Below are 72089 nucleotides of genomic sequence, written 5' to 3' on the forward strand. Positions count from 1 at the left end.
AACAATTGGCTCAGTTTCAGGTGGTGGCCCCACAATCAGCTTTTCTTCCTTCTCTTCCTCTCTGAACGAGGTGGGTCCACATCTTTGATGCCTAGGCCAGGGCCGCTTGAGACATCATACAACTGTGGAGGGCCACCAGGTCAGAACAGTAGGTAGTGCCCCTGAGGGCTTTGTCAAACTCCTGTGAACAAAACAAGAAAACAAAAAAAAGTGAACCGTGAAATCACAGCACATAAAAAAAAAATGGCACAGAGGGTACAATATGGCAAATGCTCTGAAGAGAAAAGGTCCTGAATCTCCAGGGGTGCAAGACTCCAGACAGAGGCAAGGTATGCCATGGTCTACCTATGCTTGAAGCCAGGTGGATCTCACTCATGAGGGACAAACCAAAGTCTTCCACCAAATATTGGTGAGGGCCCTCCTGAAGAGAGACCCCTGTAGATGAGGGAGGTTAAAGACACAAAGGCCATAGAACCCCCCCAAAAATCAGGGTAGTCCCCCGATGACCTACACTGTCCATCTCTGTGCAAAAATGTAAAAAAAAAAAGTTAGGCTTACACGGTTAGGCTAATTATCCCTGATTAGATGGAGGGAGGCTAAAGACCCAAAGGCCACAGAACTCCCCCTGACATCTGAGAAGGCCCCCGGTGACCTGCACCCTCCATCGCTGTGAACAAATGTAAAATAAAAGTTAGGCTTACACCAGTTAGACCTACTATCCCTGATTAGATAGGGGGATGCTAAAGACCTAAAGGCCACAGAACCTCCCCTGACATCAGAGAAGGCCCCCCGATGACCCTGCACCCTCCATCGCTGTGAACAAATGTAAAATAAAAGTTAGGCTTATACCAGTTAGACCTACTATCCCTGATTAGATAGGGGGAGGCTAAAGACCCAATGGCCACAGAACCTACCCCCGATGACCTGCACCTCCATCTCTGTCCATAAATGTAAAATAAAAGTTAGGCCTACACCAGTTAGACCTTCTATCCCTGATTAGATAGGGGAGGCTAAAAACCCAAAAGGCCACATAACCTCCCCCTGACATCAGGGCAGGCCCCCCATGATGACCTGAAAAAAGGTGTCATGTGTAATACTCAGGCCGGCAAGTACAGCCTTCTGGCCAATGTAAAAATTGCCTTGGCAAGCTAGAAGGCCACATCCAAAGTGCAAGTTGAGCAAGGAGTGACATGTCCTTGTGCCAGTGAAACACCCGTGGTGTGCAGTCCAAAAGTGTTTCTTCGGCACCCCTGGGATGCCAACCCCAGGCTACACATCACCAGGAGCTCCTTGCGCCTCCAAGTGCCCAGGCCCCCAGCCAGACAAATCCACCCTTATTCAAATCAGGAAGGCTTTAGAACTTAGGGAAAACCTTACCATCAATTGAGGATAAGCCTGGTGTACCAGACCAGAATCAACCCAGGAGAAAAAAGGCCCTCCCACCATTTACACCACCATTTACACCTTTATTGGTTGAACTGGTGTCTTTTTTCAACCTAACTATGTAACCTTCACCTTGGATAAATACTAGCCAGCCCCCTTAAACAACCAGAGGCAGAAGCTTTCTCCTTCCCGAAAAACTGAAAAGAACAGATACTACACTTGACCGTAGCCAAAAGCCCAGAGAAGCGAGGGCTTCCAAACTGGCAGAGAGAGCCACACATGGAAAACCCTTCCCAAGAAGATAAGTCAGGTAGGGTGGGGGAGGAGCACAGGCCACTTGACCTGTGATTTAGCTGGTGGATGTTCAGCTTCATCTAACCCTTCCCAGCCCAGCCTGACTGTCCCTGGTCCACCCCCATTCATCCATTGGATTTCAGTTCTTGGCAGTTCATGGCGGTTCAACATCATATGTGGGTGTTAACTGTATGCAAATGTTTTTATCGGTTATTAAATTTGGGGGGGTTTTACATCATTTACAATCTATTTGTTTCATTTGATATGACTGATATATGATATATGAACAGCGGGAACTATGTATGAGGAGAAGTATATCTAGCTAATTGAGGGCAAACGTCAAACTTATAACAAACAAATGTCTCTTATAGGTTAGTCAACAAAAAAACATTTCTAAAACTTCTAATGGAAGAGTTGTATCCATCTCTAAATACTGAGCATTAAACACGTAGTCTTTGGTTAACAAACAGTATGTAATTTGCAGTAGATGCCAAGGGCTTGTTACTGATCGTAACTTTGGCTGCGTGTGCTAGCCGGGTGGCCAAGGGCCTCCACAGAGTCTGAAGTGATTAACCTGCTTCTAATAACTTAATCACTTTCACCACATGTGGATTTTTCTTAGACTAGAGACTTGTACGCTTGCAACATTTTTCAATTAACCGACTTCTTATAGACGCCAAAGAAAAAAAAAAAAAAGGCACCCGGCCTTCCCCTTCTACTCACCCCCCCCCCCCCCGTGCTCCTCTTCAGTCTCTTCTACATCTGCCTGTATCACTCTCTCTTTCCCCTCTCAATTTCAAATGCATATCCTCTGTCTTTCTTCCTCAATCTTTTTACTCTCCCCCTCTCTCTCTCTCCCTCCCTCTCTCCCCTTCTCTCTCTCTCTCTCCCTCTCTCTCCCTCTCTCTCCCCCCCTCTCTCTCCCCTCTCTCTCCCTCTCTCCCCCCTCTCTCTCTCCTGCTCCTCCTCCCCCTCTCACTCCCCCTTCTCTCTCTCTCTCCCTCCCTCCTCTCCTCCTCTCTCTCGCCCTTTCTCTCTCTCCCCCCCCTTCTCTCTACTCTCTCCCTCTCTCTCCCCCGCTCTCTCTCGCCCTCTTCTCTCCCCCCTCTCTCTCTCTCTCCCTCTCTCTCCCCCCTCTCTCTCTCTCTCCCTCTCTCACTCCCCCTTCTCTCTCTCTCTCCCTCCCTCTCTCCCCCTCTCTCTCCCCCTTCTCTCTCTCTCCCCCTTCTCTCTCTCTCTCCCTCTCTCTCCCCCTTCTCTCTCTCTCTCCTCTCTCTCCCCCCTCTCTCTCCCCCTCTCTCTCCCTCTCTCTCCCCCCTCTCTCCCCCTCTCTCTCTCCCTCTCTCTCTCCCTCTCTCTCTCTCCCTCTCTCACTCCCCCTTCTCTCTCTCCCTCTCTCACTCCCCCTTCTCTCTCCCCCCCTCTCTCTCTCCCTCTCTCTCTCTCCTCTCCCTTTCTCTCTCTCCCTCTCTCCCCCTCTCTCTACCATCTCGCCCCTCTCTCCTCTCGCTCCTCTCTCCTTTCTCTCCTCTCTCTCCTCTCTCCACCCTCTCCCTCTCCCCATCTCTCTCTCTCTCCCCCTCTCTCCCTTTCTCTTTCTCCCGCTCTCTCTTTTTTTCCCACCTCTCTCTACCCCTCTCTTCTCTCCCTGTCTCCCCTATCTCTCCACCCCCTTCATCTTTCCCCCTCTCTCTCTTCTCTCCCCCCTTTCTCTCCCACCCTCTCTCTCTTTCTCTCCCCATCTCCACCCTCTCCCCCCTCTCTCCTTTCTCTCCTCTCTCTCCCTCCCCCCACTCTCTCTATCTCTCTCTCTCTTTCTTTTTCTCTCTCCTATCTCCTCCTCCTCCCCCTCTCCTTTTCCCTCCCTATCTCCATCTCTCTCCTCTCTCTCTAACTCTCTCTCTTGCTTTTTCTCCCCACCTTTTCATCTCTTCACTCCCTCTCTCTACCCCCCTCCTCTCTTTCTCTCCCCTCTCTCTCTCTTTTTCTCCCCCATCTCTCCATCTCCCCCCTCTCTCTTCTCGCCCCCTCTCTCTCTTTCCCTGTCTCCCCTTTCCCCCCTCTCTCTTTTTCTCCCCACCTCTTTATCTCCCACCCCTCTCCCCCCTTTCTCTCTCCCCTCTCTCTATTGCGCTCTGTGTCTCTCTGTCCTTCTCTCTCCCCCTCTCTCTCTCTGTCTTGTTACACTTTGCAGAGAACTTGCATAAAAAAAAGAAAGAAAGACTCCCGACCCTTCTTATTGAAATATTGCTGTGCATTACACCCTCGTAAATGGTTTAGAGAGAACTACAATTACATCTGGGCACCTTGTTAAAATGGACAATTTTATTTTTATTTTTCCAGGGAGGTGGGAACGGCAAAGTTTTATGTTACCATAAAAACAAATCATTATGAGAACGGGCCCCGTCTAAGATGATTGCCTTTATTTTATTTATATTTTCATGGTTAATGTTGCTCACTCTACACTTTCCATGTGTTTCATTATCACAAACGTCTCGTTCCCCGAGCTGGTACGGGGCCGGCCCGTTCTCCCGCCGGCCGCTATGGCCTTGTAAACTGGGCCCTTATGGAAGCTTTATTGTGTTCCAGGCCCTGTTTCCAGCCAACCGAGTTTATTTGAGGGAGGCATAGGACAGCTGGGAAGTTCTACCATCGCCACGAACGGCACGGTTCACGGCTCTAAAGAGTATTGTTAAAATAGGAGCTGGACCAAATTATTAAGCGCCAGGGCTATTAAAAAGCATTTTAAAATTTCCCAGAGGCCCCTAATCCAATGACTCCCTGCGTGTTGTTAAGCTACTGTTCAATATATTTATATAGTTTATATGCATTTTTTTTCTTTACACGAGCAAGGAAAAACTTTATTTTTAAAATGAACTCGCATGCTGACTTATTTCATTTGTTTGTGGCTTTCCAATTTGGCTATGTTTACTGTACCATATTACTATCTTTATACCATATATATATATATATTTGTATTGTGTGTTTATATATGTTTATATTTACATATATATAGATGTTATTATTCTCCCGCGTGTAGGTAACTGTATATCGCTATAGTCACTCCCTGACCAACCAACACTAAGATAACCATTTTAGCCACATGAGGAACAGTGATCCACAATTATTACGATTATTAAAATTAATATTTATAATTAGTAAATGATTATTTATTATTAAATTGTGATTTATTATTACTATTATTGTGGTTATACTTATTATTAATTGTATTATATGAGGAATGGTGAGCCACAATTATTATTATTTTATTTTTATATTATTATTATTATTAGTAGTAGTAGTAGTAGTAGTAGTAGTGGTATTAGTATTAGTGTTTTATTATTACTATTATTGTTGTTACAATTATTATTATTATAAATTTTATTATATGAGGAATAATGATCCATAATTATTATTACATTTTTAATATTATTATTATTATTATTATTATTATTATTATTATTTGAGGAACAGTGATACACAATTATTATTATATTTTTGTTATTATTATTATTATTATTATTAGTAGTAGTAGTAGTGGTAGTAGTATTAGTATTTTATTATTACTATTATTTTTGTTATAATTATAAGGAATTATTATTAGGAATGAGTAATAGTGATCTACAATTATTATTATTTTATTTTTAATATTATTATTATTATTATTATTATTATTATTATTATTATTATCACTATTATTATTTGAGGAACAGTGATCCACAATTATTATTATTTTATTTTTATATTATTATTATTATTAGTAGTAGTAATAGTAGTAGTAGTAGTGGTATTAGTATTAGTATTTTATTATTACTATTATTGTTGTTACAATTATTATTATTATTATTATTATTAACTTTATTATATAAGGAATAATGATCCATAATTATTATTACATTTTTAATATTATTATTATTATTATTTGAGGAACAATGATATGCAATTATTATTATATTTTTGTTATTATTATTATTAGTAGTAGTAGTAGTAGTAGAAGTAGTAGTAGTAGTGGTAGTAGTATTAGTATTTTATTATTACTATTATTTTTGTTATAATTATAAGGAATTATTATTAGGAATGAGTAATAGTGATCTACAATTATTATTATTTTATTTTTAATATTATTATTATTATTATTATTATTATTATTATTATTATTATCACTATTATTATTATTTGAGGAACAGTGATCCACAATTATTATTATTTTATTTTTAATATTATTATTATTATTTTTTCATTATTATTATTGCTATTATTACTGTCATTTTGTTTATTTATTTAACACACACACACACACACACAAACACACACACACACACACACAATGTAAAAAGTGCTTCTATTATTTCTTTGTGAAAAAATCTGATGTTGGTATGGATATGATTACATTTCTAAAACTATATCAGAGGGGTGTGTCTATATCAGAGGGGTGTGTCTATATGAGAAGGGTGTGTCTAAATCAGAGGGGTGTGTCTATATGAGAAGGGTGTGTCTAAATCAGAGGGGTGTGTCTATATTTGAAAGGTGTGTCTATATTGGAAGGGTGTGTCTATATCAGAGGGGTTTGTCTATATCAGAAAGGTGTCTCTATATCAGAGGGGTGTGTCTATTTCAGAGGGGTGTGTCTATTTCAGAGGGGTGTGTCTATATCAGAGGGGTGTGTCTATATCAGAGGGGTCTGTCTATATCAGAGGGGTGTGTCTATATGAGAAGGGTGTGTTTATATTAGAAAGGTGTGTCTATATCAGAGGGGTGTGTTTATATCAGAGGGGTGTGTCTATATCAGAGGGGTGTGTCTATATCAGAGGGGTATGTGAATCGGGAGCTCTCAGCATTGCTGTATCCGGACTTGTAAAATGAAAAAGGAAATAATGTAAAAACTTTGTTGCAGAGTTGGGGGGTCTAGTGACTGGCTGCTTAGGAGCCATGCATTCTGGGAAATAGGGAACCTGTTACGTTTTCCCCCATGCTCCTACGTGTCGGGTGTAATGGATCATGTGGATCCCAGGTTGAACTTTAGCCTATCAGTGCTGCATATGAGTGCCACCTCATTAGTGCCAATCAGTGAAGGAGAAAACGCACTTATTTACAACTTTTTCAACATTTTCGGTCTTTTTTTAAATTCGTAGCGCAAAAAATAAAAACCCCAGAGGTGATCGAATACCACCAAAAGAAATCTCTATTCGTTTAGGTACAGCGTCGCACGACTGCGCAATTCTCATTCAAAATGTGACCGCGCGCGAAAGCTGGAAATTTGCAGGAAGGTGTATAAGTGCCCGGTCTTGAAGGGGTTAATGGTGCCGTCACACGCATCGGGTAAAGAGCAACGTGTTTCTGTGCATGTCGGGAAAGCTCCCCATAGATTATCAACCCGTTCATATCTCTTTTACCTCTAGCGCTGGCCGTACACATATACATACACATATACACATATAAGCGTAGATTGATTGGTTTGCGTCTACAAAATAGGGGAAATATTTAGGGGCTTTTTTTTAATTTTTTTTATTGTTTTTACTACCCTGTTTCCCCTAAAATAAGACCTAGTGTGATTGTCGGTGATAGCGGCAATAAAAGCCCTACCCCCCAAATAAGCCCTAGTTAAAGTCCTTGTAGGTCTTCTTTTCAGGGTAGGGCTTATTTTTGAGGAAACAGAGTAGGGCTTATTTGGGTGGTAGGGCTTATATTGCAGCCAACACCGACAATCACGCTAGGTCTTATTTTAGGGGAAACAGGGTAGTATTGGCGGCAATGAGTGGTTTTTAGTCAGCCACAGCACCCGTGTAATTAATATGTGTTCGGGTTTAAAGGGATGAGGCGGCAACCCTACCGCCATTGCCGGATGCTCAATGCCCGCCGGATGCTCAATGCCCGCTGTTGCCTGATGCCCACTGCTGCCTGTTGCCGGATGCCCTGCCGATGCCCACCACTACCCGATGCCGGCCACCTAGATGGGGTAAGTGCGGGAGGACCGACCAGCAGACAGCAAGTGTGGGGGGGGGGGAGATATGGTGTTGGTGGTTGTTGTTTGCCGTCCCCTCCCCCCCCCCCCAAAAAAAAAAAAAAAACACCAGCCGCCATTGGCATATACACAATTCAGATTGAAAAAAAAAAAAAAGCGTAAAATGTAAAAAAATTAAAAAATATATATTTCATTTGTAAAAGAATTTTTCAATGCTTTGAACCATTACTGACAGCTGAAGTGTTCACAAAACAGTCGGTATCGGTATTTGGTATCGGCAAGTACTAAAAAAAAAAGTATCGATACTCGTACTCGTAAAAAAAAAATTAAAATAAGGGTTTCGGTACATCCCTATTAAAAATGATCGAGTAGCTCTTTATTAAATTTTTATTTCACATGCAAATAGCGCGGTTCTTCCAAACTGTTTAACCAAAAAAATAAATAAGTAAAAAATAAGAAAACGATTTACTGACACATAACAAAAAATGAATACAATGCCGGGCGGAGATAGCTGGCAAGAGCCGGTACGAGCCTCGCCAACCTTGGTATGGAAAAAAAGAACCCCCCCCCCCCAAAAAAAAATACACACAATAAAAAGACAAGCACATGTGTAATTAATATGCGTTTGGTTCTAAAGGGATGAGGTGGCTACCTTACCGCCGTTGCCTGATGCTCGATGCCTGCCGTTGCCTGATGCCCTCTGCTGCCTGTTGCCGGACACCCACTGATGCCCACCACTACCCCGATGCCGGCCACCTAGATGGGGTAAATGCGGGAGGACCGACCCAGCAGACAGCGAGTGGGAGGGGGGGGAGGAGAGGTGGTGTTGGTGGTTGTTGTTTGCCGCCACCCCCCCCCCAAAAAAAAAAGAAAAAGCACCAGCCACCATTGGCATATACACAATTCAGAATGAAAAAAAAAAAGAGCAAAATTTAAAAAAAAAGAAAAAATATATATTTAATTTGTAAAATAATTTTCCAATGCTTTGAACCATTGCTGACAGCTGAAGTGTACACAAAACAGTTGCGGTCGGTATCGGTAATTGGTACCGGCGAGTACTAAAAAAAAAAGTATCGGTGCTCGTAATCCTCAGCGAGTACTAAAAAAAAGGATTGGTGCTCGTACTCATCGGTGAGTACTAAAAAAAAAAGTATCGCTGCTCGTACTCATCGGTGAGTACTAAAAAAAAAGTATCAGTGCTCGTACTCCTCGGCGAGTACTAAAAAAAAGGATCGGTGCTCGTACTCCTCGGTGAGTACTAAAAAAAAGGATCAATGCTCGTACTCATCGGTGAGTACTAAAAAAAAAAAGGCTCGGTGCTCGTACTCATCGTTGAGTACTAAAAAAAAAAGTATCAGTGCTCGTACTCCTCGGCGAGTACTAAAAAAAAAGGATCGGTGCTCGTACTCCTCGGTGAGTACTAAAAAAAAGGATCAATGCTCGTACTCATCGGTGAGTACTAAAAAAAAAAAAGGATCGGTGCTCGTACTCCTCGGCGAGTACTAAAAAAAAGTATCGGTGCTCATACTCATCGGTGAGTACTAAAAAAAAAAAAAAGTATCGGTGCTCGTACTCATCGGTGAGTACTAAAAAAAAAAGTATCGGTGCTCGTACTCCTCGGCGAGTACTAAAAAAAAGGATCAATGCTCATACTCATCGGTGAGTACTAAAAAAAAAAAAAAAGTATCGGTGCTCGTACTCATCGGCGAGTAGTAAAAAAAAAAGGATCGGTGCTCGTACTCATCGGTGAGTACTAAAAAAAAAGTATCGGTGCTCGTACTCATTGGCGAGTACTAAAAAAAAAAGGATCGGTGCTCGTACTCATCGGTGAGTACTAAAAAAAAAGGATCGGTGCTCGTACTCATCGGCGAGTATTAAAAAAAAAGTATCGGTGCTCGTACTCATCGGCGCGTACTAAAAAAAAAAGTATCGGTGCTCGTACTCCTCGGCGAGTACTAAAAAAAAGTATCGGTGCTCGTACTCATCGGTGAGTACTAAAAAAAAAAGTATCGGTGCTCGTACTCATCGGCGCGTACTAAAAAAAAAAGTATCGGTGCTCGTACTCCTCGGCGAGTACTAAAAAAAAGTATCGGTGCTCGTACTCATCGGTGAGTACTAAAAAAAAAAGTATCGGTGCTCGTACTCATCGGCGCGTACTAAAAAAAAAAGTATCGGTGCTCGTACTCCTCGGCGAGTACTAAAAAAAAGTATCGGTGCTCGTACTCATCGGTGAGTACTAAAAAAAAAAGTATCGGTGCTCGTACTCATCGGCGAGTACTAAAAAAAAAAAAGTATCGGTGCTCGTAGAAAAAAAAAATGGTTTCGGTACATCCCTATTAAAAATGATAGAGTAGCTCTTTATTATAAATTATTATAAATTTTTATTTCACATGCAAACAGCGCGGTTCTTCCAAACTGTTTAACAAAAAAAAAAAAATTTTTTTTAAATTCTAAATAAGAAAACGATTTACTGACACATAACAAAAAATGAATACAACACCGGGGGGAGATAGCTGGCAAGAGCCGGTACGAGCCTCGCCAACCTCTGTATGGAAAAAAAGAAAACCCCCCCCCCCCCAAAAAAAAAATACACACAATAAAACGACAAACACGGCCAAGTCTTAAGTGAACTGAACATATCTCTTCAGCCGGAGCCTGCAGCCAAGTTGGCACGGCGGCAGTGGAACCTTTTTCTGGTGTTTTCTATAAAATGTTCTTATAGGTCGTGATTGGATTTGGGTGGGTGGGGGTTGGCGGGGGGGGGGGGGGGAACAGTTACAAGGTCGGACTATAATTTTAGAGCTGTAACACTTTCTCCCAGAAAAGCCCAAATTAGAAAGTTAATGCGGTTGGCTGGGAAAGAGAGGGAGGGGTTATTATAATGGCGATATTTTCTACCTTCGAACGTAAGGAAAAAATAAAAATTGCAAATAAAAAAATAAAAATAAAAAAAAATAAAAAAAAGGTTTATACAAACAAGTTCGGTTCAAAGCGAGGGGAGAGTCTCCGTGACCAAAATATTCTGTATGTTTATTTACTTTGAGGGGGAATCTTATTTTAGACTCTGGATGTTAAAATTAGATTTCTATTTTATTTTTAGAACTGGAGAGACGTCTTAAAGGGGAACCGCAGCCTTTTTATTATTATGGTAAAGCTGACCTGAAAGCGGCATTAGACAAGACTTTCCCTTTTGCTTGGCTTTGCTTGCTGTTTCATATTTTTATTTCTGTATTTCTAGGTTAAAAGATTACTCAATGATTTATCTAGATCTAATTCTATAACAGAACATATCATTAACCACTTGCCGACCGCCGCACGCCGATATACGTCGGCATATTGGCAGCGGTGAGCAAATGGGCGTACCTGTACGTCCCCTTTAATAGGCAGGGGCTAGCGGGCAGGTATGCCCGCCGTGTACAGCGTGACCGTGACCAGAGGACCCGCCGTCTCGATGTCCGCTGGTGTCCCGGTGATCGTGTCACGGAGCCGCAGAACGGGGCAGATGCCAATGTAAACAAGGCATTTCCCCGTTCTGCCTTGTGACATGACAGATGTACTGCTCCCTATCATCGGGAGCAGTGATCTCTGTCATGTCAGTAGTAGCCCATCCCCCCCACAGTTAGAATCACTCCCTAGGACACACTTAACCCCTTGATCGCCCTCTAGTGTTTAACCCCTTCCCTGCCAGTGTCATTTACACAGTAATCAGCGCATTTTTATAGCACTGATCGCTGTGTAAATGACAATGGTCCCAAAATAGTGTCAAAAGCGTCCGATGTGTCCGCCACAATGTCGCAGTCACGATAAAAATCGCAGATCGCTGCCGTTAGTAATAATAAAAAAAAAAATAATAATAAAGGTGCCATAAAACTCTCCCCTACTTTGTAGACGCTATAACTTTTGCGCAAACCAAATAATATACGCTTATTGCGACCAAAAATATGTAGAAGAATACGTATCGGCCTAAAGTGTGGAAAAAAAATGTTTTTACATATTTTTGGGGGATATTTATTATAGCAAAAAGTAAAAAAATATTGCTTTTTTTTTTCAAAATTGTCGCTCTTTTTTTTGCTTATAGTGCAAAAAATAAAAACCGCAGAGGTGATCAAATACCACCAAAAGAAAGTTCTATGTGTAGGAAAAAAAGGACTTCAATTTTGTTTGGGTGCAACGTTGCACGACCGCGCAATTGTCAGTTAAAGCGATGCAGTGCAGAATCGCTAAAAGTGCTCTGGTCAGAAAGACGGAAAAATCTTCCAGGGCTGAAGCGGTTAAAGTATTTGTAAAGGCTGAAGGTTGCCCCCCCCCCTACAGCCCCCCTATTACTTACCTGGGCCCCCTCTCCATCCAGCGATTTGCACAAAAGCCTCGGCTGTTCCAGGTCTCTCTCACCTCATTGGCTGAAACAAAGCAGCGGGAGCCATTGGCTCCCACTGCTGTCAATCACAGTCAGTGAGCCAATGAGGAGAGCAGGGGGGGTTAGAGCTGAGCTTATGGATGCATAGAGTGGGGCTCGTAAGCAAGCATGCACCGGTGCCCCAATAGCAAGCGGCTTACCTTGGGGGGGGGGGGGGGGGCACTGGTCTAGGGGGAGGAGCCAGGAGCGCCTGTGGGGGGAACCTGAGAAAAGGAAGATCCGGGCTGCTCTGTGCAAAACCATTACACAGAGCAGGCAAGTATAAGAAAAAGAATACCCTTTAACCAATTGACCTCCGGAAGATTTTCACCCCTTCATGACCAGACCATTTTTTGCCACTGCATTACTTTAGCTGACAATTGCACGGTCGTGAAATGTTGTACCCAAATGAAATCCTTTTTTACCCCCACAAATAGAGCTTTCTTTTGGTGGTATTTGGTCGCCACCTCTGCGTTTTTTTTTTTTTTTTGCGCTATAAACAAAAAAAGGCAGATGATATAAAAAAATAAATAAAAAAATCAATATTTTTTACGTTCTGCTATAAAACATTCACAATAAAAAAAAAATTAAAAATCGAATTTCTTTATCAATTTAGACCAGTATATATTCTGCTACATATTTTTGGTTAAAAAAAATCTCAGTAAGCGTATATTGATTGGTTTGCGCAAAATTTATAGCGTCTACAAACTATGGGATATTTTTATAATTTTTTTACTAGTAATGGTGGAGATCAGCAGCTTATAGCAGGACTGCGATATTGCGGTGGACAGTTGGACACTGACTGAAACTTCTGACACTTCTTTGGAGACCAGCGACACTAATACAGTGATCAGTGCTAAAAAGATGCACTGTCACTGTACTAATGACACTGGCTGGGAAGGGGTTAACATCAGAGGCGATCAAAGGGTTAACTGTGTGCCTAGCTAGTGGTTTTGTGAAGTATGAGAGGTGTTTTTAGTAAGGGAAAGGCATGGATCGGTGTTCCTGCTTTGGATTTGGCCGAAGACACACCCTGGAGGGCTTCAGCTTTAGGCTGCTTTCACACTGGGGCGGTATTCAGGCGTTACAGCGCTAAAAATAGCGCCTGTGTAACGCCTGAAAAAAACCGGCCCCTTTAACTCCAGTGTGAAAGCCGGAGGGCTTTCACACTGGAGCGATGCGCTGGCAGGACGGTGAAAAAAGTCCTGCTAGCCGCATCTTTGCAGCGGTGAAGGAGCGGTGTATTCACCGCTCCTAAACCGCTCCTACCCATTGAAATCAATGGGACACCGCGGCAATACCGCCGGCAAAGCGCCGCTACAGCGGCGCTTTGCGGGCGGGTTTAACCCCTTTTCGGCCGCTAGCGGGGGTTAAAACCACCCCGCTAGCGCCCGCACACCGCCGCTAAAACGACGGTAAAGCGCCGCTAAAAATAGCGGCACTTTACCGCCGACGCCGCTCCCGCTGCAGTGTGAAAGCAGCCTTAGAGTAAGCCCTTGTACACACTGGTCGGACATTCTGACAACCAAATCCGTTGGATTTTGTCTGACGGATTTTGTCCGAAGGATTTTGTCCGAAACTGTTGCATACACACGGTCGGACAAAGTTGTCGGACAATCCGATCGTTCAGAACGTGATGGCGTTATTTCGTTACGATGGGACTACGTTCAGGCTAGTAGCCAATAGCTTTGGTCTAGGAATTTGATCTGAGCATGAGTGGCACTTTGTCCGATCGGAATTCTCTACACGCGATCGGACCATGTTGTCGGAAAATTTTATAACCCTGCTCTAATATTTTGTTGGTCGTATATTCCCGACGGAAACAGTCCGATGGAGCCCACACACGGTCGGATTATCCGACAACGCGGTCCGATCGGACATTTTCCGTCGGAATGTCCAACCGTGTGTACAAGGGCTTAGAGCTTTTGATATGTTGCATTACTATAAAGGGGGAGGGTTCTACCTCCAAGGTAAGCCTGGCCGCTCTCAATTGATTCCTTCATCTTTGCTTACCAAATTTTTTGCTTTGTTGGATTTGGTGCGGACACACGCTGGAGGTCTTCAGTTGCCATTGAGAGAGTTTGGGTTTTTGGTATGTTGCTGTACCATAATGGAAGATGTGGTCATCTCTAGGGTAAGCCTGCTCTCGGTTGGTTGTTGCAGAGTTACACTGGAGGTCTTCACAATGAGATTAAAGGCTTTAGGTATGTTGCTGTGCCATAAAGGAGGATGGTGCGACTTCTAAGGTTAGCCTGCTCTCAATTGATTCCTTTATCTTTACTTAACCAAATTTTAGCTTTGTTCGATTTGGTGAAGAGAAGACACACATTGGAGGTCTTCAGCTTGAGAATTAGGGCTTTTGGTATGTTGCTGTACCATAAAGGAGGCTGTTGTTACCTCCAAGGTAGGCCTTTTCTCAATTGATTCCTTCATCTTTACTTTACCAAATTTTTGCTTTGTTGGATTTGGTGCAGAGACACATGGAGGTCTTCAGTTGCCATTGGGAGAGTTAGGGCTTTTGGTATGTTAGTGTACCATAATGAAATATATGACCATCAGACACACACTGGAGGTCTTCAGATTGAGAGTAAAGGCTTTTGGTGTGTTTCGGTACCATAGGAGGATGGTGCTACCTCCAAGGTAAGCCTGGCCGCTCTCAATTGATTCCTTCATCTTTACTTACCAAATTTTTTGCTTTGTTGGATTTGGTGCGGACACACGCTGGAGGTCTTCAGTTGCCATTGAGAGAGTTTGGGTTTTTGGTATGTTGCTGTACCATAATGGAAGATGTGGTCATCTCTAGGGTAAGCCTGCTCTCGGTTGGTTGTTGCAGAGTTACACTGGAGGTCTTCACAATGAGATTAAAGGCTTTAGATATGTTGCTGTGCCATAAAGGCGGATGGTGCGACTTCTAAGGTTAGCCTGCTCTCAATTGATTCCTTTATCTTTACTTAACCAAATTTTAGCTTTGTTCGATTTGGTGAAGAGAAGACACACATTGGAGGTCTTCAGCTTGAGAATTAGGGCTTTTGGTATGTTGCTGTACCATAAAGGAGGCTGTTGTTACCTCCAAGGTAGGCCTTTTCTCAATTGATTCCTTCATCTTTACTTTACCAAATTTTTGCTTTGTTGGATTTGGTGCAGAGACACATGGAGGTCTTCAGTTGCCATTGGGAGAGTTAGGGCTTTTGGTATGTTAGTGTACCATAATGAAATATATGACCATCAGACACACACTGGAGGTCTTCAGATTGAGAGTAAAGGCTTTTGGTGTGTTTCGGTACCATAGGAGGATGGTGCTACCTCCAAGGTAAGCCTGGCTGCTCTCAATTGATTCCTTCATCTTTACTTACCAAATTTTTTGCTTTGTTGGATCTGGTGCAGACACACGCTGGAGGTCTTCAGTTGCCATTGAGAGAGTTTGGGTTTTGGTATGTTGCTGTACCATAATGGAAGATGTGGTCATCTCTAGGGTAAGCCTGCTCTCGGTTGGTTCCGTCATCTTTACTTACCAAAATGTTCTCTTTGTTGGATTTGTTGCAGACACGCTGGAGGTGTTTAGACTGTGCCCTTGTACACACGGTCGGACATTCCGACAACCAAATCCGTCGGATTTTGTCCGAAACTGTTGTATACACACGGTCGGACAAAGTTGTCAGAAAATCTGATCGTTCAGAATGTGGTGACGTTATTTCGTTACGACAGGACTACGTTCAGGCTAGTACCCAATAGCTTTTGATCTGAGCATGCCTGGCACTTTGTCCGATCGGAATTCTCTACTCATGATCGGACAAGGTCCGATCGGATCATGTTGTCGGAAAATTTTATAGCCAAGCTGGAAAACTTGGTCCGTCGGATATTCCGGCGGAAACAGTCCGATGGAGCCCACACACGGTCGGATTATCTGACAACATGGTCCGATCGGACATTTTGCATCGGAATGTCCGACCGTGTGTACAAGGGCTGAGAGTTAGGGCTTTTGGTATGTTGCAGTACCATAAATGTGGGTGGTGCTATCTCCAAGGTAAGCCTGCTCTCAACTGATTGCTTCCACTTTACTGACCGAAATGTATTATTTGTTGGATTTGGTGCAGACACATTCTGGTGGTCTTCAGTTGCCATTGAGATATTTTGGGATTTTGGTATATATTCATGTACCATAATGGAAGAAGTGGCCACCACTAAGCTAGGCCTGCTCTCAATTGATTCCTTAATCTTCACTTAAAAAAAATGCTTGCTTTGTTGGATTTGTTGCAGAGTTACACTGGAGGTCTTCACAATGAGAGTAAAGGCTTTGGGTATGTTGCTGTACCATAAAGGAGGATGGTGCGACTTCTAAGGTTAGCCTGCTCTCAATTGATTCCTTCATCTTTACTTAACCAAATTTTTGCTTTGTTCGATTTGGTGAAGAGACACATGGAGGTCTTCAGCTTGAGAATTAGGGCTTTTGGTATGTTGCTGTACCATAAAGGAGGCTGTTGTTACCTCCAAGGTAGGCCTTTTCTCAATTGATTCCTTCATCTTTACTTAACCAAAATTTTGCTTTGTTCGATTTGGTGAAGACACACATTGGAGGTCTTCAGCTTTAGAATTAGGGATTTTGGTATGTTGCTGTACCATAAAGGAGGCTGTTGTTACCTCCAAGGTAGGCCTATTCTCAATTGATTCCTTCATCTTTACTTAACCAAATTTTTGCTTTGTTGGATTTGGTGCAGAGACACATGGAGGTCTTCAGTTGCCATTGGGAGAGTTAGGGCTTTTGGTATGTTAGTGTACCATAATGAAATATGTGGCCATCAGACACACACTGGAGGTCTTCAGATTGAGAGTAAAGGCTTTTGGTGTGTTTCGGTACCATAGGAGGATGGTGCTACCTCCAAGGTTCGCCTGCTCTCAATTGATTTCCCTCATCTTTACTTACAAAAGGTTTTCTTTGTTGGATTTGGTGCAGACACACACTGGAGGTCTACAGTTGCCATTGAGAGAGTTTGGGCTTTGGCATGTTGCTGTTGTGGCCACCTCCAAGGTAATGTACTCATTGATATATATGTGCCCCAGGTTGGGATTCCAGGTTGTTGTGGCAGTGTTGCTTCACACGTATGTATGCAACAAAAACCTTCACTTTTTGTGGTGTTAGCTGAAGAGTGTTCTAGGGCAGTGTTTCTCAACTCCAGTCCTCAAGGCGCCCCAACAGGTCATGTTTTCAGGATTTCCCTCACATGAAACGGCTGTGGTAATTACTAAGGCAGCAGGGGTGGACTGACAACTCATGGGGCCCCCGGGCAATAGGAGATTATGGGGGCCCCCAGGCAATCAGAGATTATGGGGCCACAGAGTAGACACAAACACACACACACACACAGTATACAATCACACAGCATACACAGACATGTTTCTATTGGCTGAGAAGGTACTGGAGAGGCGGGGCAGCTGTAATCTCTGGATTTTTAGACCAAAAGGATGTCGGTAAGGGACATTTCAGAGACAGATGTAAAAAAAAAACACACATTTTTACATACTGTCCCTGGTTTTACTGAGGCTGGCAACCCTAATGGGGCCCCCTAGTGGCATGGGGCCCTCGGGCAGTGCCCGAGTGGCCCAATGGTCAGTCCGCCCCTGTAAGGCAGTGAAACTGATCAAATCACCTGTGCAAAATAATGGAGAGCCTGAAAACATGACCTGTTGGGGCGCCTTGAGGACTGGATTTGAGAAACACTGTTCTAGGGAATTGTATGTATTGTTCTTCCCTATTTTCTGCAGAAGGGCAGATGAAACAAAAAAAGCTTTCTTATTCAGCTTACACTTGTTTTGTCTCCCGTGACAGTGTGGTCGCCTCTTCTCCAGACTGTAGCCCTGCCCATAGGTCGCACGGAGATTGAACCTAATGGGCGTAGCTTCTCTGGCTGTACCAACACACACAGCCCAAGCCGAGCCATAAAATTACCTTTGACATCAGACTACACCACACGTTTAACCTCAAGCTGTTTTTCAACAAGACATTTTGCATACACGCAATACCTTTCCACGAAGACAATAGAGCCCTTTTGTTCCCATCTATCCTTTAAGAGAAACACTTAATGGAAAAATAATCCTTCATTAGTTGGGTACCTTCTCATCATAAATTAATCACAGTCATTCTGTGTTACGAAACCTTTCTGTTGTCACATTGGTGCAACAAATAGAATTTTATTTAACCCCTTTGTGGCTGGATCCATTTGGGTCAGGTGGCTTTAAAATGGACATGAACACAAATAGTGAAGACGTTCTATCTTCCGAGAAACATCTAGAACTGGTAAGTGTACCTAGACAGCATCCTGAAAAATTGAGTTTTTCTCTGGATATTTCTCCTGAAAAACAGCAGTGCAATTCCTCGTATGTGAGGATGCCTAGGCAGGGGATGTGGAGTGAGATTTGGTGATGTCTCTTCTGGGCCGCTCACTGTTCTTCTTGCTGGAGAGGAAGCTGTACTTGAGGACCTGCAGTGCAAGGATCTCCCTGCTTCTGGTCCATCCATTCTGTGGATCTGTGCTTCCTCCACCTCTATCATTACACATCCAGTCATCGGGTCACCACCAGTCATCAGGGGGTAGCTCTAGGAAGCCTTGCTTCCACCAAGATGGAGGCAGGGTAGAGACACAGCACAGAAAAAGATATAGTAAGTCACAAAATGAGAAAAGATTGGTTGCAGGGAGACCACAGGCAACACTGGTGACTAGACCTCCACGCCCTGCCTGCCTTTTTTGGGTACATCTTCCACAGCTCAATCCTTTCCCAAAATGCAACTAGTTTAAGCAATGATTAAAATTCCATGTCAGTTTGTTGGTGGGTGATGGGCTGCCTCTCTCCAATATGTGGATGGTCAGTGGAGACTGACCCCCAATGCACCCTCATGACAGTGTGCGTCATCTCTTTCACGCCCAAGGATTCCAGACACTGGGCACTTTCTACAGGCACGACAGCCATGGGGCACCAGTAGAACTTACGCTCTTCAGAGGAGCATTCTTACCGAACTAAGGCACCAGAAGGCTGGATGTGGATTAATGTTCTTTTACTGAAAGCCTCAGTCGATACATGGCTCCAATAGAACAACACAGTTCTGAAATGAAACTCTTGGTCCCAGGCTCTGCCGGTGGTTGCTCTTGTTCCTGCAATAAATGGGCCTTCTACATGGGACGTTCTTCCTGCCAAAGATGGGGGGAAACAGAGGGCCAAACCAGCTCCATAGTTCTTTCTTTTCTCTCCTGTGACTAGGATGATAACCCCTTGGACACCTTATCCTACCCTCTGAAGGGTGGAGAGCAGGAGAGCAGCAGCAGTCTTCCTTCTCCAGACTGCCCACCAGTGCCGGGACAAGGTCATCCAGCGCCCAGGGCAAAGACGCCAAACTGCGCCCACCTTTCCCTTAGGTTTAGGGTCAGGGTGCCCCCTACCCCTGCAATAAACCATTGAGCCAGGGGCAGCTGTCCCTCCTGCCCACCCCTTGTCCCCTGCCCACCTCCCAACTAGGACCTGCCTATTCTCCCAGCCTTCTCCCAGGGGGAGTAGGGAACCTTAGAGGGGACCCCACTCTACCACCTGCCAACAAGTTTTTTTCCTTTTTTTTTTTTTTTCCTCATTGGGGAGATTTCTCTTCACTTTCTGTCCTGTCACCACAACAAGAAACGAGAAGAAATATCTCAAAAGTGAGAAATATCTTCTCTTAGACAGGGTTCCCCCATTTGGTTTTCTCTCTGTTCCTTGTCTAGTGACAATGACGAATTTTGGACTTTGCCATCACTTTATTTTCCAATGATGATGGTCACAAGTCTAATGAGGATTTGTGTGCTGACTAGCTTGACTGAGCGCTGGGAGGTTTTTGTATTGTTTGTTCAGAAGGTAGGGCCTCTCTTACGGTAGAGAAAGTCATCCTTGGCTTCACTACAAAGTAGTAATCCTGACTTTCCAGGTTGAATACTTTGGTTATTAAAGGTAAACGCAGGTCATTTACAAAATACTCTTGCAGTGATCCTCCACCCACCTACACCCTCCGCACACACCCACCCTCACACCCCCACACACCATCATACACTATCACACAACCCACACACAATCACACATATGTACAGGGCCGTCTTTAAGGCAGGGCAAAAGGGGCAGCTGCCCTGGGCCCTGTCATTGTTGTGAGGCCCAAAGCAGCTGCCTCATACTTGCCAACAATCCGATATCTCAGTGTGGAATGCTGGTACTAATGCTGCCCAGCTCTGTCCTATTGTTGTGTACAGGTGAATCACCTGCAGACCCTGTGTTTACATGTAAATAATCGGCATTCATATGTAAATAGCTGCGGCCAGCTGTATTGATATGTAAATAAAGGTGGCATTCATATGTAGATCATGCCCCCCCTGCAGTGAGGAGATGAGGTGCTGTAACCTCTAGCAACCAGTGAGCAGTAATACTATAAAGTAATCTCTAGCAACCGATTAAGAAGCAGAAATCATTTGCTGTAACTTCTAGCAACTAATCAGTGACCCGTAGTGTGCTGTAACCTCTAGAAACCAGTCACTAAGCAGTAATGATATGCTGTAACCACTGGCAACGAATCTCAATTGCTGCCTGATCTGATACATTAAACTGATTTTAAGTCTAGCTGCTATTTATTGTATGTCTCAGAGCAGGTGGAGAGTGAAATTGCATGGGGGGGGGCCCCAAGAAAATTTTTGCCCAGGGTCCAATGTCTATAAAAGATGGCCCTGCATATATACACACACACACACACTGCAAGCTTTATGGGCTCTTAAAGGCTAGGTGTATAGGAAAGGTTCTAATACAGGGGTGCCCAACCTTTTGAAGAGCGAGGGCCACTTAGGCGACTTAGTAACCAGCCACAATGAGCAGATGACAGTTCTGTGTCCACTTTGCGTATGCAAAGCGGACACAGACACACAGTGGCGTAACTAGAACCTTCAGGGCCCCGATGCAAGAAACCATGAAGGGCCCCCCTTGAACCCCAGCCAGGGCCCTTCCCTCCGAGTTCGGAGGTGGAACTCCAGGGCGTGGTCACAGGTATGACCTTTGTGAGCCCTGTAGTTCCACCACTGGTATCAGTATTTTTTTATTTTTATTTTTTTTACATTTTTAGGTGCCCCGTTGGGGGACTGTCCCTAGGAAGGATAGGGTCCCCATCCCCAGAAGAGATGAGGTCCTTTTCTCCAGAGCAGATGAAGTTACTGCCCCCAGGTGAGAAGGGGTCCCTGTCCCCAGGGGAGGTGGGGGTCCCTGTCCCCCCGTTAGAAGGGGTCCCTGTCCCCAGGGGGAGATGGAGGGGGTATGTAATAGTGTGTGAGGGATGGGGTCCTCTCACTCACCATGACCAAGCTGGGACTTTGGCTGGGGAGAACACACATCGGACTGAGCGGCAATGCATCGAGCAGGAGAGGGGTACTCTGAGGAGCCTGCCAAGGACACAGGTCATGCGGGGAATGCACAACTAAAGAGCAGCCAGTGCGATAGTCAAGCATGGAGCTCTGCTAGTCACCCTCCACCTCCAGCCACCCGTGTGCATGGTGCACTGGTACCCCTAGCTGCCTATGCTGCTGCCGGCCATATGTTGCATGGGCCCCCTGCATCACAGGGCCCAGTTGCGATCGCGACTGCTGCACCCCCTATAGTTACGTCCCTGCAGACACAGCCCACTCTACTCTATGGGCCCTCTCATCTGATCAAATGGAAGGCGACGGATCCACTTTCCGTTTTATTTTAGCAGATCCGATTGGAAGGAGGCAGGTGTAAACGGACAGTCCGTGATTGGGTCCGACAGATCATGTTAAAGGGGCCCAGGGCTACTTTTACACCGATGGTCTGCGGTCTATCCACACTTGTGGCTTTCCTGCAGGTTAGCTGTACTTTGCCATAGAATTCTATCATATCCTGCAGGTGTGGTGCAATTTCTGAAAGTGCACCAAACCCAAAAGGTAAAACCAGAAGTCTATGGCTCAGTGCAGGTAAGCCACAGGTACACTGCGCTACACCTGCGGATAAGTTTAAAAGCAGCCCAGTAACCACTGCAGAACAGATATGTCCATATACACTGTGATTTTAGTAATAAACTTGCTGTCCCAGGCAGAGGGCATTTGGTATCACTCCACCTATGACAGGAGCCTTGCTTCCTCTACCACTGGCTTCATTCACAACACTGATGCTCTGGCATGGCGGGTAGACAACCTGCAATCTGTGCTTGCCAACCCGCCATCCTAGAGCAGCAGGTCGCGGGCCACATCAGAGGACTCCGCGGGCCACATGTGGCCCCAGGGCCACTGGTTGGGCACCCCTGTTCTAATACATAATTCCTCGCCCCCCGCCCCTTTCCCACATCCAGCAACCTTTTCTGCTGTCTGACGCTTCGCGTTTGGGGTGGATTCTCGCCATCTTCATGTTCATGGACAGGACAGCAGGTTGTACTGCTCTGCTGCTGCTTACAGACTCTCACTGACTATTTATAATCTTGGCTTAGACCGATACACCCAGGATTTTTACATTGAGTCTTTAAAACACATTGATAAAGCACTAGTAAAAGTTTTTTTTTATTTTTTTTGGCCCTCTAAACACATTGGTAGCACCCTTAGACCCTCAAAACCATTGTTTGAATCTTCTCCTCGCTCCACTACACATAAACTTCTCAATTTGAGTTACCCCTATCCTTTGGGGGGGTTCCCACTTTGCGGCAAGTTGCTGAGCTTTTGGCACAGTTAAAGTGGAAGTAAACCCATGGATTTAAACAGTTAAAAAAAAAAGGCATGCTGGGAATGCTAACTGCACATTGGCTGTGCTCTCAGCCAAACTATCAAACCATCCAATGGCTGGTGTCATAACGAATCACATGTGCAGCACCATAGCAGTTGAAGATTAAACAGAGGCAAAGATGGCAGCTTCCTTGGCTGAAAACGATCCACTTTAAGGACCTTCTTTATTGGTTGAGGATCTGTATCCAGGGCTTCCATCAAACCACTACTTTTTTTGCTCATTATGGTGTCAGGGGGTGCTGCCAGTTGGAACTCCTATGCTTTGCGGGACTGGTCACACAGCATGGAGGAAACCAAGGAGGAGTGAAAAAAAAAAAGAGGAGAAAGGAGGCGCCCACTAAGTGTAGCATTAAAATCATCCATGTTATTAAAATACAATCGGCAGCTAACTGGGTTAACAGGGAAAATGCATATCTCCACAAGAACACCTCTGTCAGCCCCACTGATGTTTCACCCTGCTTGTGCAGCCCCCAGGCTCTGTATAGAAAGCTCAGGACCGATGGAAAATGGGAAGTGGCAATAACCATCCTGGAGTGCATAGGGGAGTAGGTGCGGACGTGACATCACATGGGTTGTCAACGCATTTCTGAGCTTCCTGCTCTTTCCTCAGGCCAATGGAAGGAGGAGTAAACTCCACAATCTGTTCAAGTTCTTTTTCAATCTTCTAAGCCCTGGAATAGAGAAAGTGTTGTCGCCCTTGAAACACGTTGGTTAGTTTTTTTTTAGGGATAATGTTACAAACAATTAATTGGAAAGGTGGGTTATTAGCAGCAAAGTTAATAATATCAAGGAATTAGTAGGTTAAAAGAAAATTCTTTATTGAAAAGTTGGCATGGCATGAGCACATAGCAGTCAAAATATAAGCTCTGGTAGGAGATATGGTACCATTCCAAATACAGAAAATACAAACACAAGATTATATACAGCATCACATATTAGAAAATCTGTCATATAAAATTCCAGACGCGTTTCGACCTTCATGGTCACGGTCTTCCTCAGGGGATAGGTTTGCTTTTTGTATTTAATTGGGGTGTGCAGCACCAATATTCCTCACATCATGTGCCTCTAATGCTATGTTACACACAATTAAAGGCACGTTGGACTCTTTCACTTTGTAGTTTGGGACCCGTTTTGTATAGTCGTAGTGAGAAATAAGTTAAGTATCATAGCTAGGCTTAAAAGGCATTTAACCCATGTAGTGCAGGCAGAGGACCTCTTCTGAGGTGGGGCTTTAATAGATGCTGGTTTGATAAAACCAGACACTCATACTTTTCGGAGACACCATGGGTGAAATGTTCCTGCAGAGAGATCCAGAATGATGCTGTAGGCCCATAGCTCTGCTCCCCTCATCATGACAGCATTAAAGGGGTTGTCCCATCTAAAAACTCACCGGGAACCATGCTCAGACTAGAAGACACGGAGTGTCGTGGGAGTCGTGGGATGTCGTGGGAGTTTGCAGTAAAACTTTGAGTTGAACTGGTTCTGGCAGCCGAGTTTATGGTGGAATAGTTACAATAAACAGACCCTGGACATTGCATCAGAAAGACTAAACACACGCAGGAATACAAAATTTTCATAGGTTATGCTAATGAGGCATTGCGGTGCTGTATGTTGTTCCATTTGCCATGTTTATTAAGTGAAAAAAACCTCACCGCTCCAGGTGTAACTGATACGCCCACTTGGAACACACACCTGAGTGCTAGCCCCGGCTCGCCTCCGTGGTAAACCATCAAAATAAGAAACGGCTGCACCTCACGTGGGCTCCAAGTAAAGTTTATTGGAATATCAAAATATCCAACATGACACCAGAGGAAACCAGCTCTCTGGTGCCATTTTGGATATTTTGATATATCAAAAGTTCAGCTGTTTCTTATTTTGATGCCATGTTCTTTAGATGACCCCTGTCGCGGACACTCGTTATTGTTATATTTCCCTTTTTGTTACGTTTTTGAAGGACTGTTTTCTTGTATTTCCCCAAAAGACTATTCCTGATTCCAGAGTGGAGGAAGCTGCATCATGGCGGAGGCACCCATGCGGGGTGCTAGGCGGTCTGTCACATATAGTGGCAAGCATTAGGGATGCTTTCTCTTGCCTAGGCACACCCAAACCACCACCGGGACCCTCTTCACCTACAGCCGATGGAACATCGCCAAGCCAGCCTCAAGCGCAGCACCTTAAGAGTCCATTCACACAGGGGCAACTTGAAGTCGTCCCTAGTTGCCTCAAGTCGCGCAACATGATAAAAATCAATGTAAGTGAATGAGAGCCGTCTTAATGTACACTGCTGAAGTCGCTCCGACTTCAGAAAAGGTCCCTGTACTACTTCAATCCGACTTCTAGGCAACTTGTACCCATTGATTTCAATGGAAGCTGCCTCCAAGTCGGATCCCCTGTCTTAACTGAAGCAACTTTCCAGGAAGTAAAAATAGTTTTCTAGGCAAACCCCTCCCCCCCACAGAGCTGATTATTATGTGATTGGCCACTGGCAAAGTCCCTGTCCTGGAAGCAACTTCAAGTTGCCTTGTAAGTTGCCTCAAGTCGTGCTGTGATTCATACTCAAGTCATGTACAAGTTGCCTCCCAAACTCTCGTTGGAAGTCGTGTTGCCCCTGTGTGAATGGACTCGAAAGGATCTCCTGGAAGCCCGTGGAAAAGTCAACAGCAATAGATCCAAAGTGACTCTCATTGCCTGAACTATTGGAGGGCAACTGGGCCAGCAACCCACCATCGTGTACCTCAGAGCCATCAGAGTTCCATTGGGGCCTGGCCTTGTATAGTACTAACCCCCCCCCCCTCCCCCGCAGGAAGTGATTGGTCAAGTGTTATGGGAGGTGACCCAGCTGCATATGGCTGAACTCTAGAGGGACCGAGGAACGCCAGTTATGCCCAACTGGGAAATGCCAAAGGTTCCCCAGGCACACACCTCCCAAAGAATAGAGCCACTCAAAAGCCAGGGCCCACAGTTAGTAGACAAGAGGCTACCCTGCAGTCTCCTTCAAAAGCCGGGGGTTACAGATCACAAAACTCACACCGAACTTAAATTCACCTTCATTGATTTTTTTTTTTCTTTCTGTGTTCTTCATCTGATCAGTTATAACTGATAAGATGAACTGTTTCTTTTTTACATTATTGATTGAGTAGGAATGGGTAAGTCAGCCAATGTCAACCAGGGTTGACAGTGGCAAGAATGTCCCTTACATTGGTGATCAGTGGGAAGAATGTCCCTTACATTGGTGATCACTGATCAGTGAGAAGAATGTTCCTTACATTGGTGATCAGTGGGAAGAATGTTCCTTACATTGGTGATCAGTGAGAAGAATGTTCCTTACATTGGTGATCAGTGAGAAGAATGTCCCTTACATTGGTGATCAGTGAGAAGAATGTTCCTTACATTGGTGATCAGTGAGAAGAATGTTCCTTACATTGGTGATCAGTGGGAAGAATGTTCCTTACATTGGTGATCAGTGAGAAGAATGTTCCTTACATTGGTGGTCAGTGGGAAGAATGTTCCTTACATTGGTGATCAGTGAGAAGAATGTTCCTTACATTGGTGGTCAGTGGGAAGAATTTTCCGTACATTGGTGATCAGTGAGAAGAATGTTCCTTACATTGGTGATCAGTGGGAAGAATGTTCCTTACATTGGTGATCAGTGGGAAGAATGTTCCTTACATTGGTGATCAGTGGAAAGAATATTCCTTACATTGGTGATCAGTGAGAAGAATGTTCCTTACATTGGTGATCAGTGGGAAGAATGTTCCTTACATTGGTGGTCAGTGGGAAGAATGTTCCTTACATTGGTGATCAGTGGGAAGAATGTCCCTTACATTGGTGATCAGTGAGAAGAAATCTCTTTACATTGGTGATCAGTGGGAAGAATGTCCCTTACATTGGTGATCAGTGAGAAGAATGTTCCTTACATTGGTGATCAGTGGGAAGAATGTTCCTTACATTGGTGATCAGTGAGAAGAATGTTCCTTACATTGGTGGTCAGTGGGAAGAATGTTCCTTACATTGGTGATCAGTGAGAAGAATGTTCCTTACATTGGTGGTCAGTGGGAAGAATTTTCCGTACATTGGTGATCAGTGAGAAGAATGTTCCTTACATTGGTGATCAGTGGGAAGAATGTTCCTTACATTGGTGATCAGTGGGAAGAATGTTCCTTACATTGGTGATCAGTGGAAAGAATATTCCTTACATTGGTGATCAGTGAGAAGAATGTTCCTTACATTGGTGATCAGTGGGAAGAATGTTCCTTACATTGGTGGTCAGTGGGAAGAATGTTCCTTACATTGGTGATCAGTGGGAAGAATGTTCCTTACATTGGTGGTCAGTGAGAAGAAATCTCTTTACATTGGTGATCAGTGAGAAGAATGTTCCTTACATTGGTGATCAGTGGGAAGAATGTTCCTTACATTGGTGATCAGTGGGAAGAATGTTCCTTACATTGGTGGTCAGTGAGAAGAAATCTCTTTACATTGGTGATCAGTGGGAAGAATGTTCCTTACATTGGTGATCAGTGGGAAGAATGTCCCTTACATTGGTGATCAGTGAGAAGAAATCTCTTTACATTGGTGATCAGTGGGAAGAATGTTCCTTACATTGGTGATCAGTGGGAAGAATGTTCCTTACATTGGTGATCAGTGAGAAGAATGTTCCTTACATTGGTGATCAGTGAGAAGAATGTTCCTTACATTAGTGATCAGTGAGAAGAATGCTCCTTACATTGGTGATCAGTGGGAAGAATGTTCCTTACATTGGTGATCAGTGAGAAGAATGATCCTTACATTGGTGATCAGTGGGAAGAATGTTCCTTACATTGGTGATCGGTGAGAAGAATGTTCCTTACATTGGTGATCAGTGAGAAGAATGTCCCTTACATTGGTGATCAGTGGGAAGAATGTTCCTTACATTGGTGATCAGTGGGAAGAATGTTCCTTACATTGGTGATCAGTGGGAAAAATTTTCTTACATTGGTGATCAGTGGGAAGAATGTTCCTTACATTGGTGGTCAGTGAGAAGAAATCTCTTTACATTGGTGATCAGAATGCCAACCTTACAGAAATCTAAACAGATCTGCCAAGTGGCATTGGATATGGAACTATCCAGGCACCATCATATGTGAAGTCACTCAAGCACAGTTCATGGAACCCCTGGCAAGCCCTAGAGGAACCTTAGGGTTCCATGGAACCTTGATTGAGAATGGTTGGTCCAGAAGAAGATTTACTTACCAGAGCCTCTACTCTTTCCCGTAGCTAGACCGGTCCCTGCAGCTTATTCTCCCCATGTTCCAGCAGTCTAGGGTCTTTAGCCCTGTGTTGGATGTGAAGCTGGAGTGTGGGGGAGGCCATTTGAAGGGGAGTGGAAGATAGGGATCAAGTAAAACTGTTTCTCTTCTCCACTAGACAAACAGGTTGTTAACCCTTACAGTGTGAACACAGCCCTACGTCAAGGGATCATTTTTTTGTTTCCCAAATGAATCCCTAACGATAAACTATCACATGAATTATTGACCAATTATCCTGAACCTATGGGTGCCCAATCCTAACTGTAATGTATGGTGCTGAAAGCTGCCACTCTGCTAGGAGGATTATTGGCATTATTGGTAAACGCTTAAATATTATCTTTTATCATTTGTACTAAGAGAGGGCGAATTAAATAGCAAGGTGAGAAACGTCTTCATTGGGTCTGAGCCCAGGTGCCTACTTCTAGTCCTTCATAGGAATGCCAATTAAACACAATGCAGCACCCAGAACACTCATTGACTGATGCCCCCAGGGCAGGGATCTGGCACTGAACATCCTCATTGTGAAGCAGAGATGGGAACAGCATCCTCCTCTTCTCTGGCAATGATTCTCACATCCTTTACAAGTTTCATCAAGACTTCCCTATAAAAGAAATAGAAGGTCTCCCACAACATCTGCTTGAGGTTTCAATGCTTCAATCGTGATGCCATCTTTAAATGGGGGTTAAGGAACATACACAGTATAGAGGCTTTACATTCTGACAGAGTACAATTGTTTCCCTGATTTTATCTCTTTTCTTACGTCTTTAGTAGATTTTCCCATGTGTTTCCCATATTTCTGCGTGCAAAAAAAAAAAAAAAAATATTTCTTAATGTTTGTTGTGTACAGCACACGCAAATTTTTGTACCAAAGGTTTTTCTCGATGGCCTGTGATAAATGAGACTAAAATATCCCTTACCTGTATGTATAAAGCCCCATACACACTATCAAATTTTTTGATGATTTTCTGGTGGCGCTGGGCAGCGTGGCTCTCTCTGGTGGGGCTGGGCAGCGTGGCTCTCTCTGGTGGCGCTGGGCAGTGTGGCTCTCTCTGGTGGCGCTGGGCAGCGTGGCTCTCTCTGGTGGGGCTGGGCAGCGTGGCTCTCTCTGGTGGCGCTGGGCAGTGTGGCTCTCTCTGGTGGCGCTGGGCAGTGTGGCTCTCTCTGGTGGCGCTGGGCAGCGTGGCTCTCTCTGGTGGGGCTGGGCAGCGTGGCTCTCTCTGGTGGGGCTGGGCAGCGTGGCTCTCTCTGGTGGCGCTGGGCAGCGTGGCTCTCTCTGGTGGCGCTGGGCAGTGTGGCTCTCTCTGGTGGCAGTGGGCATCGTGACTCTCTCTGGTGGTGCTAGGCAGCGTGACTCTCTCTGGTGGCGCTGGGCAGCGTGGCTCTCTCTGGTGGCGCTGGGCAGCATGGCTCTCTCTCTCTCTCTGGCTTCCGCCCAGCACACTCCTCATTCTTTGTCCTGTAGCACTCTCTCCCTCTGCTTTTTTCCAGGCTGCAGTCTCTCTCTTGGTCTCTTGGTCGAGCTGTAGCCTCCTCCCTGTGGAAAATGGGGCCACCAATCTTTGGGACTACATGTCCCATGATGCTCTCCTCTCCTTGTCTCCTTTGATTGGCTCTCAGTTATGGCCAATAGGGAAGGAACGGAGTGGGCAGGAAGCTGGGTGAGGAACCTGGTGAGAGCTGCTGTCTCTTCTCCCTGACAGGAGAAAGGGGGGGGGGGCAAGCGGGGGAAACCTGATAGCAGCTCGTCATTCTCGTCATTCTCCTGTCACAGCGCCACCGAGTTTTCTGCTGGACTGAGCAGGGAAAAGAAGTCACACTACACTGATGGGGGGGCTTGGCAGCACTTTGATGGTGTCACCCCACTGGCGGGTGGCAACCGGGTGCGGGCTGCCCACACCCCGATAGCGACGCAACTGTGCTGAATTTAAGATCCGATCTCTGATTCCGGGGGGGGGGGGGGCACTTGACCCCCCCCCCCCTTGCCCCTACCTGTGGATGCCCATGACTGGGGTGTGAGTTGAGTGTGCTGGAGTGCTGATCTCACTGGTGACATGGGTATGGAAAGTGAATTGTGGGTATAGGATTGCGGATCTCACTGGTGACATGGATACTGGGGTGTGAGTTGTGGGTATTGGAGTGCAGATCTCATTGGTGACATGGATAGTGGGGAGTGAGTTGTGTGTAGTGGAGTGCTGAGCTTACTGGTGACATGGATACTGGGGTATTGGTTGTAGGTATTGGAGTGCAGATCTCACTGGTGATATGGATACTGGGGGGTGAGTTGTGGGCACTGGTGGAGTGCAGATCTCACTAGTGACATGGATAGTGGGGGAGGGGGGGGGGGGGCAGTGAGTTGTGGGTACTGGAGTGTAGATCTCACTGGTGACATGGATAGTGGGGTATGGGTTGTAGGTATTGGAGTGCAGATCTCACTGGTGCCATGGATAGTGTGGGGGGGGGGGGGGGGGGCAGTGAGTTGTGTGTACTAGAGTGCAGATCTCACTGGTGACATGGATAGTGGGGAGTGAGTTGTGTGTAGTGGAGTGCTGAGCTTACTGGTGACATGGATACTGGGGTATGGGTTGTAGGTATTGGAGTGTAGATCTCACTGGTGACATGGATAGTGGGGAGTGAGTTGTGTGTAGTGGAGTGCTGAGCTTACTGGTGACATGGATACTGGGGTATTGGTTGTAGGTATTGGAGTGCAGATCTCACTGGTGATATGGATACTGGGGGGTGAGTTGTGGGCACTGGTGGAGTGCAGATCTCACTAGTGACATGGATAGTGGGGGAGGGGGGGGGCAGTGAGTTGTGGGTACTGGAGTGTAGATCTCACTGGTGACATGGATAGTGGGGTATGGGTTGTAGGTATTGGAGTGCAGATCTCACTGGTGCCATGGATAGTGTGGGGGGGGGGGGGGGCAGTGAGTTGTGTGTACTAGAGTGCAGATCTCACTGGTGACATGGATAGTGGGGAGTGAGTTGTGTGTAGTGGAGTGCTGAGCTTACTGGTGACATGGATACTGGGGTATGGGTTGTAGGTATTGGAGTGCAGATCTCACTGGTGATATGGATACTGGGGGGTGAGTTGTGGGTACTGGAGTGCAGATTTCACTAGTGACATGGATAGTGGGGGAGGGGGGGGGCAGTGAGTTGTGGGTACAGGAGTGCAGATCTCACTTGTGACATGGATAGTGGGGAGTGAGTTGTGTGTAGTGGAGTGCTGAGCTTACTGGTGACATGGATACTGGGGTATGGGTTGTAGGTATTGGAGTGCAGATCTCACTGGTGACATGGATACTGGGGAGTGAGTTGTAGGATTTGGAAGTAGTTTGACCAATAAAATGAATTAACACCCAAGCACTTGAAGCTCCTAAACGCAGTACGCACGTTTACAAGCGTCTATTGTTTTTTATTTTATTTTATTTTTTCTGCAAGAACAATACCGCCAAAGCCGCGTACACACGGGCGGACTGTATGGCGTACTTAGTCCGTCGAAACACATTTCAGCGGACAGTCCGCTCGTGTGTGGGCTTCAGCTGACTTTTTCAGCGTGCAGTCTGGAGTACTAAGTATTTCGGATTTTTCGAAATTCTGTCTGTCATACTTTGGTTTCAGCGGACAATCCGCTCGTGAGTAGGCTAGTTCGACGGACTAAGAATGGCGCATGCTCAGAAAGGATTTACACGGCGGAAGGGTGCTTTGCTGTGTATTGGACTTCCTATTTCTAGTCCCGTCGTACGTGCCGTACACGTCATCGCGCAAGCTTTCGACGGACTGTTTGTGCATCCGTGTGTGGTCAAGTCCGTTCAGTGGAAAGTATGACGGACTGTCCGTCGGATTGTATGACGGACTAAGCACGCCATACAGTCCGCTCGTGTGTACGCGGCATAAGAGTCACGGCGTCTGGTAGAGATAGCAAAACTTCCATTGTCCATGAAGCCTCAGAGGCTTCCTTTCCCTTATATGTGTCAAATACGAAGATGTATAACACGAGCCTGGCGTGCGTCTCACCAGACGGAACGCCGTTTGTGGATGACCGCATCGTTTCCGGGAAAGTGATCTTGGAGCAATTATAAAAAATAAAAAAAAAACATAAATGAAAAAAGTCGTGTTTTACTTATGAAAAAACAAAAAAAAGTCAATTTGCGGCGGTTATAATAAAAAAAAAAAAAAAATGACAGCGATTTATTTTGAAACATTGTGTATATCTGCGCGGCGACTAATCATACAGATTTTCCGTGCTGACGCCTACATGTAAACAGGGGGAATTCTTTTTTGTCACACAGCTCGCATTGTGCCCGGGCCCAGCGGCGCGGAGTCGGTTACAGCGAGACCCCTCTCCCCTGTCGCTCTCACCCTCTAATTACAGTCTAAACACTTCAAACGCCAGGTTTTACGCCGGTGATAAATCACCATCGCGGGCCGGGGGTGTTTTCTTACCAAACTGCGCCCTGATTACCCTGCGAGCGGCTTCTCCATTCAGAGGGTAATTGACTGGTACAGGGCGATTTCCTCGGCGGCAGCTAAACAAGCAGAAAGGCCTGAGAAGGTGAGATGGTTATTAACCTCCCGGTGGATGGAGACGGCGCTCTGGTAGGGCGGGTTTTTTTTCGGATTATTTTCCAGACCACCGTTAGTGATCAGTGATGCCTTTCTAGGCTGAATGAGGGCGATTGTTGACAAGTGATGACTGATAAGGGAGTGGATCGCTCTTCGCAGGGGATTTGGATTCAAACGACCTCCAGCGATGCTTATTCCGTGTAGCCCGGGCTGGTCTAACGCACACTGGGATGTGCAGGCGCAGCCAATAATCCGAGACAAACGATTATCCCAAAACCAACCTCTGCTGCAATATTCACCTTCAATCCGGAGATATCCCCAGCAGCAAGTTTTTTTTCTGCCAGTAGATGTCCTCTGCATTATGGAACCCCCTTCCTCTTAGCCCAGCTTGCCCAGCCCAGATTAACTACTTAACCAGCTTTTGCTGCAATATTCACCTTCAATCCAGAGATATCCTCTGCAGTACGTTTTTCTGCCAGTAGATGTCCTCGGTATTATGGAACTCTCTTGCTCTTAGCCCAGCTTGCCCAGCTTGCCCAGCCCAGCTTTTGCTGTAATATTCACCTTCAACCCAGAGATATCCCCTGCAGTACTTTTTTTCTGCCAGTAGATGTCCTCGGGTATATGGAACCCCCTTTCTCTTAGCACAGCTTACCCAGCTTTTGCTGCAATATTCACCTTCCTTCTAGAGATATCCCCTACAATACTTTTTTCTGCCAGTAGATGTCCTCTGCATTATGGAACCCTCTTCTTCTTAGACTAGCTTAACAATTAAACCAGCTTTTGCTGCAATATTCGCCTTCAATCCAGAGATATCCTCTGCAGTACTTTTATTTCTGCCAGTAGATGTCCTCAGCATTATGGAATCCCCTTCCTCTTAGCCCAGCTTGCCCATCCCAGCTTTTGCTGCACTATTCACCTTCAATCTAGAGATATGCTCTGCAGTACATTTTTCTGCCAGTAGATGTCCTCTGCATTATGGAACCATTTTCTTCTTAGCCCAGCTTAACAATTAAACCAGCTTTTGCTGCAATATTCACCTTCAATCCAGAGATATCCTCTGCAATATGTTTTTCTGCCAGTAGATATCCTCTGCATTATGGAACTCTCTTGATCTTAGCCCAGCTTGTCCAGTCCAGCTTTTGCTGTAATATTCACCTTCAACCCAGAGATATCCCCTGCAGTACTTTTTTCTGCCAGTAGATGTTCTCGGCTATATGGAACCCCCTTTCTCTTAGCACAGCTTGCCCAGCTTTTGCTGCAATATTCACCTTCCTTCCAGAGATATCCCCTGCAACACTTTTTTTCTGCCAGTAGATGTCCTCTGCATTATGGAACCCCCTTCCTCTTAGCCCAGCTTGCCCAGCCCAGATTAACTACTTAACCAGCTTTTGCTGCAATATTCACCTTCAATCCAGAGATATCCTCTGCAGTACGTTTTTCTGCCAGTAGATGTCCTCGGTATTATGGAACTCTCTTGCTCTTAGCCCAGCTTGCCCAGCTTGCCCAGCCCAGCTTTTGCTGTAATATTCACCTTCAACCCAGAGATATCCCCTGCAGTACTTTTTTTCTGCCAGTAGATGTCCTCGGGTATATGGAACCCCCTTTCTCTTAGCACAGCTTACCCAGCTTTTGCTGCAATATTCACCTTCCTTCTAGAGATATCCCCTACAATACTTTTTTCTGCCAGTAGATGTCCTCTGCATTATGGAACCCTCTTCTTCTTAGACTAGCTTAACAATTAAACCAGCTTTTGCTGCAATATTCGCCTTCAATCCAGAGATATCCTCTGCAGTACTTTTATTTCTGCCAGTAGATGTCCTCAGCATTATGGAATCCCCTTCCTCTTAGCCCAGCTTGCCCATCCCAGCTTTTGCTGCACTATTCACCTTCAATCTAGAGATATGCTCTGCAGTACATTTTTCTGCCAGTAGATGTCCTCTGCATTATGGAACCATTTTCTTCTTAGCCCAGCTTAACAATTAAACCAGCTTTTGCTGCAATATTCACCTTCAATCCAGAGATATCCTCTGCAATATGTTTTTCTGCCAGTAGATATCCTCTGCATTATGGAACTCTCTTGATCTTAGCCCAGCTTGTCCAGTCCAGCTTTTGCTGTAATATTCACCTTCAACCCAGAGATATCCCCTGCAGTACTTTTTTCTGCCAGTAGATGTTCTCGGCTATATGGAACCCCCTTTCTCTTAGCACAGCTTGCCCAGCTTTTGCTGCAATATTCACCTTCCTTCCAGAGATATCCCCTGCAACACTTTTTTCTGCCAGTAGATGTACTCTGCATTATGGAATCCCCTTCTTCTTAGCCCAGCTTGCCCATCCCAGCTTTTGCTGCAATATTCACCTTCAAACTAGAGATATACTCTGCAGTACTTTTATTTCTGCCAGTAGATGTCCTCGGCATTATGGAATCCCCTTCCTCTTAGCCCAGCTTGCCCATCCCAGCTTTTGCTGCACTATTCACCTTCAATCTAGAGATATGCTCTGCAGTACATTTTTCTGCCAGTAGATGTCCTCTGCATTATGGAACCCTTTTCTTCTTAGCCTAGCTTAACAATTAAACCAGCTTTTGCTGCAATATTCACCTTCAATCCAGAGATATCCTCTGCAGTACTTTTATTTCTGCCAGTAGATGTCCTCAGCATTATGGAATCCCCTTCCTCTTAGCCCAGCTTGCCCAGCCCAACTTTTGCTGCAATATTCACCTTCAATCCAGAGATACCCCCAGCAGTACTTTTTTCTGCGAATAGATGTCCTTGGCATTTTGGAATCTCCTTCCTCTTAGCGGAGCTTGCCCAGCTTTTGCTGCAATATTCACCTTCAATCTAGAGATATCCCCAGCAGTACTTTTTTTTCTGCCAGTAGATGTCCTCTGCATTATGGAATCCCCTTCCTCTTAGCCCAGCTTGCCCAGCCCAACTTTTGCTGCAATATTCACCTTCAATCCAGAGATATACTATCTTCTGACAGTAAATGTCCTCGGCTATATGGAACGCCCCCTTCCTATTAGCCCATCTTGCCCAGCCCAGCTTAACAACTAAACCAGCTTTTGCTGCAATATTCACCTTCAATCCAGAGATACCCCCTACATTACTTTTTTTCCATCAGTAGATGTCCTCAATCTGATGGCTAGCGTCATGCAGCTCACCTCCTCTGAGCCCAGCTTGTCTCCCTTCCAGTGGCGCTCAGGCTAGGTCCACACCTATGCGTTTTTCAGTGCGTTTTTGCATTTTGCAGAAAAACTGTACAACAAATCACAGCTGACTAGTAGCCCACCCAGGGGCGGAATTATAAAGTTACAGAAATATGCAGAAGAACCAGAGAAGTGCTCTGGATCCATAACATCTGCCTGATCTGAAGGCCTCGAGGCAAGAGGAGCAGGGGGGGGGGGGGGGCAATGTGGCCCTAAAACCCCCATCTGTGGTATTGGATGGATGATGGGACAATGTCAGCGGAACGTTCTATATTTAGAAGGCCTCTCTCCCTCGGTTCAGACAGGAAGCCGCCCAGACTGACGGCCCGTTGCCTTTTCAACCCTACGTGAAGAATTCTACCCCAGTATGAGAACCGCCATATCACGCAAGTGACAGACGCTTAGCGGTGAGGATGACCTGCGGTAGGAAATGTCACCCGCCTTCCCACCAGCCTGCCGAATCCTGGAGCTCAACCCATAAACAGCTGGAGAGGCCGGGGGAACGGTTCTGATCCGAGCTGGAGGATGGACAACCTGCTGAAATCCAGTCCATGAGTCACAGTAACAGAAGGCCATAGTCTGCGAGGTCCGGAATATTCTAAGTCTAAGGACCATGAGCACTGGTGGCCTTACATGCTGATCGATATCTCCAGGGCCGTCTTTAATATTGATTGGACCCTGGGCAAAACTTTTCTTGGGCCCCCCCCCCCCCCTCCCCCATGCAGTTTTGCTCTCCATCTGCTCTGAGACATACAATAAATAGCAGCTAGACTCAAAGGGGTTGTAAAGGTTCGTTTTTTATTTTCTAAATAGGTTCCTTTAAGCTAGTGCATTGTTGGTTCACTTATCATTTCCTTTGATTTCCCTTCTAAATGTTTTTTTTCTTTGTTTTCTTTGTCTGAATTTCTCACTTCCTGTTCCTCCTCGGTAAGCTGTTCTGGCTGACTAACCACCACTCGGATGATGGTGTGAAGTTTACTGAGGAGAAACAGGAAGTGAGATATTCAGACAAAGAAAAAAAACATTTAGAAGGGAAGTCGAAGGAAAAGTTAAGTCAACCAACAATGCACTAGCTTAAAGGAACCTATGTAGAAAATAAAAAATTAACCTTTACAACCCCTTCAAAATCCGTGTACTGAATCAGATCAGGCAGCTATTGCAATTGGTTGCCAGAGGTTACAGTGTATCATTACTGTTCACTGACTGGTTGCTAGAGGTTACAGCACACATTACGGCTCACTGATTAGTTGCTAGAGGTTACAGCACATGATTTCTGCTTGTTGATTGGTTGCTAGAGATTACTTTGGATATGAACTCATGGGGGGCATGATACACATATCAATGCTGCTGGCTGCCCCTATTTACATATGAATGCCGCCACTATTTACATATGAGTGCCGGTAATGTACATGTAAACACAGGGTCTGCAGGTGAGTCATCTTTACACAACAATAGGGCAGAGCTGGGCAGCATTAGTAGAAGCATTTCACACTGAGATATTGGGACACAGCACAGGACTAAAACTTCAAGGAACAAGGGAATTTAAACTGGGATAGTTGGCAAGCATGAGGCAGCTGCTTTGGGCCCCACAACAATGACAGGGCCCTGGGCAGATGCCCCTTTTGCCCTGCCTTAAAAACGGCCCTGGATATCTCTCTAGTCTCTGTTGTAAGACAAAGACACATGTGTAATGTTATATTATACCTAATAAAAGATGATCTCATCAGTCTGCTGCAGGCAGGAGGAAGCAATTCCTCGGTCTCCCATCCCCCAGTGATCAGACTGTACATTGTAACTTTGTAGAAGGAGGAGGAAGCATTTCTTCGGTCTCCCCTCCCCTAGTGATTAGAATGTACATTGTAAATTTGTAGAAGGAGGAGGCATTTCCTCAGTCTCCCCTCCCCCAGTGATCAGACTGTACATTGTAACTTTGTAGAAGGAGGAGGAAGCATTTCCTCGGTCTCCCCTCCCCCAGTGATCAGACTATACATTGTAACTTTGTAGAAGGAGGAGGAAGCATTTACCCAGTCTCTGATCAGACTGTACATTGTAACTTTGTAGAAGGAGGAGGCATTTCCTCAGTCTCCCCTCCCCCAGTGATCAGACTGTACATTGTACGTCCATTCGAAATCCAATCAAAATCAAATTTATTCTATTCAAAATTCGAATTTCAGAAGATGGTTCTATTCTTTCTATTTTTTTCTATTTGTTTCCTTTCTTTTTTATTATTCCATTCTTTATTTTCTATACTCCTTTTTTCCATTCTTATTCTCATTCTTATTTTCTATTCTATTTCTTTATTTCCTAATCTACATGCAGGGCCGCCGGGCGCATGGATTCCAATGGGGTTTTTTTTTGTTTGTTTTTTTAGAAGCACATGATTAGAGCCTGAGACTCTAATTGGCTTCAAAAAAGGGTGGGCTCGGGGCGCAGAGCAGTGTGCCCTGAGCCCACCCAGTTGTGTGACAATAGCGAATTAATATTCACTATTGTCTTCCTGATTCTCCTCACAGCAAATCAGGAAGCGGGTCATGAGAGGGAGGGGAAGAGATAGAGGAGGATGAGATGCCGGGTGAAGCCAAGGAGGAGAAGACACCGGGTGAAGCCGAGGAGGAGAAGATGCCGGGTGAAGCTGAGATGGAGAAGATCGCGGGTGAAGCCCAGGAGGAGAAGACCCCAGGTGAAGCCGAGGAGGAGAAGACGCCGGGAGAAGCCGAGGAGGAGAAGACGCCGGGTGAAGCCGAGGAGGAGAAGACACCGGGTGAAGCCGAGGACGAGAAGACGCCGGGTGAAGCCGAGGAGGAGAAGACGCCGGGTGAAGCTGAGATGGAGAAGATGCCGGGTGAAGCCGAGGAGGAGAAGACGCTGGGTGAAGCCGAGGAGGAGAAGATGCCGGCTGAAGACGAGGAGGAGAAGACGCCGGCTGAAGACGAGGAGGAGAAGACGCCGGCTGAAGACGAGGAGGAGAAGACGGCGGGTGAAGCCGAGGAGGAGAAGACGGCGGGTGAAGCCGAGGAGGAGAAGATGCCGGGTGAAGCTGAGATGGAGAAGATGCCAGGTGAAGCCGAGGAGGAGAAGACGCAGGGTGAAGCTGAGATGGAGAAGATGCCGGGTGAAGCCGAGGAGGAGAAGACGCAGGGTGAAGCCGAGATGGAGAAGATGCCGGGTGAAGCCAAGGAGGAGAAGACGCCGGGTGAAGTAGAGGAGGAGAAGACGCCGGGTGAAGTAGAGGAGGAGAAGGCGCCGGGTGAAGCCGAGGCAGAGAAGACGCCGGGTGAAGCCTAGGAGGAGAAGACGCCGGGTGAAGCCGAGGAGGAGAAGATGCTGGGTGAAGCCAAGGAGGAGAAGATGCCGGGTGAAGCCTAGGAGCTGGAAGAGTAGACGCCGGATGAAGCCAAAGGGGATGAGATGCCGGGTGAAGCCAAGTTGGAGGAGGCGATGTCAGGTGAAGCCGAGGAGGAGAAGACAGCGGGTGAAGCCAAGGAGGAGAAGACACCGGGTGAAGCCGAGGAGGAGAAGATGCCGGGTGAAGCTGAGATGGAGAAGATCCCGGGTGAAGCCCAGGAGGAGAAGACCCCAGGTGAAGCCGAGGAGGAGAAGACGCCGGGAGAAGCCGAGGAGGAGAAGACGCCGGGTGAAGCCGAGGAGGAGAAGACACCAGGTGAAGCCGAGGAGGAGAAGACACCGGGTGAAGCCAAGGAGGAGAAGATGCCGGGTGAAGCCGAGGAGGAGAAGACGCCGGGTGAAGCTGAGATGGAGAAGATGCCGGGTGAAGCTGAGGAGGAGAAGACGCTGGGTGAAGCCGAGGAGGAGAAGATGCCGGGTGAAGACGAGGAGGAGAAGACGCCGGCTGAAGACGAGGAGGAGAAGAAAGTGGGTGAAGCCGAGGAGGAGAAGATGCCGGGTGAAGCTGAGATGGAGAAGATGCCAGGTGAAGCCGAGGAGGAGAAGACGCAGGGTGAAGCCGAGATGGAGAAGATGCAGGGTGAAGCCGAGGAGGAGAAGATGCCGGGTGAAGCCGAGGAGGAGAAGACGCCGGGTGAAGTCGAGGAGGAGAAGACGCTGGGTGAAGTCGAGGAGGAGAAGACGCCAGGTGAAGTCGAGGAGGAGAAGACGCCGGGTGAAGCCAAGGCAGAGAAGACGCCGGGTGAAGCCTAGGAGGAGAAGACGCCGGGTGAAGCCTAGGAGGAGAAGACGCCGGGTGAAGCCGAGGAGGAGAAGATGCTGGGTGAAGCCGAGGAGGAGAAGATGCTGGGTGAAGCCAAGGAGGAGAAGATTCCGGGTGAAGCCTAAGAGCTGGAAGAGTAGACGCCGGATGAAGCCAAAGGGGATGAGATGCCGGGTGAAGCCAAGGTGGAGGAGGCGATGTCGGGTGAAGCCGAGGAGGAGAAGACAGCGGGTGAAGCCAAGGAGGAGGAGATGCCGGGTGAAGCCAAGGAGAAGAAGATGCCGGGAGAAGCCAAGGTGGAGGAGACAATGCTGGGCGAAGACAAGAAGGAGAAGATGCCCGGAGAAGCCGAGGAGGCGGAGACGCCAAGTGAAGTTGAGGAGGAGGAGGAGACGATGCCGGTTGAAGACGAGGAGGAGGAGACAACGGCAGGTGAAGACGAGGAGGAGAAGACGCTGGATGAAGATGAGGAGGAGGAGATGCCGAGTGAAACCAAGGAAGAGGAGACGCAGGTTGAAGACAAGGAGGAGACACCGGGTGAAACCGAGTAGGAGAAGATGACGCCGGGTGAAGCCACCACCCACCACCCAGAGGAAGCGTTGCCTGCGAACTAGATGTGGTAAGTGCGGTGCTGATGACCAAACGAGGAGAGGGGGGAAGGGTGTGGCTGATCCAACTGACGGAAGGGGGGGGTGGGGGTATTGTTTGCCCAAAATAAAAAAATATAGCACCAGCTGCCATTGTGATTGGCTAATTAGCAATTTGTGTTGCCAAGTAAATTGAACCAGTGTACCTAATAAAGTGGCCGATGTATTATAATGCGGAATTTATTTTTTTCCTTATTGGAGAAGAGTCTATGAGAGCGCGGTTAAGGAGGATAATCCCCTTTTGGCATTCTTTGATTATATTTACTTTTTATACTTTTTTTAAACATTTTTAAATAAAAGTGTTGTTTTCCTTTAAGGAACAAAAAATAAAAATAAAAAAAGAAAGTAAAATCGGAGCGGTGGATAAACCTGCGGCAAAGTTTGGGGCTTCCAAAGAACATTTCTAAATCATGTCCAGACCCCCAGGACGGACCGTTCTTGGAGCCCCCCCCCAGCCGATCTCCCCGGGTGTCGGGAGTTCCGTAGCGCTAATGGCCACCACATGGGGATCAGACGGGGGGGGGGATGGAGCTGACAGCGGGTAAAGTCCTGGAAATTAAAAGTCGGGCTTAAAATAAGTCATATTTCACATTTCTGGTGATTTCCCCCAATCCCGCTGATAGATTGTCCTTTCCTCGCCACACGTGGATCTAATTCAGCGGCCAAATCCCCGATGCTCTTTGCCGCGCACTTTGATTTACTCCGAGAGACGCAGAAGGGGCACTAATTCCTTCTTGAGTGGTCTTATCCTCTCCGGTCCACCTTGTGAATGTTACAACATGTGCGTCTGATTTCCACCTCCTTCCAGCCTGAGATATACCGACCAAAAGTGGAGATGACTGGAGCACCGAAAAAAAAAAACACCTCAAACCTCAGGTTGGCTTTACCGCCAACCGGAGCCGCACATCGCACCAAAGAGAGGTGAAAGAGGACCCGTCAGTAACTTTACAAGTCCCCGTCGGGTCACAACACGCAGCCAATAGTATCGTTTTTTCAGGAAAGCTCCACTTTTTATCCTTAAAAAAGCCGGTGAACTCTGCCTGAAACGAGACGTCATCGGTCTGCTGCAGGCGGGGCAAAGAATTTCCCCAGTCTCCCCTCCGACCAGTGATCAGACTGGACATTGTAACTTTGTAGAAAGAGGAGGAATCCACTTTTTATCCTTAAAAAAGCCAGTGAATGAGACGTCATCAGTCTGCTGCAGGCGGGGCAAAGAATTTCCCCAGTCTCCCCTCCGACCAGTGATCAGACTGGACATTGTAACTTTGTAGAAAGAGGAGGAATCCACTTTTTATCCTTAAAAAAGCCAGTGAATGAGACGTCATCAGTCTGCTGCAGGCGGGGCAAAGAATTTCCCCAGTCTCCCCTCCGACCAGTGATCAGACTGGACATTGTAACTTTGTAGAAAGAGGAGGAATCCACTTTTTATCCTTAAAAAAGCCAGTGAACGAGACGTCATCGGTCTGCTGCAGGCGGGGCAAAGAATTTCCCCAGTCTCCCCTCCGACCAGTGATCAGACTGGACATTGTAACTTTGTAGAAAGAGGAGGAATCCACTTTTTATCCTTAAAAAAGCCAGTGAACGAGACATCATCGGTCTGCTGCAGGCGGGGCAAAGAATTTCCCCAGTCTCCCCTCCGACCAGTGATCAGACTGGACATTGTAACTTTGTAGAAAGAGGAGGAATCCACTTTTTATCCTTAAAAAAGCCAGTGAACGAGACATCATCGGTCTGCTGCAGGCGGGGCAAAGAATTTCCCCAGTCTCCCCTCCGACCAGTGTTTAGACTGGACATTGTAACTTTGTAGAAAGAGGAGGAAGCCTCCCCCCCCCCCCCCCCCCCTCCCCCAGGGATCAGACAGTTTCCCTTTCACCTCTTGTGCCTGAGAACCAACCAGAATTCCTAAACATCTGTCCCCAGAACGAGCGTCTTCATTGGACATTTCCTCTCTAGTCCTATTCCAGTGACAGCCATGAAATGTTTGTTTTCCCATCACTTTCTGTGGCCTCCAGGACAAGCCCTGGCAGAGGTCCTACTCTCCCGCCCTACGTCCCAACCTAGAAACCTGCTTGGCACTGGATACATATTAGACCAGGCAACCCTGGATGGTGGAAGATGTGCCTAAACACGGAAGAGAGCCATGGTCACCTGGGTGCAGCTTACTTTTTTTTTGGAGAGCCAGTAATAATAAGGCAGAGTGCTGGGGTCAGGATGAATGTGTAATTCAGGGGTTCGTATTATATAAGGCAAAGTGCAGGGGTCAGCAGTATGTAACACAGAGTTCAGAGGTCAGTAGTAAGTAATGCAAAGCTCAGAGGTTATTAGTGTGTAACATAGAGTGCAGGGGAAAGTAGTATGCAATGTAGAAAGTAGGGGTCAGTAGTACATAGCACAGAGTTGGCATTATATATATATATATATATATTGTCTAAACGATGTTTCGATTTTTACTTTTTTATATATTACTTGGCTGATTGCTAATGTTTTAGAAAGTAGGGGTCAGTAGTACATAGCACAGAGTTGGCATTATATATATATATTTATTGTCTAAATGATGTTTCGATTTTTGCTTTTTTTATATATTACTTGACTGATTGCTAATGTTTTATATATTGTTCACTATATTTCATATAGACATCCTCCTGAAGAAGCTGATGTTGCGCGAAACTAGTAGAGGAGACTTTTGTACGCCACCAGAACTGAACTCTTTGGAGTATCTGTGAATGTTAAATATCCTGGGGTGTACTATGATTTTATTGATGCTTTATGTATTTTCTTTTTCTTTTTTCTGTATTTATTAAACATTTTCAAAGTTAAATTTTTTTTTCTTTTTTTCTTTTCATATAAAAAGTACCGGTATAATCCAAATAGTATTCCCCCGGTTTGGGTTGGTTGTAGGAGGTTAGCGTGAACGGCTACCCCAATACCCCCACACCAAATTTCTTGATATCTAAGATTAATGGATGATGGTACTTCATATTTGTATAACTATCTGAGGCGACACTCGCAACCCCTCAGAGTGCTGGGGTCAGGATGAATGTGTAATTCAGGGGTTCGTATTATATAAGGCAAAGTGCAGGGGTCAGCATTATGTAACACAGAGTTCAGAGGTCAGTAGTAAGTAATGCCAAGCTCAGAGCTCAGTAGTGTGTAACACAGAGTGCAGGGGAAAGTAGTATGCAATGTAGAAAGTAGGGGTCAGTAGTACATAGCACAGAGTTGGCATTATATATATATATTTATTGTCTAAATGATGTTTCGATTTTTGCTTTTTTTATATATTACTTGACTGATTGCTAATGTTTTATATATTGTTCACTATATTTCATATAGACATCCTCCTGAAGAAGCTGATGTTGCGCGAAACTAGTAGAGGAGACTTTTGTACGCCACCAGAACTGAACTCTTTGGAGTATCTGTGAATGTTAAATATCCTGGGGTGTACTATGATTTTATTGATGCTTTATGTATTTTCTTTTTCTTTTTTCTGTATTTATTAAACATTTTCAAAGTTAAATTTTTTTTTCTTTTTTTCTTTTCATATAAAAAGTACCGGTATAATCCAAATAGTATTCCCCCGGTTTGGGTTGGTTGTAGGAGGTTAGCGTGAACGGCTACCCCAATACCCCCACACCAAATTTCTTGATATCTAAGATTAATGGATGATGGTACTTCATATTTGTATAACTATCTGAGGCGACACTCGCAACCCCTCAGAGTGCTGGGGTCAGGATGAATGTGTAATTCAGGGGTTCGTATTATATAAGGCAAAGTGCAGGGGTCAGCATTATGTAACACAGAGTTCAGAGGTCAGTAGTAAGTAATGCCAAGCTCAGAGCTCAGTAGTGTGTAACACAGAGTGCAGGGGAAAGTAGTATGCAATGTAGAAAGTAGGGGTCAGTAGTACATAGCACAGAGTTCGGAGATCAGTAGTAAGTAGCGTAGAGCTCAGAGATCAGTAGTATGTAATGTAGAGTGCATGGGTCAGTGGTGTGTAACGTAGAGTGCAGGGGACAGTAGTATGTAGAGTTTAGGGGTCAGTAGTATATAGCACAGAGTTCAGAGATCAGTAGTAAGTAGAGTAGAGCTCAAAGATCAGTAGTATGTAATGTAGAGTGCGTGGGTCAGTGGTGTGTAACGCAGAGTGCAGGGGACAATAGTATGTAGAGTTTAGGGGTCAGTAGTATATAGCACAGAGTTCAGAGATCAGTAGTAAGTAGCGTAGAGCTCAGAGATCAGTAGTATGTAATGTAGAGTGCGTGGGTCAGTGGTGTGTAACGTAGAGTGCAGGGGACAGTAGTATGTAGAGTTTAGAGGTCAGTAGTATATAGCACAGAGTTCAGAGGCCAGTAGTAAGTAACACAGAGTTCAGAGGTTAGTAGTATGTAATGTAGAGAGTAGGGGTCAGTAGTATGTAAAAGTAAAGTATCCACAAGCCAATAAATAGATAAAAATATACTGCTGCAAGCACTGAAGGTTAAACCAAAACCCTAGCGTAAAATAAAAACAACTAGTGCTGCGATGTGTGAAAGGTAGTATTTAACAGAGTTCAGAGGTCAGTAGTAGGTAGAGTAGGAGCTCAGAAGTCAGTAGTATGTAATGTAGCATGCAGGGGTCAGTAGTATATAACTTAGCATGCAGGGGTCAGTAGTATGGAGCAAGGAGTGCAGAGGCCAGTAGTAAGTAATGCAAAGCTAAGTAACATTTCATGTAGAGTGCAGAGGTCAGTGGTGTGTAACGTAGAGTACAAGGGACAGTTGTATGTAGCACAGAGTTTGGAGGTCCCTCAGGTCAGTAGTAAGTAACACAGAGTTCAGAGGTCAGTAGTATGTAATGTAGAGCGTAGGGGTCTGTAGTATGTCATGTAGAATTTAGGGGGCAGTAGTATGTCATGTATAGCTCAGAGGTCAGTAGTATGTAATGTAGAGTGCAGGGGTCAGTAGCATGGAGCAATGAGTTCAGAGGTCAGTAGTAATTAATGCAAAGCTCAGAGGTCAGTAACATGTATTGTAGAGTGCAGGGGCCAGTAGTATGTAATGTAAAGCGTAGGGGTCTGTAGTATATCATGTAGAGTTCAGAGGTCAATAGTATGTAATGTAGAGTGCAGTCAGTAGTATATAGCACAGAGTTTGGAGGTCAGTAATATGTAATGTAGATCATAGGGGTCTGTAGTATGTCATGTAGAGTTTAGGGGTCACTAGTATGTAACACAGAGTTCAGAGGTTAGTAGTATGTCATGTAGCGAGTAGGAGTGTGTAGTATGTCATGTAGAGTTTAGGGGTCAGTAGTATGTAATGTAGAGCTCAGAGGTCAGTAGTATGTCATGTAGAGTTCAGAGGTCAGTAGTAAGTAATGTAGAGCTCAGAGGTCAGTAGTATGTAGTACAGAGTTTGGAGGTCAGTAGTATATAATGTAAAGCGTGGGGGTCTGTATTATGTCATGTAGAGTTTAGGGGTCAGTAGTAAGTAATGTAATGCTCAGTAGTATGTAATGCAGAGTGCAGGGGCCAGTAGTATGTAGCACAGAGTTCAGAGGTCAGTAGTAAGTAATGCAAATCTCAGAGGTCAGTAGTATGTAATGCAGAGTGCAGGGGTCAGTAGTATGTAGCACAGAGTTTGGAGGTCAGTAGTATATAATGTAAAGCGTAGGGGTCTGTAGTATGTCATGTAGAGTTTAGGGGTCAGTAGTAAGTAATGTAATGCTCAGTAGTATGTAATGCAGAGTGCAGGGGTCAGTAGTATGTAGCACGGAGTTCAGAGGTCAGTAGTATGTAATGTAGAGAGTAGGGGTCTGTAGAATGTCATGTAGAGTTCAGAGGTCAGTAGTAAGTAATGAAAAGCTCAGAGGTCAGTAGTATGTAATGCAGAGTGCAGGGGTCAGTAGTATGTAGCACAGAGTTTGGAGGTCAGTAGTAAGTAATGTAAACCTCAGAGGTTGGTAGTATGTAATGCAGAGTGCAGGGGTCAGTAGTATGTAGCACAGAGTTTGGAGGTCCGTGATGTGTAATGTAGAGCGTAGGAGCTTGTAGTATGTAACAGAGTTCAGAGGTCATTAGTAAGTAACAGAACGCAAGAGTCAGTAGCATGCAATGTAGAGTGCAGAGGTCAGTAGTATGCACCTCATTGGTTAGCAGTAAACACAAGCTCCCCACCCTTCTGTAAAAATTCACTCACCTGACCTCAGAGGCGGCAGCTCCTGGCGGATTGAGGGAAGTCCTCCCAGGTCTCCCCTTGGCTGTGTCATGTGACATTAGGCGCTCAGGACTTCCCTGAGCTCCGCAATCACAGGTTGAGGAGCATGCAACACGGTTAAGCCGCAATCTCCTAGTCGCACAGCTGCGGTGGACAGGCGGGTTGCAATGGGCCGATCCGAGGTCTAATGTCTCACAACTAACCAGTTCATTACCAGTTTGTAGACCAACAGTTTTCAGTAGCAGGAAAGGAACGGCCTTGCAGCTACAAATAGAAGAGCATTGTGCCCGGTGTTTAGTTTGGTGGTTTAGTAGAAAGCAAAAAAAAAAAAAAAACCTTCATTCCCCGAGAAAAAAAAAAATGTCTTCTCTCTCTAAAAAATAAAAAAAAATAAAAAAAACAGCCCAATAATTGGCCATTGTGTCCGGCGGCACAGGAGCCGCCTTCCTGCCGAGTGCACCTATATGACTTGTTGGCCGGGCACAGTTCCCCAATGTTGTCCTCTCTGTGCTCACCTTGTGTAGGGTTGCCTGTGCTACTGGCAGAAGCTAAAATAAAATAATACTAAACAAATAGCCGGGGCCTGAGATTTCCACTGGAGATTTGAGGAGCCGAATCGCTGTGTGCGCTTCAGCGCTTGGCAAACCGCGTCTCTTCCCCCCCCCCCTCCCGAGCTGGCGGCGCACACGCGAGCGGGTCCCTGCCGTGGTGAATGAAAGGCTACATTCTCCTCCTGGAATGGAGAGCCACATTTCACTATTGTTTTGACTTGGTTCAGCCATGGATTTGACGGAAAAAAAACGTTAATTGAATTAGAACGTTTGGGGTCTCACCGGCAAATACCGATGTATAAAAAAAAAAAAAAAAAAAGATTATACGAAGACGCTAAAAACGATTTTGAAAATAAATAAATAAATAAATAAATAAATAAATACTAATAATAATAATGGCCGTCCCCAATAAGTAGGGATCTTCATTAGGTGACACCATCAGGCCCAGCTAATTAGTGAACTTTTAAATAGTCTTTAGTAGGGCTCGAATACTCAAGTTAGTCTGGCCTGGTGAACTGGCTACCTAAGTCGCCAAAAGTAGTGCAGGAACTACTTTTGGGATAGTGGCATTGCCGGCAAAAGGCTGCGATTTGGCATGCGATTTGACATGTCAAATGAACAGGGGGGGGGCTGAGCGACACTTAGGCCGCGTACACACGCGGGGACTGTTCGCCCAACCTTGTCCGCTGAACAGTGTTTCGGCAAACAGTCCGCTTGTGTGTGGGCTTTCAGCGGACAGTTTCAGCGGACAGTCTGCTGAACAAGGTTTTTCGGAAATTCCGAAAAACTGTCCGCTGAAACTTTGTTTCAGCGAACAGTCCCCTCGTGTGTAGGCTTGTTCGTCAAACTAAGTTCCGCGCATGCTCAGAAAGGATTTACACGCCGAAAGTTGTAATGCAGTGTATAGGACGTCGTATTTTCCGTCCCGTCGTACGTGCCGTTCACGTCATCGCGCACGGTTTCAGCAAACTGTTCGTTCGTCGTGTGTGGCCATGTCCGTCCATGCTAATTTTGAGCGGACTGTTTGCTGAAACTGTTTGACGGACAAAGTTGGGCGAACAGTCCCCGCGTGTGTACGCGGCCTAAGAAGTCACATGACAAGTCAAAACCCGTGTATTTCAATGGTCCCCATTCTAGTAGGTGGGACTCAAGTTGCAGCGACTCCAAAAAATTTCTTTGCACTACTTTGTTTTCCGACTTCGGTGTGACTTGTTCTCACATGGTTCTCATCGGTCGCATGACATCACATCAAAAATCGCATTTTGCAAAGTCGCACTGTAAATCCTGCGGCTTTTGCGGGTCGCAATCTTGGAAACCTAGCCTAAAGGCCCCTTGCACACTTGTGCCAAAGTCGTACCCAGGGGCGGACTGACCATTCGGGCACTCGGGCACTGCCCGAGGGCTCCATGCCACTAAGGGGCCCCATCAGGGTTGCCAGCCTCAATAAAACCAGGGACAGTATGTAAAAATCTGTGTTTTTAAAAAAAAAAATCACAAGATTATAGCTGCCCCGCATCTCTAGTACCTCCTTTTCAGTGTGTGTATGTGTATTCTGTGTGTGTGTATATTGTGTGTCTGTGTGTTTATACTGTACGTGTGTGTATACTGTGTGGCCCCATAATCTATTGCCTGGGGTCCCCATAATCTCCTATTGCCTGGGGGCCCCATAATCTCCTATTGCCTGGGGTCCCCATAATCTCCTATTGCCTGGGGGCCCCATAATCTCCTATTGCCTGGGGTCCCTATAATCTCCTATTGCCTGGGGGCCCCATAATCTCCTATTACCTGGGGGCCCCATAATCTCCTATTGCCTGGGGTCCCCATAATCTCCTATTGCCTGGGGCCCCCATAATCTCCTATTGCCTGGGGGCCCCATAATCTCCTATTGCCCGGGGGCCCCATAATCTTCTCCTATTTCCCGGAGGCCCCATAAACTTCTCCTATTGCCCGGGGGGCCCCATAATCTCCTATTGCCCAGGGGCCCCATGACTTGTCAGTCCACCCCTGGTCGTACCTCATGATTTCCAACATCTGTTGCGACTTCAAAGTATTCCCTGCACTACTTTGGTCCAAGTTTGATGCGACTTGAGGCCCCATAGACCTCAATATCACCCAAGTCGCGCCAAAGTCGCAATCAAACTTGCATCAGGTTTCGCACAAGTGTGAAAGGGGCCTTCGACTACTATCGAGTGATATTTTCAGAGCGCCTCTCCCCCAGGCCTCTCGTTCTTGAAGGTTCATTGAGATGGGTCCATGGTTTGCAGGCAGTGAGGAGATGCTGTGCTGTAACCTTTAGTAACCAATCTGTGAGCAGTAAGGATATGCAGTTACCTCTATCAACCAATTAGTAAGCAATAATATTGTGCAGTAACTTCTAGCAACCAATTGGTGAGTCGTAAGGATGTGCAGTAACCTCTAGCAGTAACCAATCAGTGAGCAGTATTGATGTACAGTAATCTGTAGCAATCAATCAACAAGCAGAAGTCGTGCTGTAACCTCTAGAAACGCTACGCGTTCGTAGCGTTCCAACCTATGTGGCAGCGTCTTTTTCGCTTTTAGATTTTTTATTTTTTATTTTTTTTCAATAATACAAAAATACTTTTTTTCTCTCTCTAGCAGTAAGTCGTACGATCAAACAAACAGTCACATTGAACTTGAAAATTAGCATAAGAGAGTCCCAGAACATCGCTATTTTGGCCTGGTGTCCTATTCAATGTTTGCACACTGGAGGTTCGGATAATTACACCGCAGCTAACACAATGTAATACAAGATAATTAAGAGGCAGCAAACAACGGGCCCCTTTCTCTGCTGGGCTGTGCACAGGAGCTCCGCTAACAAAGCCGCATGTGTATACACAGAGCCGATCTTTAAAGTGTCGGCCAATGTTTGCTTTCCATTATTGCCAAATTATAATCCAATAGTGACACCTTCTTTCCCAAAAAAAAAACTGTACATGAAAGAAGAAGCGATAAAGTTACTTTAAAACTTAGACATTTGACCACTTAGTGACCGCCCTATAGCCAGGGCCGTATTTAATATTGATTGGACCCTGGGCAAACATTTTCTTGGGCCCCCCCCCCCCCCCCATGCAATTTTGCTCTCTACCTGCTCTGAGCCTACAATAAATGGCATCTAGACTCAAGATCAGTTTACTGAATCAGATCAGGCAGCGGTCGGTTGCCAGAGGTTACAGGGTATCATTGCCCCTCACTGACTGGCTGCTAGAGGTTACAGGACACATTATGGCTCACTTATTACTTTCTAAAGGTTACACCATGACTTCTGCTTGTTGATTGTTTGCCACAGATTACTGTACATCAATACTGCTCACTGATTGGTTACTGCTAGAGGTTTCTGCACATCCTTACGACTCACCAATTGGTTGCTAGAGGTTACTGCACATTATTATTGCTTACTAATTGGCTGATAGAGGTTACTGCATATCCTTACTGTTCACAGATTGGTTACTAAAGGTTACAGCACAGCATCTCCTCACTGCCTGCAAACCATGGACTGGGGAGGTGAGGGGACCCATCCATAGACAGAAAATCCCAATGTAATGGGGATTTACACTGACCACTAATGAAATGGGGATTTACACTGACCACTAATGTAATGGGGATTTACACTGACCACTAATGAAATGGGGATTTACACTGGCCACTAATTTAATGGGGATTTACACTGACCACTAATGAAATGGGGATTTACACTGGCCACTAATGTAATGGGGATTTACACTGGCCACTAATGAAATGAGGATTAACACTGATCACTAATGTAATGGGGATTTACACTGATACTAACGTAATGGGGATTTACACTGACCACTAATGTAATAGGAGCATTCACAGAGACCACTAATGTAATAGGAGCATTCACAGGAACCACTAATGTAAGGAGGGATTTACACTGACCACTAATGTCATGGGGATTTACACTGACCACTAATGTAATGGGGATTTACACTGACCACTAATGTAATGGGGATTTACACTGGCCACTAATGAAATGGGGATTTACATTGACAACTCATGTAATGGAGATTTACACTGACCACTAATGTAATACGAGTATTCACAGGGGCCACTAATGTAATAGGAGCATTCACAACAACACTAATGTAAGGAGGAATTTACACTGACCACCAATGTAAGGGGGACCTTCACACTGGCCACTAGTGTGAATGAAAGGATTGTACACCAAGCTCCAATGTAATGAGAATATTTACACTGACCACCAATGTAACTGAGACATTTAGCCTGCGTTCACATTTGTGTGTGTGAGGAACACGTGCAAAATTGCTTTCCTGATCCTACAGAAATGTGCTGCCCTTTAGCAGATACTCAGCAGTGCCATTAATTGTTAATGACACCTTCACACATCTGCTGAGATGTGTGTATTTACATGCACCACAATTCAGGGTGCCGTGGCACCATGTTATTTTGAAAAAGGGTTCCATCTCCAATTTGCTCACCTTTGTAGAACAGGCTGATGTTAGGCTTAATGACCACAGTTGTAGGCAGGACTTTCAAGCATGCCCCTTTACCTCTCCGGTGGGCAGCATTCAGCAGAAGTGATGGTGGATATGACCTCAGGGGGATGGAATGCCGCCTCTATTTACATATCAATGCAGCCGACCTGCGGCTATTTACATATTAATGCAGCCACTATTTACATATCAATGCAGGTTATTTACATGTAAATCTGCAGGGTCTGCAGGTGAGTCATCTGTACATGGCAATAGACAGAGCTGAGCAGCATTAGTAACAGAACTTCACATTGAGATATGGGGACACAGCACGGGACTAAAACTTCAAAGGACAAGGGAATTTGAACTGGGATTAGTATGAGGCAGCTGCTTTGGGCCCCACAACAATGATGGGGCCCAGGGCAGATGCCCCTTTTGCCCTGCCTTAAAGATGACCATGTCTATTGCAGTTTAACTGCCACAGGAGCAGCAGCTTTGCGCAGGATAACGTATAGATACACTTTATTACCAAAAATATTGGGACACCTGCCTTTACATGCACATGAACTTTAAAGTGGTGTTGCCACAAAATAAATTGCTTAAAATTCATAAAAAATATAAAATAATAATAATTGGAAAAAAAAATTACTCACCTCTAAATGCCTATTGCTAGGGGGTCCCTCGTAGTCTGCCTCCTTCATTGCCCGGGCTGGTGACATCACTTCCCCTCGGCGCCGCACAGTCATCTGGGACCTGTCACGTCTCCCAGATGACTGTGCGCCGTATCACGGCGCGCGGCACCGCTCGCGCATGCGCAGTGGGTGCCCGGCTGTGAAGCCACAGCCGGGTGCCCACAGTAAGAATGCCGGCGCCGAAAGTGGAGCGGGGAACGAGGGGGGGGGGGCTTAGTTCCCCCCCATCGCTGGACCCCGGGACAGATAAGTGTCCAATTATTAAAAGTCAGCAGCTGCAGTATTTGTAGCTGCTGACTTTAAATTTTTTTTTTTTTTAGGAGGCACCCCACTTTAATGGCATCCCCAGTCTTAGTCCGTAGGGTTCCATATTGAGTTGGCCCCGCCCTTTGCAGCTATAACAGCTCCACCTCTTCTGGGAAGGCCGTCCACAAGGTTTAGGAGTGTGTCTATGGGAATGTGTGACCATTCTTCCAGAAGCGCACTTGTGAGGTTAGATGTTGGACGAGAAGGCCTGGCTCGCAATCTCCACTCTAATTTTGTCAGCTCTCCACCCCCTTTTTTCTGACCTCTCAGACACGCTGAAATATTTAGCACTTTGAACAGCTGTAGAGAAACGGCAGCTGCAGATAAACAGGTACAACTTACAGTATATAGGAGAATTTGTTTCCTATCTGTGTATTACCTGAGTCCAATCACTTCACTGGGTATATGGATTCATTACAACCATTTTAATATTATAATAAAGAAAGGCTTCTTCACAGTAAGAGCTGTGAAAATGTAGAATAGACTCCCTCCAGACGTGGTTCAGGCGAGCTCAGTACATTGCCTTAAAAAAGGCCTGTACTCTTTCCTAAATGTACATTGAACCGAATACTAACATTTATAGGTAAGGTTGATCCGGGGGAAAATCTGATTGGCTCTCAGAGATCGGGAAGGATTTTTTTTTCCCTTGTTGGAGCAATTTGGATCATGCTTTGCTGCGTTTTTTTCGCCTTCCTCTGGATCAACTGTGGGTGAAAGGATTGTGTATATGGGATCATGTATATTTTTTCCCCGCTTCTATTGGCTGAACAAGATAGATTTGTGTCTTTTTTTCTGCTACATTATTCTTTATTGGAATATAAATGATCAAATTCGACCAAAAAAGCTCTATTTGTGGGGAAAAAAAGGACATACATTTTGTTTGTGTAGAGCGTCACACGACCGCACAATTGTCAGAGACGCAGTGTCCTATCGCAAAAAATTGCCTGGTCATTTAGGGGGCAAATCCTTCCGGTCCTTAAGTTAACCGTCGATCAAGAGGGACCCTTCGGCCAAGACTGGGGGTCAACACAGGGTGCTTGAACCTTAAGGAACAGGGGCTGGAATGTGGAACAATCCACGTGAATATATGGAAACAAAGCTTAAACTCATGAAATGAGATAACATTTTTTTAAAAATTTAAAAAGAGGGGGGGGGGAGAGATGACAAGGAAGATGATGGAAGGAAAGAAAAGAAAAAGACAGGAGGAGAAAGTTACCCCAGGCTGCCAGATCAATTGGGATCAATTAAAGAGGCCCAGGCTGGTCGGGTGCAGAGTAGAGAGAAGGTAAGACCACCACTGGGCCATCACCTTGAGAAATTTAGAGTGAGAGTCATGGAGGACACAACTCATCTTCTCATTGATCATCAGAGTCATCATGATGCTCTTTACCTCCATAAACGAGACAGACATTTTTTTTTGCAGGCCCTGGCTATTGTACGTTTAGCAGCAATAATTTTCTAGGTGGCCAGTTTCTGTTGGTAGGAGAAGAGACCCGGGAACGGGCAGTGGAGCAGTGCCAGCTTTGCGTCTTTCCGAACAGCTACATGGAAGAGGGTAAACAAAAGTCCAAAGACCCTTGACCATAATCCCAACAGATGGGGGCATGCCCACCAGATATGAAGTTCGTCTCCTTGTTGGTCGTATCCTCTGAAACAGAAATCATTGTAGGATGGGTTTGATTTAGCCATGCGGGCTAGGAGCCAAAACCAGCGGAGGAGCATCTTATAGGCAGCCTCCAAAGTGATTGTATAAAAGGAGCACTTTGCAATGCTGGACCAGGCTCTACTCCGATCCGCCAAATCAATAACAGACAAATCTTGTTCCCATTTAGATACGTAGGATAGTGAGGTTGGGGTACTGCTAGAACTGAGGGAGGAGTATATCAAGGAAATAGTGCCAGGAGCTCCGGGGGAATTCAAGCAGATACTGTATGTTCAATGTCTGTTTTCTGCTATGGGAACAGGCATGTACTGGCCATCGGGACTACCGGGAGTTTCCCAGTGGGCCGATGGCTCAGTGGGCTGGTTTCAGTGGCATTTCTAGGGGGGACTTTTGGGGCTATAGCCCCGAATCTGGGGCCCATAGCCGTGAGTCAGACCAGGAGTCCCCAACCACAGGGTCCCGGCCCACTACCGGGCCATGGGCTCTCTGCAGCCAAGTGGCGGGCAGCATGGGAGAGCTGGAGAGTGGGCAGGCAGCTCTCACTGCCTGCCCTCTCTCTGGTGACCTTGATGTAACGGAGAGGCTATCTGGGGACCTGGATGTAGCGGGAAGGCTCCCTGGGGACCCGGATGTAAGGAGGGGCTCTCTGGGGACCTTGATGTAAGGTGGAGGCTCTCTGGGGTCTCTAATGTAAGGGGGAGGCTCTCTGGGGACCCTAATGTAAGACAGAGGCTCTCTGGGGACCTTGATGTAAGGCGGAGGCTCTCTGGGGACTCTGATGTAAGTGGGGAGGTTCTCTGGGGACTCTGATGTAAGTGGGGAGGCTCTCTGGGGACCCTGATGTAAGGAGGGGCTCTCTGGGGACACTGATGTAAGACAGAGGCTCTCTGGGGACCCTGATGTAAGTAGGGGCTCTCTGGGGACACTGATGTAAGACAGAGGCTCTCTGGGGACACTGATGTAAGTGGGGGGCTCTCTGGGGACCCTGATGTAAGGAGGGGCTCCCTAGGCACTTTTTTGTGCAAATGCGTACAGTTTATATACTGTTTTTGTGCGTGTTTGCAAAATTAAAGTGGGCCGATCTAGATGAAGTCCAGGGCCAAATTTTTGTTCCAGTCTAGCCCTGTATGGGAAGGTATCATGGCGAAGTTATCCAATGTTGCAGTTGAAGATATCGATAAAGCTCGACTGAAGGAGCATCATGGGTCTCTTGGATCGACGGCCGGTAGGAGAATGTATGAGATCCAAGAAAATGCTGAACCTGCGAGAAACCATGAGTGGTCCACCACGAGAAGGTGTAGGGTTGTTTTAAGCCAGAAGGAAACATGGGGCTGCTCAAAAAGAGGAAGGAGTGGAAGGAACGGGTACACATGAGCCTACCAGAATACCGGACTGAGTCCCAGAGCTTTAAGCTAAGAGCCATTAGGGGGCTAATGGGGGGTTTGGGGGGATGCCAAAGCAGAGCGGAGATTGGGGCCGGCGTGCAGTCAGGAACCTCCAGAAGAACCCAGAGAGGAATGTTGGATGTGGCCTGGAGCAGGGAGAGCTGGGAAATTTGTGCTGCTTTGTAATATTTCATAATTTTTTGAACTCCAAGCCCACCTCGTAAACGGTGGGCATACAGGGTTGAGCACGAGACCATGGGACGCTTCTGGGCGGCCCCGTGTCTTTTTTTCCGTCTATGTACTGTAACAATTATAAATTATACTGATCATGTAGTTTGCTCCATTAGGCTTGTGCAGGCTTTTTAAGTATCCCCTGCACCCAAAAAAAAAAGAATGCAAGCATTACGTGGGATGTAGGTGTTCTGACTGGTGTGAATATAATGTTAGACTTTTAGTCACATACCGGTATGAGTTGACCTTCTGAAAATACTAGTTGCCTGACCTCCAATTTGTCCAGTTATTATTCCAGCGTAAAGTTCAATATATAGAGTTTTTAGTGTATCTATTGAACTTGGATAATAAATTGCCATCCTTGGACTATTAAAGTGGTTCTGCACCTAAAAAAAAAATATTAAAAGCCAGCAGCTACTAATATTGCAGCTGCTGACTTTTAATAAAATCACACTTACCTGTCCCAGGGTCCAGCGATGTCGGCGGCAGATGACGAGCGATCGCTCGTCTCGTTGCTGCCCCCACCGCCATCCTCTGTCAGGGAATCGGCCAGTGAAGCCTGGCGGCTTCACTGCCCGGTTCCCTACTGCGCATGCGCGAGTCGCGCTGCGCTTCTCTTCAGATCCCCCGCTGTGTCCTGGGAACTGTGTGTTTCCCAGAACACAAGGGGGGGGGGGGTCTGCGGCGGTCTGCCCGGAAGTGGGTGCAGATACCTGGATTATCCAGGTAACTGCACCCCCTCCAGATACCTGGATTATCCAGGTAACTGCACCCCCCTCCCCCCTGAAAGGTGCCGATTATGCCACCGGAGGGGGGGAGGGATCAGATTAGCGGAACTTCCCCTTTAGGGTGAAGAACCGCTTTTTAAGTATCTCCCCCATTTTTATTATATGAAAGTCCCAATCCTACCACTGGAATCATTTATTTATAAATATGAAGAGAAGGGGAAAGGTCTGTGTGACCTGAGGGTCCGTTCACACAGGGGCAACTCCGATCCGACTTCAGGTCGCCCCTAGTCGCCTCAGGTCGGACAACATTTAAAAAGCAATGTAAGTGAATGAGAGCCGTCTTAATGCACACTACTGAAGTCGCTCCGACTTCAGAAAAGGTTCCTGTACTACTTCAATCTGACTTGTAGGCGACCGGTACCCATTGATTTCAATGGAGGTCGCCTCCAAGTCGGATCTCCATCTATACGGCGGCCCGTGGCCCCCCCTTTTCCCAAGGCACCCCCCCATGTTGAGGGCACGCGGCCTGGTACGGCTCAGGAGGGGGGGCCGCACGCTCGTCCCCACCCCCTTTCCTGGACGGCCGGGTAGCGTGCATAGATAAGGGTCTGGTATGGATCTGGGGGGGACCCCCACGCCTTTTTTTTCAGCGTAGGGGATTTCCCTTAATATTCATACCAGACCTAAGGGCCTGGTATGCTCTCGGAGGGGGAACCCACGCCAAATTTTAGGCGTGGAGTTCCCTCTTGAGAGCTCATTCTCTGATTGGCCACGGCAAAAGTTGCCTGGCCTGGGGGCGACTTAAAGTCGTGTTGTAAGTCGCCCCAAGTCGTGTTCAGGCCGTGTCCAAGTTGCGTCCAAGTTGCCTCCAAAAGTCGTGTTGAAAGTCGTGTTGCCCCTGTGTGAACGGACCCTGAATGTTTTTGGTATGTTTTTTATCTCTAATAACAATGTTTTTACTTCTTGAAAAGTCTGTTAATAATAAATAAATCACTTCTTTGAATGAATACTGTGATGTAACAATTGTTAAAAGTGTAACAAAGTATATTGTATGGTGAATAAAGGGTATAAACTCAATATGTATCCTTTTTAGAAGTGACAAACAATATTGAGCTCCTGTTGGATTCTGGAAGCCAACTAGCTATCATATACAATGGAAAACCATCCTGTAACACCCCAGTCATAGGAGGCTTCATTAAAAAGGTAAGCACACTGTTGGATAACTGATCTCTAATGTTCAGCGCTGGATCAGCTGTACAAAAAAAGAACATCTAGTTTGCTGGAGAATTCAATACCGACTCTTAAAAAAAAAATAGCTTGCCCTCCTTCTCTGCAGGACCACATCTGCTTCAAGCTGACAGGTCCTCTTGAAGTGCTGCGGTGCTTAAAGCGGCACCTGGTCCAAAAACAGCAATGCTTGCAAACATGACATTTCGAGTGAGCCTTTCCACCTCGGCCAGATACCGAATTTTTGTCTTGAGCAAACTTTGTGCTGCATTTTATGTGGAAAAATGACCCATGGATTCCATGTTTTGCTCGGTTGTACTTGGAGAACGTGTTCCTTTCTTTCCAGCTCACTCCGAGTTTCGTAAGACTTTTGGCTCTCACCTTGTGTGTAGCTTTGCCTGGCACAGGGCCATTCCTTCCATAAGGCTAGGTCAGAGTTTTGTCTTAGGCAGTGCCCTCAGCAGAGGGAGGGGGGGGGGAGGCAAGAGTGAGAATCTTACTACACTCCATGGCCACCAGCCTGGTGATGATGGACCACCACTCTTTATAGGGGTGGTATGAGCCATGACAAGAAGGTTCAGGCAATATTCTATAAACAGGTATTACCAGCAATGTCAAGACTGATGGGTTTGTCAATTCGGCCCTTTTATTCAAAAGTAACAATTGCATAAATAAAAGTAACAATTTGACACCATAATAGTTAAATATGCCAACTTTTGGCAAGTGTTGCCATGAGGGGGTCCTTGGATGTCCACCAGCCTAAAGGCTTGAATATGATCAACCCCTGTCAACAGCCACACCCTTACCGGTTGAGTACAGTTCCTGAATTGAGCATTTTAAAAAAAATCAAAATGACCAATCCTCTGGTGGAACAATATCAAAAGTGGAAGCGCCATACCACCACATAGACCCCTGTATGTTAACATTCTCCTCTTTGACAGACCCTCCAACCCACCCAGCTGCCAAAACATTTTTTTTCTGCAGTTACATCTTATTTTTACTACACGAAATAAGAGAAGATGAGTGGAGCAATAACAAAAAAAATAAAAAATACTCCTATCAATCCACAGTTCCTTCCTACCCTAGCAGCACATCTCTGCCAACTGACCCTTGACCACCAGGCGGGTAAGACCCAATTTTAATATAAAATTTCCATGAATTTGACCCTTTCTTGGGACTATTCCTGCCTCAATCATGTAGCCCCACTGTTCATTTAATTCCTCCAAGTCTGGTTTTGGTGTAGAAATCTGTCAGTAGGGTTGGTCCAGGCAAGGCACACCAAACTTCACCTGAAGATGCTCTGGGCAAGGCTAGGGTGGCCTTTCTCAACCTCTCAACCCCAGAGAAATCCTTAAAATAATTTTCAGGTCCTGGGGAGCCCCTTGCTAAAATGAATTAATTTGTGGGGGTCAGTGGGGTAAATGTCTTTTAAATTAGTGGTCAATGTAGAGAATGTGGTCTTTACAGTGGTGATCAAAATGGCACCTTTACAGATAAAGGTGGCCTCCACACTCACCACATCTCGTCCAGTAGAGCACATTTGGGATGTAATGGAACAGAAGATTGGCATCATGGATGTGCAGCCGACAAATCTGTAGCATGTTATCATGTCACTATGGAGCAAAATCTCTGAGGAACGTTTCCAACACATGGTTGTATCTATGCCACCAAGAATGAAGGCAGTACTGAAGGCTAAAGGGGGTCCAACCTAGTACAAGCAAGGTGTACCTATTAAAGTGTATAATAAATATATGTAATGCTGGAGAGGACTGTCAAAGAATGCAGACCTAATAGAGGAAATGAGGGTCAGAGAGTGAGGACAGGATATGCTGCAGAAGACAATATGAAACTGGGAACATGTTACATGAGGCTATTGGATATCAATGCTATTACCCTAGTCAATGTTCCCACTACAGACTACTGAGGTCCGAGGGCCACACATCATATACCAAAGGGCCACATGCTGCCCTCAGTTGCTGGTTGGGCACCAGGGATCTACGGTATAAGTATACTCTACTAGATCCAAAACCAGTGGTCTATCTATGGCCACTGCTGCCACCCCCTATTCAGGCGCCTGGCCCCTTTTCAGCCACAGGACGCCTGAATTACAGCAGCAGGGGGTGGTTTTTAAGCATCTGATTTGAGCCATAGGCTCTAATAGGTGTAAGAGCTGGGCGCTCACAGGTCACTCAGCTATGTTAGAAAAGCGAATGAATATTCGCTTTCCTAACACTAAACTGCCCCTCTGCCAATCAGGTGCTCGGATCTGTTACCCATCACCTGATTGACTGAAACGGCAGGCGCTGTGACGGACGCCAGGCATCCAATCATAGCAGAGGATGGGAAGAGAGGATGGGAGAAGACATTGAGGAGCTGTCCCACCGAGACAGGTATGTGCAGACGGCAGGCTGGCGGGGGGGCACACTGGCAATATTGGATGTGGCACAGTGGCTGCGTTTGATGGTTGACAGTGGGAGTAATTGATGGGCACAGTTGCGGGAATTGATGACCACAGTGGCAGTATTTGATGGGCACAGTGGGAGCAATTGATAGGCACAGTGGCAGCAATTGATGAACACAAGTGGCTGCATATGATGTGCACAAGTGGCTGCATATGATGGGCACAAGTGGCTGCATTTATTGGACACAAGTGGCTGCATATGATGTGCACAAGTGGCTGCATATGATGGGCACAAGTGGCTGCATTTAATGGGCACAAGTGGCTGCATATGATGGGCTCAAATGGCTGCATTTGACGGGCACAATGGCTGCGTTTGATTGGCACAAGTGGCTGCATTTGATGGGCACAAGTGGCTGCATTTGATGGGCACAGTGGCTGCATTTGATTGGCACAAGTGGTTGTATTTGATGGACACAATGGCTGCAAATGATGGGCACAGTGGCTGCATTTGATGGGCACAATGGCTGCATTTGATGGGCACAGTGAGGATGCAATTGATGGGGGGGGGCGTTTCAGTATTTTTCAGTTTGTTTGCTACCCCCCAAAAAATTTTGGGCACCAGCTGCCGCTGTCCAAATCTATAACAAGAGGTTGTGGCCAGAATGTAGTCATGTTGATGTAGAGTTGTCAACGTCTATCATTCCTCTTTTACGATACAGTAAAAATTATTGTATTATTATTATTATTATTATTATTATTATGGTAAAGAAATAAAAAAATAAATTGGTCAAAAACCTGGACTTTCATCTAGGAATGCATGTGCACTTTTCAGAAATTCTTCATTTTCTTGCCCCCAGCGCTTGCAATCAGTAAAGCCTTCACGGCTCTTTGGCGTTCTCAGCCCTGCCCAACACGGCGTATGCAGCTCAGACGTATGTGCAAAGTTCTTCAAGGATTGTTACGCTTGGAAAATTAAGCCGTTGGTTCGCCCCCGCCCCTTTTCTGATTCCACATCATAACAGTTTTTATTTGCTCACTTTATGAAATTGCACTCGGGTCTGGTGTCCTGGCTAAATTTAGCCTAGGCTGGATTTGTTGCGTCCTTGCTGGTAATTGTTTCTTGAGCCGGTACTCGGCAGTGTCCCCCCCTCCCTCCCACAGTCTCACTCACTCATGGGGAATCCCAATTCTCCTATGATCTCATACGACAAGTGCTACTTAGTAATAGGGGCCCAGAGACTCTAAGCTCCAAATCCACCCCGCCCTGTTTCGCTGCAAAGTTCTAAAACAGGTCTCTTGCTTGGCCGTCTCGCTCTATAAAAGCCGAGCTTTGGAAAACGAGCGCCTGGCTTGGCCTGGCAAGGCTTTGTGATCCTAAGAAAGTCACATAATGTGCCATAGATCGTGTTTGTCTAGTAGAGTTATTCCTATGCTGAGATTTGTTTATATAACATGCAAGGAAGGAACAAACCTTGTTGGGTCATAGTGGCCTATCAAACCAATAGAATGGACCAAAGAGGGCTAAATAAACGGCTTGGTCTGCCATCTTAGCAAGCGGTCTCTAAACTGTGGCCCATGGGCCAAATGGGACCCTTTGTTGGCCTTCATCAGGCCCTTGCGACACTATTTCTTCCATTGATACCAATGGGGCACTATTCCTTCCACTAATGTCAATGATGGGACTCTATTCCTCCCACTGACACCACCAATGGGGCACTATTCCTCCCACTGACACCAATGGGGCACTATCCCTTCCACTAATGTCAATGATGGGACACTATTCCTCCCACTGACACCCAAAATGGGGCACCATTCCTATAACTGACACCAACAATGGGACACTATTCCTCCCACTGACACCAACAATGGGGCACTATTCCTATAACTGACACCAACAATGGGACACTATTCCTCCCACTGATAAGAATGGGACACTATTCCTTCCACTAATGTCAATGATGGGACACTATTCCTCCCACGGACAACAACAATGGAGCACTATTCCTCCCACTGACACCAATGGGGCACTATTCCTTCCACTAATGTCAATGATGGGACGCTATTCCTCCCACTGACACCACCAATGGGGCACTATTCCCCCCACTGAAACCAATGGGGCACTATCCCTTCCACTAATGTCAATGATGGGACACTATTCCTCCCACTGACACCCAAAATGGGGCACTATTCCTATAACTGACACCAACAATGGGACACTATTCCTCCCACTGACACCAACAATGGGGCACTATTCCTATAACTGACACCAACAATGGGACACTATTCCTCCCACTGAAACCAATGGGGCACTATCCCTTCCACTAATGTCAATGATGGGACACTATTCCTCCCACTGACACCCAAAATGGGGCACTATTCCTATAACTGACACCAACAATGGGGCACTATTCCTCCCACTGACACCAACAATGGGGCACTATTCCTATAACTGACACCAACGATGGGACACTATTCCTCCCACTGATAAGAATGGGACACTATTCCTTCCACTAATGTCAATGATGGGACACTATTCCTCCCACTGACACCAATGGGGCACTATTACTTCTACTAATGTCAATGATGGAACACTATTCCTCCCACTGACACCACAAATGGGGCACTATTCCTATAACTGACACCAACAATGGAACACTATTCCTCCCACTGACACCAATGGGGCACTATTCCTTCTATTAATGTCAATGATGAGACACTATTCCTCTCACTGACACCAAAAATGGGGCACTATTCCTATAACTGACACCAATAATGGGGCACTATTCCTCCCACTGACACCAATGGGGCACTATTCCTCTCACTGACACCAATGGGGCACTATTCCTTCCACTAATGTCAATGATGGGGCACTATACCTCCCACTGACACCAATGGGGCACTATTCCTTCTACTAATGTCAATGATGGGACACTATTCCTCCCACTGACACCGACAATGGGGCACTATTCCTATAACCGACACCAACAATAGGACACTATTTCTCCCACAGACACCACTAATGGGGCACTATTCCTCCCACTGACACCAATGATGGGGCACTATTCCTCCTACTGACACCAAGGATGGGGCATTATTCCTCCCACTGTTACCAACAATGGGGCACTATTCCAACACTCAAGGTTGCTAATTTCCATCACTTTCTTTGACCTTATCTCTGGCGAAGCTCTATTTGAAAAGTGAAACATGTTAGCTTTGGGTGATTTTATTTTGGGAGCACCTTCTGACTTTATTATTTTCGCATAATTTTTTTTCTTGTCCTGACATGCTCCCCCCCCCCCATTTTTAATATTTATGGGGTGTGATTTGAATTTTTTCACTGCAGTCCTGACTAACAGAGAAGCCAGTTGATGGATATGGTGATATATGGGGCTTGTCCATCAGTGGTTATACCTGAGAGATAGATATCACCTTACAGGCATATGTGTTATGGTCATTTACATACCTTTTTCTGGTTTATAATAAAAGTTTTAAACAAGTTGCATTTTGGTGTGTGGAAAAACGCACCCTTGCCTAGTTTCATAGTTAGTCAGGTTGAAAAAGGACACACATCCATCCAGTTCAACCCAAAAAAATTATTATTAATAATAATAATAATAATAATGGCAGAAATGGAAGAGCTAATCCACATTGCGAAAGATACCCCACATAAGTTTGCCAGAACTTGGGGACAATGGAGAGATTTCACAAACTCAGAGAGATATCAGCCACATTAAAGTCCAGTTTCTTGTGACCCGCACACTATCTTTAGGTGACCACATGGACAATACCCCTCCTCCTCCTAGGCTAAGACGGACTGGGATCTACTCGATCCCTTCTGCATTGCAAGCAACACAGAGACCCAGATAAACTGGGCCCACGTGCTATGAACAGCGGAAGCCGGAGAGGCAATCATATTCCCTACACCCTCCCCTCCTCTTATACCCCTCTGTCTCTTTACCCCCCCCCCTCCCTCCCCTCTTCTACCTACGTAGATAACCCTTCATACTTACTCAACTACTAATTTTTCACTTCCAGTAGACTATAATAATTTGGACGGTCTACCAATTTGCCCACAAACGACCTCGCGTGAGATGACTGACTTGCTTTGGAACAGAACCCGACTTTTCTTCTTAGACTTGACAGAAGATCCTTTACTTAGACCATTCCAGTGCGACATGTTAAAAACACTATGACAGCTGATTGAATGGAAAGGGAAGAGCTACTTTATACATGATAGCAGAAGGTTAGACCTTCCCATGGTGTGAGTAGGTTCTGCTCCGGAAACTCAACCTGGAAATATGTTGTACTCGGACGCATAATATTTGTGATATGTTTTAATATGTGCTATGTGTTGGACTGTACTGATTTTGCACGCACGTTACGTGCTCTGTTACTGTGACCATTATCTATTTCTAATAAAAAAATTTGAATGGAAAAAAAAAAAAAAATAATAATAATAATAATAATACAATCACATATACACAATCCTTCACCCACAGTTGATCCAGAGGAAGGCAAAAAAAAAAAAACCCAGTAAAGCATGCTCCAGTTTGCTACAACAAGGGAAAAAATTCCTTCCTATTCCCCCGAAAGGCAATCGGATTTTCCCCGGATCAACTTTACCTATAAAAAAATCAGTACCTAGTTATATTACTATTATATAATTATTATATTGTTATTATTAGTTATATTATTATTGTACATTTAGGAAAGAATCCAGGCCTTTCTCAAAGCAATCTACTGAGCTGGCCAGAACCACCTCTGGAGGGAGTCTACCCCACATTTTCACAGCTCTTATGCCCCGTACACACGATCGGACATTGATCGGACTTTCCGACAACAAAAATCCATGGATTTTTTCCAACGGATGTCTAAATTACGTCGGAAAGTCCGACCGTGTGTACAGGGCATTAGTGTGAAGAAACCTTTCCGTAATTTGGAGATGACATTTTTTTTCCTCAATGCGTAAAGAGGGCCCCCTTTCCTCTGTGATGACCTTAAAGTGAATAACTCAACACCAGGTTCACTATATGGACCCCTTATGTATGTATACATGTTGATCATATTCCCTCTTAATATCCTCTTCTCAAGAGTGAATAAATTCAGTTCCTCTAATTGTTCCTCATAGCTGAGCTCCTCCATGCCTCTTATCAGTTTTATTGCCCTTCTCTGTACTTTCTCCAGTTCCCCGATATCCTTTTTGAGAACTGGTGTCCAAAACTGAACTACATGTTTATTCTTGATGAGGTCTTACTAATGAGTTGTACAGATGATAGCTGTCCCTCTTGAGTCCATACCTCTCCTAATACAAGAAAGGACTTTGTTTCCTTTGGAAACCGCAGCTTGGCATTCATTGCATGTTATTATTGAGCTTGTGATCTACCAAAACCCCAAGATCCTTCTCCACTATGCATTCCCCCAGTTGTAGTCCCCCTAGCATGTATGATGCATGGATATTCTTAGCCCCCAAGTGCATAACTTTACATTTATCAACATTAAACCTCATCTGCCACGTAGTCGCCCAATTAGAGAGAGCATTGAGGTCGGCTTGTAAATTGGAGACATCCTGTAAGGACATTATTCCACTGCATAGCTTGGTGTCATCTGCAAAGACTGAAATGGTACTTTTAATCCCAGACCCGATATAATTCATAAAGATATTAAAAAAGTAAGGGTCCCAACACTGAACCTTGGGGTACACCACTGATAACCTTAGACCATTCAGAGTAAGAATCATTAACTACTACTCTCGGAACTTATAGTTCTATTAAAAGTCAGAACTCTGAATGTCAAAGTAAGAATTATTGGGTTCAAAGTCAAAATTCTGCGATTAACCACTTGCAGACCGGACCAATTTGCTGGTCAAAGACCAGACCCCTTTTTGCGATTCAGCACTGCGTCGCTTTAACTGACAATTGCGTGGTCGTGCGACGTGGCTCCCAAACAAAATTGACGTCCTTTTTTTTCCCACAAATAGAGCTTTCTTTTGGTGGTATTTGATCACCCCCGCGGTTTTTATTTTTTGCGCTATAACCAAAAATAGAGCGACAATTTTGAAAAAAGCGCATTATTTTTTACTTTTTGTTATAATAAATATCCCCCAAAAATATATAAAAAAAAAATGTTTTCCCTCAGTTTAGGCCGATACGTATTCTTCTTCATATTTTTGGTAAAAAAAAATCGCGATAAGCGATTATTGATTGGTTTGCGCAAAAGTTATAGTGTTTACAAAATAGGGATAGTTTTATAGCATTTTTATTAATAATTTTTTATTATTTTTTTTTTTACTAGTAATGGCGGCGATCAGCGATTTTTATTGTGACTGCGACATTGTGGGGGACCCATCAGACATTTTTGACACATTTTTGGGACCATTGTCATTTATACAGTAATCACTGCTATATAAATGCAGTGATTCCTGTGTAAATGACACTGGCAGTGAAAGGGTTAACCAGTGGGTGGCAGTGTAGGGGTTAGGTGTTCCTAGGGGTGTGTTACTAACTGTGGGGGGGTGGGCTTTCATTTAGTGAACACTGATCTCTGCTCCAATCACATGGAGCAGAGATCAGTGTCACTAGTTGCTAGGCAGAATGGAGAAATGTTGTTTACACAGCATTTCCTCCATTCGGCCGCTCCGTGAGACGATCGCGGGGATGCCCGCGGTGATCGAGTCCGCGGGTCCCGCGACCGGACTCACGGGGGTCCCGACCAGCGTGGGAGCGCGCCGCCGATGGCAGGGCGGCATTGAATATTGGACGTACCTGTATGCCAATATGCCTGCCCGTGCCATTCTGTCAACGTACATCGTCGTGCGCTGGTCGGGAAGTGGTTAAAGACAGAATTCTGAAATTAGAATCTAAGAGAGTTTCTAAATAAGAATTCTGTAAATAAAAAAATCTGGGGGGGGGGGGGGGGGTTCAATTTCAGAACTCTAGTCACAAATCTGGGTTTCAAAGTCAGAGTTGTGAAACTGAATGTCAGAATTCTGAATTTAAAAAATCTGAATTCTGAAACTGAAAGTTGGAACTCCGAATGTCAAAGTCAGAATTATATGATTAGCAGACATGATTATTGAGTTCAAAGTCACAATTATGAGATTAAAATCAGAATTCTGAAATTAAAAATCAGAATTCTGAAATTTAAAGTCAGAATTCTGAGTTTCTATATCAGAATTCTGTGATTATATAGTCAGAATTGTAAGATTTTTTTCAAAGTCAGAATTCTGAAATTGAAAAACAGATATGTGAGTTTCTATATCAGAATTCTTGGTATACAGATTTTGAATTCTGAGGTTCAACATCAGAACCCCAATAATAAAGTAAACATTCTGAGTTTCAAAGCCAGAATTCTGAAATTAAAAAAATCTGAATTCTGAGTTTCTATATCAGAATTCTTGGACTGAAAGTTAGAACTCTGAATGTCAAAGTCACAAATATGAAATTAGAAATCAGAACTATGGGTTTTTAAATCAGAATTCTGGGATTAAAAAGTCAGAATGCTGAGCTTCAAAATCAGAATTCTAACAATAAAGTCGCAATTCTGCATTTCAACGTCAGAATTCAGAGATTAAATGTCAGAATTCTGAATTTAAAAATCAGATGTCAAAGTCAGAATTATGAGCTTATTAGTCCAAACGCTCACTTTCAAAGCCAAAATTCTGAATTTCAAATTCAGAATCCTGACTTTGAAACGCAAAATTCTGACTTTTAAATATGGAATTCTGACTTTAAAAGTCATAATTTGTTTACATTTCTTTTGGGATAGCCTGAGAGCTGTTCTGAAGAATTCTGACTTTAATGTAAAAATTCTGACTTTTAAAGAAATCAAGGGTCAAAATTCTCAGTTTCAAAGTCAGTATTTAAATATCAGGATTCTGACTTAAATTTCAGAATGTACACTTTATTTTCCAAATCCTTTTTTTTTTATATCAGAAATTTAGCATTACAATTTTGACTTTTAAACACATATCAGAATTGTGATTCAATTTCAGAATTCTGACTTTTACTGATGTAATTCTGTCTACTACTCTCAGAATTCTGACTTTAAAAGTCAGATATATTTTTTTCCCTGATTTTTTTTATAGGATGGTCAAAGCGTTCCTCTGTACTTCCGCAATGCTTCAAAAATAATTAAATGAAACTTTAAAAAATGGCCTGAAAAGTCCGATCCAGTTTGCACTCCTTTGGCTTAGATTGAGATTGGCGGATGATTTTTCTCGCAGCAGTTGAATGTTCGGCGCTGGTTTATTGTAATTACAAACTCTTGTAAAGTAAGTAAAGGTCGCCTCAGCTGAGCGTGTTTTTCCGGTAAATGAAGTCTTTATGCCGTTATGTCATTCATGTAACTAAAATAACAAGTTCTCAGAATCTTTGTTAAGCAAACTTTCCAGTGATGGAATTTTACTTGTCATTCCCGTGATGTTGACCCTGCGTCTTCCTTCAGTTACTGCTCCACCCCCATGCTGCATGCCTGCCTCATATCCAGGGTACCTACCTGTGCCCTATATGTACTCACTGTGGCCCTATTACCACCATACATTAACCACTTGCTTACTGGGCACTTAAACCCCCCTCAGTCCCAGACCAATTTTCAGCTTTCAGTGCTCTCACATTTTGAATGACAATTACTCAGTCATGCAACACTGTAACCAAATGATTTTTTTGTCCTTTTCTTCATACCAATAGAGCTTTCTTTTGGTGGTATTTGATCACCTCTCGGTTTTTTATTTTCTGCGCTATAAATGAAAAAAGACCGAAAATTTTGAAAAAAAATGAATTTTTCTTCGTTTCTGTGACAAAATTTAGCAAATTAGCAATTTTTCTTCATAAATTTTGGCCACAATTTATACTACTACACATCTTTGGTAAAAATAACCCAAATTTTTGCATATTATATGATCTGTGTGAAATTTATAGAGTCTACAAGCTATGGTGCAAATCATAAAGATTTGCAAAAAAAGATCACATCTGATGTACTAAGGCCTATCTCCATTCTTGAGACCCTAACAAGCCAGGAAAGTACAAATGCCCCCCAAATGACCCCTTTTTGGAAAGTAGACATTCCAATGTATTTAGTAAGAGGCATGGTTAGTTATTTTAAGTTGTAATTTTTTCCCATAATTCTTTGCAAAATTACGATTTTTTTTTTTTTTTTTTTCACAAAATTTTCATTGTAATAGCTTATTTCTCCCACACGGAATGTGCATACCACAAATAACACCCCAAAATACGTTCTACTACTCCTCCTGAGTATAACGATACCAAATGTGTGAGACTTTTACACAGCCTGACCACATACAGAGGCCTAATTTTGAAGTAGCACCTTCAGGCATTCTAAGAGCATAAATTACACATTTCATTTCTCAATCACCTATTACAGTTTTGAAGGCCCTGGAACACCAGGGCAATGGAAACGTCCAGAAAATGACCCCATTTTGGAAAGCTAACACCCCAACGTATAATCTATGAGGCATAATGAGTCTTTTCAATGGTTCATTTTTTTCCAGAAGTTTTCGGAAAATGTGGAAAAAAATGAAAACGCATTTTTTTTTACACAAAGTTGTCCGTTTATAAGATATTTCCAACGCATAGCATTTACATAGCAAAAATAACACCCCAAAATACGTTCTACTACTCCTCCTGAGTATAACGATACCAAATGTGTGAGACTTTTACACAGCCTGACCACATACAGAGGCCTAATTTTGAAGTAGCACCTTCAGGCATTCTAAGAGCATAAATTACACATTTCATTTCTCAATCACCTATTACAGTTTTGAAGGCCCTGGAACACCAGGGCAATGGAAACGTCCAGAAAATGACCCCATTTTGGAAAGCTAACACCCCAACGTATAATCTATGAGGCATAATGAGTCTTTTCAATGGTTCATTTTTTTCCAGAAGTTTTCGGAAAATGTGGAAAAAAATGAAAACGCATTTTTTTTTACACAAAGTTGTCCGTTTATAAGATATTTCCAACGCATAGCATTTACATAGCAAAAATAACACCCCAAAATACGTTCTACTACTCCTCCTGAGTATAACGATACCACATGTGTGAGACTTTTACACAGCCTGACCACATACAGAGGCCTAATTTTGAAGTAGCACCTTCAGGCATTCTAGGAGCATAAATTACACATTTCATTTCTCAACCACCTATTACAGTTTTGAAGGCCCTGGAACACCAGGGCAATGGAAACGTCCAGAAAATGACCCCATTTTGGAAAGCTAACACCCCAACGTATAATCTATGAGGCATAATGAGTCTTTTCAATGGTTCATTTTTTTCCAGAAGTTTTCGGAAAATGTGGAAAAAAATGAAAACGCATTTTTTTTTACACAAAGTTGTCCGTTTATAAGATATTTCCAACGCATAGCATTTACATAGCAAAAATAACACCCCAAAATACGTTCTACTACTCCTCCTGAGTATAACGATACCAAATGTGTGAGACTTTTACACAGCCTGACCACATACAGAGGCCTAATTTTGAAGTAGCACCTTCAGGCATTCTAGGAGCATAAATTACACATTTCATTTCTCAACCACCTATTACAGTTTTGAAGGCCCTGGAACACCAGGGCAATGGAAACGTCCAGAAAATGACCCCATTTTGGAAAGCTAACACCCCAACGTATAATCTATGAGGCATAATGAGTCTTTTCAATGGTTCATTTTTTTCCAGAAGTTTTCGGAAAATGTGGAAAAAAATGAAAACGCATTTTTTTTTACACAAAGTTGTCCGTTTATAAGATATTTCCAACGCATAGCATTTACATAGCAAAAATAACACCCCAAAATACGTTCTACTACTCCTCCTGAGTATAACGATACCACATGTGTGAGACTTTTACACAGCCTGACCAAATACAGAGGCGCAACATGCAAGAAACACCGTCGGCGTTCCAGGGACACATAGCCTGCACATACCAAGAATTACACCCCCAAATACATTATGCTGAGCAAAGGGTAAAGAAAAGATTACCTGTGGTTTTAGAAGCGCAGTTGTCCACAGGAGGATATCACTGGTCCAGGCAGCAGGCAGGGACTTGGTCAGCAACAGCGAACACAGTTTTTCAGGCAGCAGGCAGGGATACTGTCCATATTACAGTCCAGGGTTAGTGCAGAGATGTCAGCAGTGCCAAAAATATTGGTCCTGGTAGTAGGCAGGTCCTTGTGGTGTGGTCAGTGCGGCATGATGGCAGTAAGTCCTACAGGCAGCAGACAAAAGTAGAGCCTCGTTCAGGACAGAATGGGGATAGGGGTAGAGGCTTCTCCCTCCCAAATCTCTTTGAAGCCTCCGAGTCTCCAGACCCTAATCTAGGAATAAGAAAACAAAGAAAATTGTTTTCTTCTTCCAGAAAAACTATACTGGAGCCCCTCACATATGTGAGACCCCGTGTTGAATCCCACTAGTCCAGTTGCAGAATACAAGATCAGTCCAAGAGGCAGGCAAATATCGTGGTCAAACAGTCCAAGGTCAGTTCCAGATCAGGCAGAGATATATACAGAATCGTTAGACAGAAGCATGGTCGAATAACAGTCCAGGGTCAGTT

The 72089-nt window shown here is 45.0% G+C and overlaps 1 long non-coding RNA gene across 1 annotated transcript; it reads right to left on the minus strand.

The window, feature by feature from the left end:
- Positions 1–22570: 22570 nt before the first annotated feature.
- On the minus strand, positions 22571–47473 carry LOC143934830 (uncharacterized). Its single transcript, XR_013263376.1, has 2 exons — positions 46858–47473; positions 22571–23484 (listed from the first exon to the last, which is right to left on the minus strand). It is a non-coding gene; the product is annotated as an uncharacterized LOC143934830 (long non-coding RNA).
- Between the last annotated feature and the right edge of the window lie 24616 nt (positions 47474–72089).

Source organism: Lithobates pipiens, unplaced genomic scaffold (assembly GCF_037356315.1).
Source record: "Lithobates pipiens isolate NorthernLeopardFrog02 unplaced genomic scaffold, aLitPip1_a1.2 Scaffold_28, whole genome shotgun sequence".
Classification (NCBI taxonomy): Eukaryota; Metazoa; Chordata; class Amphibia; order Anura; family Ranidae; genus Lithobates; species Lithobates pipiens.